A 72,089-nucleotide genomic window follows, 5' to 3' on the forward strand; every position below is an offset into this window, starting at 1 on the left:
TTATTCTGGATCTTGCTGAGGATGACAGCCTGGGAGACAGCCACTCAGTGACTCTGAAGGAACTGCTCTGAACAGGCAGTGGAGAAGCCACTATATATACGATTTTCAGCTCGGGAATACGTGTAGTAAAAGATTCCTGCTGGTCCCAAAGAACAGATATCTCAAATTAATGATTTTAGTGCTTTTCTGTGTATGGGAAGATGCAAGAGTCTGGGTTCATTCAAATGCTTCCTGAGATATACATCTAACTGTCTAAGGGGCCCGCTTGTCCAAAGCCCAGAGGGCCTCATCCTGTTATCTTAATTTCCTCTCAGGGTGTGGTCAGTGACTGTGGCGGGTCGGGTTACGACTTCATCCCTGAAGAGCTGGGTGGTGAGTAATGCCCTCTGTTTTTCTTTGTTTACACATGCTGGTAAGAACATTCGCAATCTGATTTTGTCATTCCAAGTATTAGAATCTCTCATGCTTTGCGTCACCTGCACAAAGTTGGCTGAGCATATTTGCTACGTCTTTACAAAATACATATAATGATGGGAGAGGAATAGTGTAGCTAACATTTCCTGAGGGCTTACTAAGTGCCAGGAGTCCTGCTATGCGCTCCAATACTCTTTACTCAGTACAGACCTCATCTAAACCCAGAACTGTCTGGCTCCACCACCCACACTCACCACCAACTAGAATGCCATCCTTGCTAAGGAAACTAAGGAGGAAACGCGCCTGCGCACACAGAGAACAAGACCAGATACTTTCTCCACTTAGACATCGGATACTAATCAACATTTTGCACACTAACATTCGGTCACAATTGACCTTGCATCTAAGACAGCGATTTTATCACATTCACAAGAATTTCATGAGAATTGTCAAACTCATTGAGGCAGATATTCACAATGTCTGTAAACACTGCCCTGAACTACCTGTCTAGCAACCTTTTCATAAGTTTGATGAGATCAGTCTACCCTGATTTGTTCTTGAACCCACCCTGACTCTTGGAAATATTTAATACTCATTCCTTGCTTAGTAATTCACTTGGTCAAGGGCACATTCTCAAGTCCATCAAGAATAATGTAAAAACTAAGACATTCATGAAAACTTTGTTTCAGCAAGCTGTCTAGCTTGTCAGACTGAGTAGGGAGATGCATTAAAGTTTAGAGCAAAGAACAGTTTGGAATAAAAAGCATGACTTTGAGTAAGAAGACAAGAAGAAGTATACATATTCTAACAAGACCTTAAGTAAGTTTTTTTTGCCTGTTGCCTCAATTTCAGCCAAAGTCCCAAGATGGAGTATAAATAAGGGGTAAAGCACCCCCATGTCCTAAAGAGTGAAGACGGACTATCCTTGCAGAACTTTCTTAGGAGGCGGCCTCAAACCACCATCAGTAATCTGTCAACTACCTGTCGCCTCTGTTTGAGAAAATTAGAGTGATAAAGAAAGGAAGATTGGTGGGTGACGATGTCTTTGTAGAGAGTTGTCAGATTGCCATGGAATGTCTCTTCTCTACAAGAGAGGAGCAGGAGACTTGAGAGAGGAGCAGGAGACTTAAGAGATGAGTAGAGAATGACTGCAGAGCATCCAGAGAGGAGGACAGAAAGTCAGGAAAGTGCATTGTCGTGGAAACCTGGGGAATAAAGTGTTTCAGAAAAAAAGGGAGTGGGCAGCTTCCCTAAGAGCTGCCCAGAGGTTAAGCTGAGGAATAAAAGCATTTATTGTATTTAGCAATAAAGGTGCATTGGCGTCCCTGATTAGAGCAATCTCCCCTGAGTGGTTAAGGGTGGAAGGGAGATTGCAAGACGGTGAAGTGCTACGGACAGAAAATCTAGACAGTTCACTGAATTAGGCTTCAAAGGGGGAGAGGAAGACTGGGAACCGAAGGTAAATATAAATTCCAAGGAAGAACATTTAAGATTTTGAACTTAACAGTATAAAACACTCAAGGAATAGCAACCTGCACTTTTACATGTACTACATGGAGATGATACCCTGGAGTGGTTTTGAAGCTGTATGTATATACGCATAACATTTTTTTTTAATAATCTTTAAAACAAAGATCAAAGTTCATTTGTTCAAGTCCAGCTGCATCAACCAAAATAAAAATAACATAGAAAAGGAACCAAATGATCATTTAAAGTTTGAAATTCCTAATGTGTTCCAATTTGTACAACAGTGGAAGACTTCAAGGTTTTGGAGAAGTCTAGGACCTTTTCCGTTAAACCAGAGGGAACACAATGTGCATCACAGCAATGGTCCTGGGTTAGCCCAATGAGATTAAAATGTACAACCACATACACGTGGAGATGATCTTTGCTGGTTAGATTACTGATAAAGACACTCTTAGACAGGTTACTAAGCTGTGCTACGTAACTGGACACAATTGAGAAAATTTCAAAGGAAATTTTATATACTGTCATTTCAATCTAATGAAAATAATGCAATTAAGAATTCGTATCACCATTGAGAGAGGAAGCAGTGGTTGTGGCGTGGGCACCATGGGAGGTGGTGACCACAGCCAGCTCCAAAGGGTAGCTTGCGCTGAGGAGAAAGCATTTGATTTCAGCTCTGGGGACAGTCTAAAGCTGTTCCAGCATGGCCGTCCAGGGCTGTCTGTCCCAAAGCATTTGAGTTAGCCAGTTTGAGAAGGGGGTCATGCTTTCTGTTTTAGGTAAAACATCTGAACATTAGAGGACAATTGTTTAATGAAAAAAGGAGTAGTTACAGATACTGTGAAGTTTGGTAGTTTGGTGGCAAGAAGTCGAAAGATTTTTTTCATTTGCTGACTTGAATTTCAGCGTGAAATAAAGGCGAGGTGGGCACCTGTGATTGAGGATGGGGTGGGGGGTTAGGTGTAAGAGAATCCAGCAAAGGTTGAAAAATAGAAATAAAACCTGCCATGAAGAATGCTGGAGGAAAACTGATGAAAAGAGCACAAGATTGTAGACCAGGAGGGTGAAATGTCCTCACATGCCTGGGTGGGGGGCTCTCAAGCCCCTGCCCGGGCCACGTGAGGCACAGACAAGGAGGGCTGGAGTTGGCGTTCACCAGCCAGGTTCCAAATTGGTGAGACAGGGACTGAAGCCCTCGGCTGTGCGCTCTAGGCTGGCCTGGAGTCCCCTTCACATAATAAATCCTTGTCAACGGAGAAAGAAAGAAAACTAGAAACCTGGTCATTTTCCTTCTTCCCACCAAACCTACTCACCACGCCCTGACTTCACATCCTAACTCTCTCCATCTCTCCTCTTCCACTCTCACCACGCGTGACCAGCACCCCTTACCTCCTAAGCATCGCACATGTCCACCATCCATCACGGCAACCAGAAATCTTTTCTTAAATACCTAAACTTGCCTTTCAGCTGGAATCACCACCTTCCAGTAATAACGCAACGGGAAGAGCAGAGGCATGGCTGTATGTTGGCCGGGCCTTTCAGAAAACATGAAGTTGCTCCTTCCACCGCAGACGTGCGAACTTACAAGCGAGGTGATACTGCAGACATCAGGGAACCAGCACTGTTCAAACAGGAACACCCCATCCGCATTCCCAAGACAAAACCCAGGGGGTCTACAGAGTGCCCGGCGTGCTGCTGGCATTGCCGCCAACAAACAGGTTAAGGGCAAGACTGTCGCCCAGAGAATTAAAATACATGTTGAGCATATTCAGCACAAGAGCCAAGAGAGTTTCCTGACACATGTGAAGGAAAATGACCAGACAAAGGAGGAAGCCAAAGAGAGAACCACTCGGTCTGAACTGAAGTGCCAGCCTGCTCCCGGCAGAGCAGCACTGTGGGGACCAGGGGAAAGGGGCCTGGGCCACTGGGACGGGTCCCTGTGAATTCATGGCATGACAAGTGTAAAAACATAAAAGACTTCCAGACTAGGGAAAAAAGGCCTCACTTACCCTGGTTTTTCCTGCTCGGAATCCTTCAGGGTGGCGTTAGTCAGGACCTTAGCTAAACGCCCAGCTACATCAGCCACCCGCACTGGACACCGCTTTCTAGCTCTCTCACCTGGTGAGCCCTCTAACCCGGCCGGCCAGGTAGTAAACAACCCTCTCAAAACGTGCGGCCCAGACCCTAGACTCAGAGACAGGATTGCACAGGTGAGGACGTTCTAGGGGAGATGCCGGTGAGGGAAGACAGAGGCGGAGGGCGGGGAGGCTGGGAAAGCACCACGCAGTCCGACCCCAGGGGCAGGACGGAGGGGCGGACGCCGAGCAGAAGCGCCAGGACTGCTGTGCCGTCTTCCGAAAAGCCTGGCAGCTGCCGGGAGCCCCCAGCTACAGACAGCCTTCCAGCCTACGATGTCTGGGAGCAACCTGCACAAGCTCGGCCGCGGAGCAGACACAGTGACGGGTTTCAACACAGGGCAGCTGGACCCCTGGAGGATTTCCCTCCCTGTTGCTGCAAGTCCGGGAGGCACATTCTCACGACCACCATAAATGGCTTCCCATGACCCTTTGGCTGAAGTCTCAAGTCCTTACCAAAGCTCCACAGATCCTACAAACTCTGCCCTTCAGCCTCCACTCCAGCCCTACCTTACCTTGTTTTGGTCTCTCCAGCTCCAACAGGCTGCTTCCAATTCTAGGAGCACACCCCCTCACTCGTCCCATCAAGGCCTTTACACATCTGTGTGCCTCACCAGGAACGCCTGCCCTGATCCAGTCTGCACCCTTGCCTAGCTAGTTTTTTTACTCAGCCTTTCCTCATGTCTTTGCTTAAATGCCATCTCCCCACCTCCCCTGTGGACGTCCCTCAGACTGGGTTGTATCCCCTGTTCTGTGTTCCTGGAGGGGTCAGTCCTCTCCCATGTGGATGGGTCAGACAAGGAAGCATCTGTCCAGCATCTGACTTCGCTGCTTCACGACAGCAGGGCCCATCTGTCTTGCTAACACAGGGCGATGCTCAAGAGATGCTTGAGAAGCCATCCTGACTGACTAGTCAGAGGAGATCAAGCAGAAGGAGGCTGCCAGCAAGAAGTCAGGGCAACTGTGGGCCTCGAGTGATAGTTAAGGTCGAGCTTTTGGAGAAAAAATTTAGTGGGTGAACTAAGACAAGAGGATTAGAACAGAAAGTCAAACAAAATCGTTTATTTTACAAAGAAAAATCAAGGAATAGATCATACTAACAATGAGATCATACTAACAGTAGGATCATTTTGTTAAACAGACTGTGAATCTAGGATCTAAATAGGGTCCTCCCTCAGTATCTGCAGGAGGCCGGTTCCAGGACCCCCACAGATACCGAAATCTACAGATGCCCAAGTCCCTTATATAAAATGACATAATATTTGCCTATAACCTATGCACAACCTCCTGTGTGCTTTAAACCATCTCTAGCTTACTTATGATACCAAACACAATGCACAGCTGACCCTTGACCAATATGAGTTTGAACTGCATGGATCCACTTATACACAGATTTTCCCCCTAAATATGTACCACAGCACTGCCTGATCCACAGTAAAGTTAGGCAGGGACCTTTGACTGTGGAAGGGTGTCAAGTCCTTTACCCCCCCCCCCATTGTTCAAGGGTCAACTGTCCAGGCAAATTCAAGTTTTGCTTTGGGGAAGTTTTCCTGGATTTTTTTCCTGAATATTTTTGATCTGTGGTTGGCTGAATCCATAGATGCGGGTACAGAGGGACAACTTTGTAGATACTTCTCAAACAACATGTCGGCTGTATCCATCAGGATTAAATTTAGCTGCATATAGCAGGGAAATAAATATCAAACTCCATCAGGCGGGATCCCAGTGTGAAACAGATGGTACATTCAAAAGGGTTTAACTGGAACACACTTTAAGGGAGGCACTATCACAGAGGTGTGGACAGGGTTAAGGAAACCTGCAAGGGGAGGTGGCACCCCCTGGGGTTAGCAACAGAGGGAAGCCATTACCACCACCAGGGTGAAGGGACAGTTGGAGAGATGGTATCACTGGAGCTGGTCAGCAAGAGTGGCCACAGAGGAGGCCACTGAACAGGAGTTGCGGCCACAGAGGAACCACCTCTGCCAGAACCAAGATGAAGCAAGCAGGGAGGGAACAGAAGGAACCATCCTACTCTTCTCCCACACTGACCTCCTGCCCAGTGCCTTGCCTGGCCAACCCCAACTGGAAGCCAGAGGGCAAGGGAGCCTCTCAGGGCACAGATCATGGACCAGAGAGTGGAGGACAGATCTGGGGGAGAGGCTGCAAAAGGGAAATAACCACACAACGGCTTATTTAACTCACATTATAGCAAGTTCTGACGTGGGTGACCCAGGACTGAGATCCCAGCTCCACGGTCCTCAGGAACCCAGCCTCCTTCTATCTTTCTGATCTACCATCCTTAACACTTGGCTTCCTTCCTTCCAGCCACACCATGGCCCATGATGGCTTCTGGAGCTCCTGACATTCCATTCTTACTCCAGGGAGGAAGAAGGACAAACAGGAGAAAGACAAAAGGGCACCTTCCAACTGAGTAGGCCCCTCTGAGGATTCCCCAGGAGCCCCACCAGGACTTCCGCATAAATCTCATCAGCAGCCCAAAGCTGCAAGGGAGGCTGGAGAACGTATCTTGTATCTGGGTTGGACACATCGCTTCCCAGAATGAAATCATGGGTTTTTAGTAAAGAAAGGCCCTCCTGACACAATGGCCGAGGAAACCTTGCCAGAGAGGGACTTATGGGAGAGGGATGCGTTTTCCTGCCTCAAATACTGACTTGTAACCTGACACCACAGGTTCCTGTGGCTCAGAACCTTGCTAGGCTTCACAGACCATTTGCTTTACATCTTCTTAGTCACATAAGTCTCAAGGAATGCTTGTCAGTTAATAATTAATTGATTTCCTTAGTTGATTGTAATGAACCATCCTTCCAACTGATGAAAGATGAAAACTCTTCCTTCATTTGCTCAACAGATACTCACTGAGCGCTTGCCTTGTACCAGCTACTGTTTCAGAAGCTGAGATACAGTCGTAAACAAAACAGACAAAGATCTCTCTTCATGGAGCTTACCTTTAGTGGGGAAAACAGACACTAAATGAAAACAGGTACATAAATACAACATATAGTATGTCCGTTGTAAGTGCCTTAAAGGAAAATAAAGCTAGAAAGGGGAAAGAAAGTGTTAGGTACAAGCTGCAATTTTCAAGTCAGAAGAGACCTAACTAAGAAGAAAACACGTGTAAAATCCCACAGGAGGGCACGATCTGCAGGTTCCTGAGGGGAAAGAGAACAGGAACAGGTAGAAGAGGTAGTCCCCTGAGGGGTGTGGGAGGCAGAAGTAACAACCCTCCACCCACCCCACCCCCACACACAGAGATGTCTATGTCCTAATCCCCTGAGCCTGTGAATATGTTATATGGTAAAGGGGAATTAAGGGTATAGATGGAATCAAGGCTGCTAATCAGCTGACACTAAAATAGGGAAATTATTCTGAATTGTTGAGTGGGCCCAATATACTCACAAAGGTCCTTAAAAGGAAAAGGGAGGTAGACAATGATGTCAGAGTGATGCCGTGTCAGAAGGACTCAACTCGCCATTGCTGACTTTGAAAACGGAGGAAGGGGAGAATGGAGGAAGGGGGCCCTGAGCTAAGGAATGAGGATGGTCCCTAGTTGCTGGAAGGGCAAGGAAACTGATCTGACTTTTATTCTAAGAGAAAAGGGGAAACATTATACAGTTTCAAGCAGGGCTGTTGTGCTGCAAATGCACTGAGAGGGCAAGGCAGAAGCAGTGAGAGGGACTGGAAGGCTGTTTCAGGGAGCTGAGCAGAGATGATGACATGTACCAAGCAGCAGCACTGGGCTCTGCGACATGTTTGGATTCTAAACATATTTTGATGGCTGAGTTGACAGGACTTTCTCAAACACTGGATATAAAATATGAAAGAGAAGAGTCCAGCATGATCCCAAGGATTCGGGTCTAAGCAACTGCAGTTACCAATAACCATAATGATGCAGAATGGAGCAGATTTGGAGGGAAAGATCGGGAACTCAGTGTTGGACATGTGGAGCCTGAAATGCCTAAGAGACATTCTGCTAGATTGTATTGTTCAGCATCATTCCCTCCCTTTCAGTCAGTGGTGTGTACTTCCCTGTTTTGACTTTGGTCTTGGCCGCAGATCTTGGTCTTTGGTCAAGAGTATGAGAGCAGATGGGATAAATGCCATGTTTAAAGACATCAAAAATCTTAACCTGCCCTTTTGTTCCTGCTCTCTGCTACAAGAGAATAACCCAGACCAGAAAGAGGTGGTACCTTCAGCCTGGCAGAGAAGTTCGATCTATGGGAAAAGGGGGACATCTGAACCCAACCTGTAGCCTGGAGCTGAGATGCGGCTGAACTGCAAATCTATGAGCAGGAAATAATATTTGGCAGTGTAAGCCACTGAAATGTGGGGGTCATTTGTTTTTCAACTAATACAGCCTAGAGTTTAAGAAAGAAGTCAAGGCTAGATATGTAAATGTAGGTGTTCACACTACATGATTAACATTTAATGTGAGGACACAGGATGAGACCACCAAGACAACGAGTGAAGACTGAACAGAGAAGACTGAGCACTGGCCACTCCATGTTTAAGAGACTGGGCAGAAGAAGTAGAGACAGTTAGGGAGGGATTGAGAAGGAGCTAGCCAGCAAGGTAGGAAGAAAAAATGGTACCTGTGGCGTGGTGTCCTGGGAGAGGGAGTGATCACTGGATTGAATGCTCATAATTTAAGAACAGTAGTTTTAATGGAGTCATTACATGAAAACATCACTCTTGGTGATCATGGTCACCTATTCATTCATTCATTCATTCAGTAACTACTTTGAGCATCTATTCTGTGAAAAAGCACTATTCTAGACGTGTGGTATATGCAATAGATATATGCCCCCTCCAGAAAAAGACATGCCCTCAGGGGCTTAGATTTTAGTAGAGAGAGACACACAATAAACAATAAGAATAATAAATGAGACAGAAGGTGATGACTGCTATTAAAAAATAGTGTAGAAAAAAGGAAATCATGGATCCCAGAAGGGTTGCAATTTAAATAGGGTGGTCAGGGTAGGCTGCATAAAGAAGGTGACATTTGATTAAAAGCTTTAAAAAGCTGACTTTCTGATCTAAGACTGTACTTCAGGATTTTATTTCCCTCAATGCCCTTAGTTTATAGCCCTCAGCTGACATTAAACAATCAAGTATGTCTACAAAGCCTGTGACTTTAGAGGATTCCACAAATGTTAATTACTTGGATAAATAATAACCCAGGAGTAAAAACCAAGACTCAGCCTCTACTTATTTCACTGTTACTCTTGGAATAATTCAATTAGTACTGTGATCTATCAGAACCACTCAACAAAGAAAAATCATCTGGGGTTAAGTCTGATGAAGGTTCACAAGGCATTAACAACTCAAAAAAAAGCCATTAATATTAGATTATTAAAAACTGAATTAAGTATACATTTAGCTACTCATAGAGGATGCTAAATTAAGCAGAGCTGCTAAGAACGCCAGCAGTAGGAAGTTACTATCACATGACACAGACCTGAAACTAACCTTGGTATTTCACAAGAGGCAGGCGAAGAAGGCCTAATGCTCAACTCCACTCCATCTCGGGAAAACGGCCCTGTGATTGCTCACTTTAGGCTGTTGATGTCTGAACCACACATAATCCACGAGGCTCCTGAGTACACTTCCCTCCCAAGAGAACCGAAAAGGCATAGTAAAAAACAAAATTATTTCATTCATTGTTTCCAATTTTAAATTCTTTCTTGAAATATATGACACAGTGCTGGGGCCGATCATCAGGAACCCATTCATTAAGGTTTTCACGGTGGAGAGGAAAGAGTTGTGATGAAAAAGTCTAGTCCAAAATGTCCAATAGAACTTTCTCCAATGAGGCAAATGTTTTACAGTTGGCCCTTCCCAGTATGATAGCCACCAGCCACCATGGCTACTGAGAACTTAAAATATGGTGAGTGCCACTTAGGAAGTGGATTTTTAATTTAAATGTTTTAAAATGTAATTTGAATGGCCACATGTGGCTGGCTAGTGGCTACCGGACTGGATGGCACAGCTGTGAAGGCCTTGATTCTAAGCAACCCTTGTATCTATCTGTTTCCCTTTCTATACCGTAAGCAAATTGAGAAAAAGGATTTTTAAGGTGCCTTCTACTTCTGACATTCTCTAATTCTAACTTTTTTCATCTTAACTACATAAGTTGTCATAGATACGATCACCTTTATTCTAAACATGTGAGAGATGAAGCGATTTTTACCTACAGCCCAGAATAGAGGTCAGTCCTCATGACCTAGGTATTGATTCTTCTAAGATTTTGATATTTGATTTTCTGAAAGGAATCCCAAAGGAGCAGGCATCAAAAACACAAAACCAGGATATGGCATACCAGGTGAAAAGAAAAACTCTGAGTTTTCCCACAACTAGCTCATGTGTGTGTCTGGTATGCAGAGCTGTCCGTGTATTCAATCGTTCATTTAGCTAGTGGGCAAGGCTCTGTACCAGGCGTTGTGAATACAAGATGTTGAAAGCACTGGCCCTGCCCTCGAGGACAGCACACTCAGAGCGGCATCTACATGGAATCCCATCACGTGGCTTCCAGTTTAGCATCTTCTCTGTGTCCCACATCTGAGCAACTTCATGATGAGAGCATCCTGGCTAAATGCTGACACTGCGATCCTAGGAAGCTGTTTTCCTCTGGCTCCGCCCTCCTCACTCCCACACCCCCTGATGGCCGCAGAGGCAGTCTTGTATTTGAAGAGCTGAAAGCTTACTTCCTTGGCCCATATTAGACATCAGACCTGGAAGTGTATACTTTCAAGATGAGCACATCTCCACAAGCAGACCATTTACTTCAAGACCTTTCTGATTTTCTTTCTTTGGGGTTTAATTATAAATTTTGAAATCCTTACACTCATAGTTAGTATCCTATTAATTAAAATTATATATGAATCAAGAAAACTAAAAGTGCCAATGTACTTGCTCCAATCTCAAAATAGGCAGTTCTAAAAGAAAAAACTTCAACTTGACTATCTTAAACATTCTTCTTAGATAAGATCATCTCTTTTGAATTTTAAAACTTAGCGAATTTTTAATACATTTTCTTCCATAGCTTAGATGATTCACTAGGGATGTTTTCTTAAAACTTTCAACTAATGCAAATCCAAATATGCACATCAGCTTTAAGAAAAACCATAAACTTCGAGCAACAGAAACAGAATATGTCTGTCACCTCTTTTGCAGTGTTTTTACCCCGAAAGCTATAATAAAACATTCGTACTTCTTACACTAAGCATCCTATAAATGCTTAATGTTAAAATCCCAGTTTCAAAAGAATAAGAACTATAGCCCATATCTTGCCTACACAGACACCAGATTAAAGACATCTGGAAAATGATTGAGATTGCAACACAATTCTTCAAAAAGCTCTTGCTTCCCTGCACAAAAGTGCTACATGTGCATTAATAAATCTGGCAAAAATGTAAATGAGACGTGCCAGGAGGGAAACTTCTTTTTCAGAATTTTTTCAATCTAATAAAATCCTTCTTAATCTAAAAATGCAAACCTTATAAGTCAAATGCTTTGTTAGAATTTCAGTTCGTTACTTTAAAAAGGATCTACATTTACAATTTTATTCCAGTATTAGGGTAGAAGATTGCAGATGAACACAGTAATCCTCAGCAAGAAGTACTGTAAGGGTACATACCTCAAGGAGTCTTGTCACCTCTCACAGAATGCCACCACTTCAAAAGTAGAATTCAGCAGAGTTTTTAAAAGATGTTCATAGCTATTGAAGGTGATCAGTCTTCTGAACAAATAATCATGACTCCTTTTGGCACCTATCCCCGCACATAGTATGTGCTCAGTAAACGCTGGACTAGCATTTAGCATGTGAAGCATGACGTGTGGAAGACTAATTTTAGTCAGGCAGTCACAGCTGTTTAACACCAAAAATCAAAGGCATCTGGGATAGATTTTTTTTTTAAGTAGAAGCAAATATAGTCATCACTGACATGCTCACTTTAATAACCCCTCATTCTATTTCTCATTAAAGAGTTTATAAATTCATTAAGCTATTAGTTCATTAAACCTCACTGCAAGCATATTAGAAAGTTGGTGTTTGTGTTCTCTTGCTTTAACAGAAAGCATGATCCAAAACATTAAGTGCTGAGCCTGAATTTGGAGGAGACACAATTTAAGCCCAGGCTCCCTGCCTCCGAGACCAGGGCACTGGCCCTGGGTGGCTGAGCGAGTGCAGATGCCTGGGAGGAGTTAACGACCTTGCGGCAGGTCAGCAGGTGCATCTGACAACCTTGATCCCTCAAGCTGGATCAGACCAGTAAAAGAAAACACCCACATGGAAGCGCATGGACCTGGCCAGCACAGAGTGACTGTGATCTGTTTCCATCACAGTCCACGTGTTATCATTTGCAAGTGGCCTTCACTGCACGAGGTCAGGCGTGTGGATCCCGCCTCCATGGGCATCCTTCAGATGAAAAACACAGCCGCTGTAACACAACTGTTGAGCCACTGTTTGTTTTCACCAGGAAGGGGAAGAAATGGATCACTTTCCAGCCTAAGAAGAAGCAAGTTTCTGAGCATACGTCTCAGTTTAAAGCTAAACCTAACTGGGAAAAATCCAATATTTTGGATTTCACAAAATTTCTAACCCACCTCACCAAATCAGATTTCATCTCGTTACTAGTCCAACAACCTTCTCAGCCCTTCTTACCTCATTGCCTGAGGCCTGGTTTTACCTCGCTTCCTACACCCCGATTTCCACTGTGTGGAGGAACACCAACACTTCAGAAGCAGAATTCAGCAAATGTCTTTTAAAGATGTTCACAGCTATTGAAGATGGTCGGCCTCTGACAAAGTACGGCTGCCCTCCGAAGCAGCTCCTTTATGAGACTGACATACGGTCTGCAGTTCCTCCCCTAGTATGAGAGACTCTCCAGCTTGTCAGGAGCCCCTGTGGAAGAAGCCTCCTGGGAAGCGGCCGTAGCATTGCCAGCTCGTCAGGGAGACGCACAGCCTTCAGCCCCACTTGCTGATGTGTGTGTGGAGCCACTTTCCTCACTGTAAAATAGTTGAGTGGAGTCAATCTCTAAGGCCCTTCCTGCCCGAATATGATGACAATGCTCTCGGAAATCACACACATGATCGTAATGAGGCACATTTTTAGCACTTACTACATGCCAGGGTAATGCTAAAGTACTTTATCGCACTAAGCACTTTGTAATGCCCCTACCTCAAGGCAGAGACATAGTATTACAGCTGAGGAAAGCTGGCATCAGAGAGCTTGAGCAGTAGAATCTCCCTCGACTGATGTTTCTTTAGCCAGTCCAGCAACTGCACTGACTCCAGTTCATTTTGTAAAACTGCACTGTGATGAATGACCTCAGGTCGATGGATGCCAGTGGCTGGTAGCTTCTATTAGTCAGGGTCTGCATACGGTTTCCCCCAGTAAAGCTATGTCCTTACCAAAAGCTAGTCGTGTTCGTTCCCAAACTGGTTTATGGCAGTTATACTTGTCACTGCAATAACGTAGTTTGACAAAAATAGTACACAAATCAAAGACATATAATTATATAAGGAAAATATTTTGCTAACTCGGCAGGATATTTTGGAATGATAGGACAATCATATACACACAAAAATATTAAGTTAAACACAGGCGATAATACAGTAAAAGATGAGGGGACAGAAATCCCAAAAGTCTAGAGAGTTGGTATAATTATATTGTTTCTCGTATGTCTAAGTTCTCATTTCTTTCTGAAGAGAACCAAATGGGAAGTTTCCTTACAGAATGCATCACAAAAGGAGGTTTTGCAAGAAAGTCAGCATGGTCCTACAACTGCAGGAATCACACATTAAGACAAACAACCCAATCTGTCCAATGACTATATTCCTGATTTAAATTTAATTAAAATGTTTATGGTATGTAAGTCATGAGCAGGGAATTCACTGCTTTATGGAGGGAGGTATAATTAACATAATAAACTACACATATTTATAATGTAAGTTTTGACATATATATGAAACCATCTTCATAATAAAGATTATGGACACATCTGTCACCCCAAAAGTTTCCTCAGGCCCCTTTGTAATCAGTTTTGTCTCCCCTACAGTAATATTCCTCTGCCCATCCCCAGGCAAACACTGTTCTGTCAATATAGGTTCATTTGCGTTTTCTGAAGTTTCACATAAATGGGATCATACAGTGTGTACTTTTCCTTACCTCTGGCCTCTTTCTCTTCAGTGTTGATTAGAGACTCATCCGGGTTGCATGTATCAATAGTTTGTCACTTTTTATTGCTGAGAAGTATTCTACATTTTGTTCATCCATTCTCCTGTTAATGGGCGTTTGTGTTGTTTCTCTTTGGGGCTATTACAAGTAAAACTGCTATAACCCCCCGTAACACGTCTTTGGGTGAAGGGCTTTCTTTTCTCGAGTCAACACACAGAAGTGGAGTGGCTGGGACACAGAATAAAGTGTATGTTTAACTTTTTAAGAAACTGCCAAACTTTTTTCCATCAGCAGCATATGTTTCTTACTTCACATCTTTGCCAGCAACTGACATTCTTTTTTTTTTCTTCAGTCATTCCAATGGGTATGTAGTGGCATTTCATTATGGTTTTAACTTGCATTTCCCTAATGACTAATGACATTGCATATCTTATCATGTGTTTGTTACTTTTTTCTTTTTGATAAAGTGTCTGTTCAAATATTTTGCACTTTTTAAAGTGATCTTATTACTATCTGTTAGGACTTCTTCATTATTTTCCGGATACAAGTCCTTGTCTTCCAGTCTGTGGCTTGTCTTTTTATTTTCTTAACAATGTCTTTTGAGAAGTTCTTAATTTTAATAAAATCCAATTATCCATTGTTAGATTTTACATTTAGATCTACATTCCACTTTGAATTAACCTTTTAAATAAGGTATGAGTATGGATTCAGGTTTGATTGGTTGTTTGGTTTTTGCATATGGATATCAAATACCCCAGCTCCATTTGTTACATTATCCTCTCTTCACTGAGCTCTTTCGACACTTTTGTCAAGAATTAGTTGTCTATATATGTTAAGTATGGTTTCCTTCTGGACTCTGTCTTTCCATTGATCAACTTGTCTTTGTGCCAACTGCAGGAATTTTTTTTTTTTAACTTTCTTGATTTACTGACCAACTCGTTTCTAGGTTTGCCAGTAGGCTTTCCTGTTGATGCACCAGGAAAGGCAAGAGAAAGGACAAGGGAAGAAAAAGAGATGGGCAGGTACGAAAAAAAGCAAGCAAAGGTCAACATATCACATCACAACAGGTAAAAGGAAAAGGATTAGGAAAAGCAGACACTAAAAAATTGACATCTTCCGAACTCTTCCATGACCAAAGACCACCCCTCATCTAGTACGATCTATCTTGTTTTGAAAGGTTGCGTCTGTAAAATAAACAGCATTTATGAGGTGTTAATTCATTTATGTTCTCATATATTATTCATCAAAGGCATATGCTACTGCCAGTGTTTCTGAGCAGCTTGAGACAACCAAGGTTGTTATAACTCGTCCAAAAATAAACTGACCTTTCAGATATCCTGTGCAGTCTTGTGGTAGGCAACGTTATGATCTCCATTAAACTTTTTGAAATATTCACAAGATCCCCCGGACTGCCACCATCTCTCTCTCGGCCCAAACCACTCTCTTCTTAGAGCCACTGGGTCCTGGAGCTTCAGACAAACCCTAGCCTCGGGGCTTCACCTGGCTTCCTTTCCTCATCAGCCACTTGCTGTGTCATCAGGGCTTCAAAAAAATATGTGATCTGTTAATGTGATGGAAATAGCAAGAAAGTGTAACGCGCTGATTGCCAACCCACAGTTTTGCAATAACTAGGAATATCACTAATCATTAGCTCAGGAGATAACCTCTTCACCATGAAAATTTTTAATTCTCTCAAATATGCAACCAGCACTTTTCCCCCTATGGTTGTGTGGAGTACAAATAAACAGTCATCAGGTTTAGCAACTCAGAAAAGTCTGACATACCAGAGTATCAGGCAAAATAGTGAAGAACTGAAAATGAAACAGACCAAGTGCAACTGTTTGAAAAGTTAGTCAGAGAGGAAAACTGCCCCAACTGGACAGACCAAAGCTATCAAATTCGACAGCCTGACATGTCTGGATCATCTCCAAGATCCCAAAGTCAATGAAATGATGGATTCTTAGTGTAAACTGTAAAAATGCCACCTTACACTCTGACACAGTTCTTCTCAAGCAATGATTGATCTTAACAAAAGGGAACAGATGTCAACAAATGAATGCACCAAAAATGAGGTAAAATACACTATTACTGATTTCAAATATTATTTCTCCCTTGTATAAGTTGTAAGTGTTCCCATTTGCTTTCCTCTTTCTAAAAATAGAGGGTGCTTTCAAATTTGCCTGTTGCCCTTATGCAGGGGTTTCAGCAAGGCCTCTCAGAATGACTTCCCCTTGTCAAACAAACCCCAAGTTCTCTCTCAACTGATGCCATTTTGAGGACTAGGAGAGGGAATCCAGACTTAATTCCCAGTTAGCTGTTATCTATGAGAACTTATCTCAAGTTTAAGTTCTCTGGGCCTCAGTTTATCTCTAAAATGGGGTTTAAACAAGGGATGAATATAACAAATATAACAAAACAGAGAACAAACTAGTGGTTGCCAATGAGGAGAGGGGAGGGGAGAGGGGTCAGAGGGGGCTATGGGATTAAGAGATACAAATTACTATGCATAAAATAAATAAACTATAAGGATATATTGTACAGCACAGGGAATATAGCCAATCTTTTACAATAATTTTAAATGGATTATAAACTATAAAAATATAGAATCATTATGTGGTACACCTGAAACTAATAGAATGTTGTAAATCAACTATACTTAAATTTAAATATATATATCTATATATACTATGTGAATACAACAGAATACACAGTCCTTGCACTAAATTCTGATCTATCTCTAAATTCTGTGACTGTTAATGGCTATAAGTTTTCTACTTTAGGCACTTAGGTAATTAACTTTAGGTAATTAGAGAGCTCCAAACTTGATTTTAAAGTCTAATCTAAATTTTCAAACAAGCGTATTAGAACCACTGGCATGGTGTCCATCACCAGTAAATGGTGATATGGTGACAGTTCCATTTGGACACTGACAAATGTAATAATCAGTGTTTTTACTGAACTCTAGAAGACAAAGTGCTTTGTTTATTTTTATTTTTGCTGTCCCTGAGGATTAGCAATACCAAATCAGGCTTATATAAGGTAATTATCACAGTGCTAAAGTTTGCCATTAGAAGAAAAAAAATTTTTTAACACATTACTTCTAGTACATCTGTACAACACTTTACTGTCTTCAAAGATATTTCTCATTCATTAGATAAGGTTTACCCCAGGTGTAGAGAGCCGAAAGAACGTGAAAAGAGCAAAAAGCTCAAGAAAAGCTTTTTTTCTTCCAAAATTTAACTCTTTACTAGAGAAACAGCCTATATAATAATTAGCAGTCTAACTGTGGCTTAAGTCAAAACATAAGCAAGATTTAAAGAAACTGAAACCACTAAGAGCAAATAAGATTTTTCTTTCATTAAACTTAATTCTTAATAACTGTTTAACTTTGGGGTTTTTTCTTTCTATTGTAGTAAGAACTGTATTTTCCTTACAATTGCAAAGGAGTTTTGTTGACATAAAATCACTAGTAGAAATCATAATTTCCCAAGTCCTTAAGGCTTTTAAATAAAATTTATGCCTCAGATGTCTGTAGTAAATAAGTCATTAGACAGGCTTTGAGTCAACTGGAGACTCTTTCCTCAAGCCACATTCCCACATCTTATTTTGTGTTCTGACAATTTTGTGGATTTCAATCCATTGGCTGAGAATAATATCTGAAATGAACGGGACAAGGAGATTTGAAAGCTAAGCTTTAGTTGATCACAGTGCATCAAGTCAGCAAAAAGTTTAAGTACAACTCAGTTCTCATTTTCTTATAATAAAGAAGCATGAAATCCAGGCTTTTCATTATGAAAATTGCTACAGACCAACAACAACAAAAATTGAAGAACAGGACTATCTACCTATTCAATAGAGTTCCCTGTAACCAGAACAGTAATTGTGGATTATCCATATGGGACCAAATTTGTTACAGAGAATGTTTATTTTGTTGCAAAAGGAATTTACATGTGACATACCATTTTCAAACAGCATAAAAAGTTTATTAGATGCAGTAGTGACTTTGAAATGGCTATCTGAATAGTGATCAAACCTTCAGAAAGTCTTCTCTACTATCTTTTCTGATCAAACAATCCCAAACTCAAAAACCCAGAATCCCAACAAAAAATAGTGACACACTAAAAAGAGAATACAATGTTAGTTTCTGAAATTTTATTTTTTAATACATACAGTTCACAAACAGAAACCTTCTAACACCACACAATTCCATAGCCAAATGTTTCAGTTTTATCAACATTCTTTAACTATTTACACTGTCTTCCCGTAACAAAAGTGCAATCCAAGACATCTTGACAAGAAATCTTTACTGACAAGAATATATTTTTGAGCTGGTGTTAATGATGCGCATCTATTATATTTTCTTCCAATTACCTGGAATGATAACAAAGTCAACAGGACATAGAGATGAACTGGGTCAGGCAGCACCCTTTTTATAGGAACCAAAACACTGAACAAGAGCACTTTCTCCTTACCTCCTCTCCAACCTCCAACTAAAATTACCCAAAAGCTGCTACCATGAGACTAAAAAGAAAAGCAAACTGGAGTTAAGAGAAAAGCAAACTGATCTGGGGACAGGAGAAGAGGCGGCGTGGTAAGCAGGGGTCTTACAAGACAAAACAAAAGATTTCACCAAGTTTGTCTGGGTGATCTAATAAGTTACGTGTCAGTATATCTGTTAGTTTTAGGATTTAAACACCTAACAATATTCTTTCCTGATGAGTTAATTCCCCCCTAAACAGATATGAAAATACTTTTTACTCCAAAAATGAGCGAGCTTCTTCTACAAAATTGGAAATTAAAGACTGTTTGGGGAATGTTCTTTCTTATTGCAATGGGTTAATTCACCCCACTCCCCAACTTCACAGCCGTCTATCTTTTAAGCTGTCATCCCCGTTTATCAACTGCTGCAGAGGCAGCCAGAGGAGAGTGAAGGACTGAGATGGCCTGAAGAGCAAAGGATGAGATGATCAGAATGAGTCTTCCCACTAAAACTAAAGCAGGTAATTTCATTTGTTCAGGGTAATATAACTCTTCAAAATAAACACTAAATAAAAAAAGTAGGTAAAAATCACTTATTAGTCACTTATGAGTGGGTTCATGTCACTGAACACTGTCAGAAAAACAGAAAATGTATCTCTTGGGTAACTAATACCCTTTAATATCCAAGCCACAACAAAAATAATCATCTTTTTTGATATATTCCAATTCCCATCAAGGTATTCAGAGCAAAGTATTTGGAGAAAGTGTAGAGAAAAATATTAAGGTCAGCAGATTTCCAAAATAAGATTTATTCTTCACATGGTTGCATACTCAATTACATACAAAATCAGCTAAACTTTTGCAAATTTAGACAAGAATGCAATGCTTCAAAGGCAAAAGACATTCTCAAAAATAATATCTATGCCTCTCCTTTTATGTAACTTCAGCATCCTAGAATCCTAACTTAATCATCAAAATAAAGGCCAAAAACAAATTTTACTCAATTACAGTGAAAGTTCATCAGACTTATTTTTCAGACAGTAGAAAACAATGTAAGGACAAAATACTGAATGCATCAGACACTACACGTGTGGCAGGTTTAGGCTGAGGAGCTTACTGAGTGTGATCTAGATGTAAACTTTAAGCTTCAGAACAACAATATAAGCAGGTTTCTCTTCAAAGATTTAGGTGGGTTAAAGAACAGCATTACAAATATTTTACTATTCATTTTAAATTCAGAAATAAAATCCAATGGCACTCTGAAGACAAGAGAAACTCACCAATTTTTATACCTGGGTACATGAAAGAATCAACAGGGAAACAGCTAATTCAGTCACAGTTTTGTGTATTGAAGACAGATTTGCAAGGGCTATGTCTTACAGACCTCTTCATTGCATCAAACGCTGTCAGACCAATAACAATTTTCTGCTTCTTTCAGACATTGAGTATTTCCCCCTACTGTGAAATATTTTTCAGATCCTCAAACATCAAACTAGACACAATCAGCTGAATTACAATCATCCAAACTGAAAGATGAAGAATATTAGTCAATCTATGGGTTCTTTAATGCTGTGTTCTTCCAAACAAAACATCGAATATTTCAGGCAGCAGAACTGAAACTCACTTGCCATAATGCCCAAGCACTTCTAAGAGGAAAAACAACTGTTTCTCTGAGGAAAAAATGGTATAAACGAAGTAAGTATTAGAAAATGTTCACATAACCCCAAATTTAGCCACCCATAGAAGGATCGTATTCTCAGCATTCTTTTAGCATATATGCGTATTTTACTTGAAATTATCAAATTCATTTTTGAGAAATCATATTCCAGTTCCAGTTCTGTAAAGGTATGGGGTGCCAGTTATTTAAATTATCACACTCTAGTGAACAGAAGGCTGTATTTTGGTAAGCTCAATACTCTGACTAATCATATTCTATAAATTATCATCTTTTTCACCAAAGGAAAGGTGTCATGAAGATCTTTGAAAAATCTACTTTCAAACATATTGTTATGCATTACAATCAGTGACTTTCCAAAATGAAACACACTTTAAAAAGAAATATTAACATTTTTTTTTTCTCATAGCCCCACAGATATGTTTCTCCTTTCCTTCTTAGGGTCAAATCTTTGATTTTGGAAACTCAGCATTAAATGGGTAAAATGCAGCCACAGCAATCTGGGGGGAAGATAAGTAGAGCAAGGACTGGTTCTGAAACTTAGCAGTTAGGGTCTGCGGCTGTGAGATTTATCCTGTGAGAAGGATCTGACATCAAATGGCACTTGGACAGTGCACGACCTACATAAATCAGTACTGCCCAAATCACATTACTCACGGATTCTCCTTAAGAGTTTGACCAACTTCAGAGACACAATTCAAATAACAGGGTTCTGCCTTTTTGCCCTCTTGAGTCGGTGTGCATCATTTCCAAATACATTTGGCATATTCTCTTTGTTACAGATCAGCTTACCTTAAAAATCGGTGCAACACCAACAGTTTGCATATGTCTTATAATTTGGATATTATTTTCAGTATGAAAACTGGCTGCTAAATTGCAACAGGGATAGGGTCAGGGCTCACGTCCACTTTCAAATAATCTGTCAGTGAGGGTCACCTGCAGGTCAGGTGCGCTGCAGAGCACTGCACCAAGGTGGACTAACCCACCACCAGCTCTCCAGGCACAGACTTACATTCACTTGTCTTGTGTTCTTCCCAAGGCCCAGTGAAGATCTAAAAGCGGGTCTGCAGACAGTTAACGTTTTAGTAAGAGTTTCTTCCCAGCACCTACCATGCCCTTAGTTTCCCACCACATAATCCCTTTCCTAAATTCACCCCATCCTCCCCACCACCTTAAAAGCTGCATGAGAGACTCTTAGTGATAGCGAACCACTCCCCCAGACTCACAGGAGGCCCCAGGTGGGCTCTGGTCACAACCACAGACCAACACTCAGGAGTCAAGAGAGGGCAGGGGCAGCGCCCTTTCAGTGGCACACATACACAAAGGAACTCTCCTCTGAATTAGAAAAGAAATTAATGTCGCAGTCTGCTTCCCTAGAAAAGATATGTAATAAAGTAACAATATCAATAAAATAGCTAGACTAAAGCAAAGCTTTCATCAATACGCTTCGAGAACCTTGAAGGAGGAAAATGGCTTCACGAAATGGTAGTCCAGGTTGCCACAGTGTGGGCACTGCTGGACGTTGCTGTACTCGGAGAAGTACTGCATGCCGATCCGCACGTCGATCACGGGCTTCCCGCAGTGCTTACAGTTCAGGCGGGCCTGGGGGAACACAAGACGCCGTGAGTCACAACACCCCCTGTCCCTCGGCACCGCCAAGGTCATCCCAGCCAAAATGCGAGACTGCCCGACCTGGGAAACCAATCAAGAGTCTAGCGAAGCATCCCTTTTATTACCCAAAACAGGGTGCGCAGAGCATCAGATAAGCATAAGGCACACACTCAAATGTTCACCATTGGTCTGAAAGGTTAGTGACTGTGCGTCTCCCTCCCGACGTGCAGCGCCGCCTGTAGCCACACCTGCTGGTGGGAAGGAAATTCTCAACTGGTACTGCCTCAACTAACGTTCCCCTAACAATCGGAAATCCCTTCCCCCTGGATTTTATGAAGTGGCTGACGCCAACTTCTCTCATCCAGACCTGCATGAAATTTCTCTGAAGATTTTTTTGAGTTTATTTTTAAAATTCATATATATTTTTTACTCTACTCCTTACTACATTTCTGTTTTCTTTGAGGTAAAAATAAAAATTCCCTAAAACACTCTAGTAAAATTAACCATCCAGGAAGAAGGGCTCTGTTCATCCTGAGGCTTCTGGAACCCACGAGCAACTGGATCTTCACTCATGCCTGGGCCTCCCTCTGACAGCGCAAGACCAGAGGCTTTCAGCAACAGGTCTAAGGAATTCAGCAAATAACCAGAAATTACAAATACAACAGACTCTCATTTACATTCTTTCTAAAAAGGTAACAGAAAAATATAATCTCGCTTTGCCCTCAAAACCCTCCTGCAAGATAGGGAGTAGTACATGAATTTCAGATGATGAAACTAAGGCACATGGTGATAAAGCAATGTGTGCAAGACCACGCAGTTAGGGTTAGGAGGCAGAAGGGCTGGGTCTGAACCACAGGCGCTCACCCCAGAGCCGGCCCTCTGAGCTGCCACATGGACCACCCTTCTATAAACTGAGAGAAACACCCTTTTAACTGACTAATTTCTCTAAAGAATATTAAAAGTGAGATTCTAAGCAAACCTCTCTCTTTAACCTGTTATTCCTTCCTAATTACTAATTCTTGCGTATGTTCGGCTCAAAGTCTTATTGGAAGACATTCCTTGATGCTTTTGGTAGCATCTAACACTTGTACATTTTCAATAAATAGAGCTGATTTTTTTTTAAAGCCAAAAGTAATCAAATATGTTTTTCATTTCAGTAAGAGGGCCAGAAAAGAAACGTCTGGGCTTAAAAGAAATACACAGTCAGCAGCACAGGCCGGGTGTGGCAGTCTGATCTTCTGCTTTTCCCTCTGAAGACGAGGAAACAACCCCACTGCCTTCTAGGGGTGGAGCAGGAAGAGCACAGGGCTGGGAGCTACCAGGCTGTAGCCACGGCTGTGACACATGCGGGCAGACCCGGCTAAAACACTCTACTGCTCAGGCCTCCACCATATGCGGATACTAAGAGGACGGGGATAGACATCTTCCTCCACCCCCAGGCCTTTCTCGAGCTAATGTTCTATGAGGCCCAAACATTCTTTCACTTCCTTATTTCTTTAAAAGATAACCCTCCCCGGTGTGTGTGGGAGAGAGAAGCCCCTTCTTTCTGTTTCTCTCAAGAGCTGGCATCAAGGCACAGTGGGCATTATAAAATGCTACAGTGAATAACTAAAAGACAATACCTCATTTCCAAGGCTAAGTTTCAAAATGGAAATGTGGTCCATGTATTAGAATGGAGTAAAAGGTATCAATCCTATCTGAAATCAAACGACAGGCTATGAATGGCCATTTAGGTCTCCCGTGACCATATTTCTCATCTCAGGTCACTAGCGCAGACACAGCATAGCTGAAATACCGACTCGGCCGACCTTTTACTTCAACCAACACAGCTTCTCTTCTGAATAAACTGCTAATAGTCAGAATTTCTCTACAAAAATCAAACCATAATGCTAAAGATATAAAACTATGTAATAAACTAATTAAGTGTTTAACAGGTATTTATATTAAAGGCTTAGCCACTGAAGAAGGAAGAAAAATATCTCTCCTACCTATGAATATTGAGGAATTACATAACAAGTGTTTTCTTGTCTCAAGCACTTAGAAGTAAACCAAGATACTTCCAAGGATTCTGTCTCCTGTGTTTCTATGGACTTGAGTTTTCACCTGTTAACACCTCTCTCTTTTCCTCATGACAGCTAAATTCTGGATGCTCTCAGCATCAGCAAATGCCTCTCCTTAGCAGAGTTTTATGGATTACAAATCCTTCCCGTTAACCTCAAACACCTTACAAGGCAGGCAGTTTCTGAGTAATTGCACTGTCCCACAGAACGAAACCAAAAGAAAGTTCTATCTATTAAAGAAAGTGAAACTTTCTTCTCTCCTTTTAAATAACAACTTCTTCTCACTAGAAATTTATTATACGTTAATCATACAAAACATTAAAAAAATATAAGTAAGCAAAAAGAAAACTAAAGGAACAACTCAACTCAGTCCACCATCCAGAGACAAACTCTGGTAACAGGTTAGCAGATTCCTTTTCAAGTTCACTTTTTACAAATGGGAAGCATACTATTATGCCATTTAAAACCTGCCTTTTTGACTTAAAATAATGAAAATATTTCCCACATAATTACACATTATTCTATAATACTCCTTTTAGTGACTGCATAGTATTTCAATGACAGCTGCACCAAGCTCTAGGAAATCCGCCATCACTGGGCACTCTGGGGAGTTTCCCGACTGCTCACTGCTGAGCATGCTCTCCAAGCCCTCACACCTCCTCCAGTGTGCCTGCAGTGCTGCCTCTAGCTTCTCTGCATTTGCTTGGGGAGAGAACCCTGATATCACCCACTGCTCACTCTGTAGGGTCCATACCAACCTGACAGCACGGAGAGGCGGCCAGGATGTCATAGGTGTACATGGTGCCCAGCTGGTGCCAGCTGCCGTCCCACCGCGACTTACACTTGATGCAGATGATCTTGTGAACCCCTTCCAGGCAGTCCACGCACACCGCGTACAGGTGCATGAGCCTCCCTGTGCACAGAAGACACGATGCTGAGAGTGGCTGTCAAAGAAATCACCTTTTGTCTCCAGAGGGGATTTAAAAAATGGCTCCTCTATCAGTTATAAGTGAACACTTTATCATTTGAATAAATATAAAAAGCAAAATAGATGACATTTATCATATATCCCTAAATTGCCCTTTTAGAATAATAATGGATTACTATTGTCAATGGGACACGGGCTTTAAGTTCAATCTCATGAAATACTTGCTTCAATTCACTTTTCAGAAAAGTGCTGGCAGGTTTACAATGCAGACATCCAAACTCAAATAACCAAGCCACACGTGCTCAAAACCGGCCTATGATCACACAGGACTTTCTCCTCAGAGGTCTAGTGGGACATACAGAGGCTGAACCAGCAATGCTGGTCTGTACTCATGAGCTCTTGTCCATTAACAAGCCCCACCATAAAAAAGTCCAAAGTCTGTCTTGGGTTTGGTAGCCCAGAATTATACCACAGCCAAAATTACTATGTTAACTGCTCTTGTCTCCAAAATTGCTCAGTCATCACCACATCCAATTTAGGAACCAGAATTATATCTTGTGTTTTTTTCCCCAAAGGAGTTCAATGTCTTATTGTTTACTGGGATCCTGAAAGTCACAAGCCTATTCCTCCATTATTTATCAATATCTAACGCTTGTAAAGAAAAGATGTCACCCCAGTTCATGTTGAAGGGTTCAGGGTCAAATTAGGAAAGAGCTGGAATGCCCAGAACCTGCCTGGGCTGTACATGACAGCAATGGTGCTGCTCTCTGTGTGGGGACCGGGGCTCCTCTGTGCTAAAAACTACCATCAGGAGAGCACATCCTCTTAAATGATTCTTATTCAGAAAGCACTGCTCACTCCATCACCCAGACCATGCTCTTCATCTTTTCAGTGGTTAAGGACCAGCCTGCTCCTTATCCATTGGAAAGGTCTAAATGGTACTTAAAGGAAACCTTGCATTTCATTTGCTTACAAGACTCTCTCTCCCTCCTTGAGGGCAAGAACTATGTCTACTCATCCTTGAAAGCTCAGCGTCTAGCACAATATCTGGAATGTGGAAAGCACTCCATAATTGTATGTTGTGTGAATGAATAGGATAATGTTAACAGCCAAAGACATTAAAACCTTGGGGCCTCTATGCCAAAAGTGGGACGGGTCACAAGAACTTCTTGCAATACTGCCCATCTGTGCTGCAGGGCAGTGAAAGTAAAAGGGTCTCACATGCCATGACCACTCAGAGGCACCTCAGGCATTTCAGGCTGTCAGTTCAGTACCTAGGAGCCAATGGAAAACGCTTCATTCCAGTTTCCCTCCTAGACTTACTCACTGCAATTCTCAAACACTCAAGGACACCCAGGTGGCTACTAGGAAGGGTGAGGGCAGGGACAGAGAAGTCACATATTGGTAGCAATGACTGTGATGACGGAGTTGACAGAGAACCTGTACTGAGTGCTCACCAAGGGCCTGGCACTGTGCTAGGAGGCTGCACAAATTAGTTCATTTAACCCTCACAACAATCCTATAAGGTAGGCATTATTCTTATCCCCATGTCAGAGAGGAGGAACTGAAGCTCAGAGAGCTGGAGGAGCTGGCCCAAGTTCATGAAGATAGTAAGTAGCAAAGTCCAGACTTGAATTTATATCTTACTCCTAACCTCCAGGCTGCCTCATGGGAATTCCCGGCCTGAAATGAGTCTCTAGATTTGTTTCAGTTACTATTATACGTTGTCCTAAATAAGGAGAATTTAAAATTTCTAAATTCTAGTGTTGTGAGTTCAAACAAAAAGTAGATTCCTGAGAGAACAGTCACCTGTGGTTCCAAGCGGTAAAGAAGCACCAAAAGAAATTTCAAACTAGATAAATCTTAATACAGTATTAATACCAAACAAAAACATCTTCTGGAAAAGTCAGGGAACTGAGGCTGGCGCTGGAGGCTGGGGAGGGCAGTGAGGGGGCAAGGGCGGGGGAAGGGAGTGACAATCCACACGGTCCACCACTGGGAATAACACATTATTTCAGCAGCCTATAATCAGCTGCAGCCTGGAATCCTGTGGCCTGGAACGCGGCCTTTCTACTGGAGTTGAAAGTGCTTTAAGAAATGCATGGTTGAAACTCTGACAGAAGAAATGACTGATGCTGGCTTGCTGTAAGAAAGACTGCACAGACTTCTCCAAGATGAGGCAACAAAAATACTGACACAGGTCAAGGCCCCACCTGTGGCACTGGCTTGTCTGGAGCAGATAAAACACCCAGATCTTCATATTGTATCATCGACAGTTAAACTTCACAAGATCTTTGTAGTGCGTGCCTAGTGTATCCACTATCTATTTGTGGATGTGTATGTACTTAGGTGTGTACACACACACACACACACACACGCACAGAGTTCTTGGGCCTGTCTCAAGCCGAGAGAGAGAGGGGCCACGCAGCTCCCATCCTCACGGTCTTTAACGCTACCCTGAGAATGCCCAGACTAGTCTAGTGGGAGGTGAAAGAATATACAAGCGGGGATAAGCCATTCTAGCCGAAGTCGGCCAGCTGCTAGACGCGTGTGAGAGGCCATCCCAACCAACCAGCCCACAGAACTGTGAGAAGTTAAAAATCATCACAGTTTTAAACCACTAAGTTTCAGAGTGGTTTGCCCTATAAAAAAGGCTAAAAGACATAGGAGAGTAGATGAAACTCTAGCAAATGAATGAATGAGACCACTTCCCACAAATTCATCTCCCTTTCCCTGCTGAGAAAGATAAAACAGAAAATAGTATCCATGAAACAAGGACAGGATGCTATTAAAAAGAACTTCTGGAAATGACAAATATGAGAACAGAAAATCTTAAACTCAGTAAAAATACTGGACTATAAAGTCAAGGAAATCTTCCAGAAAACAGAATTAAGAATAAAAATATGAACAACAGGGCCAAAAACATATGTAATAAAGGATTTCCCCCACCTCTAAAAAAGCAGGGGGGGTGGGGGGAAGCAGTCTAAGAGATCCAACATCTGATTAATTGTTCTACAGAATTAAAAAAAAAAAGGGAAGAAGTCATCAAAGAAATAAATCAAAAGAAAATTTCCCCAATCTGAAGACTACAAGTTTACAAAATCAAAAAGCCAAGAAAGCATCCTGCACAATGAATGGGAAAAAAAAAAGAGAGAGAGAGAGAGTGAGAGAGAGACATCATGGTGAAACTTCAGAATACTAGATACAGAAAATCTAAAAACCTCTGGAGGATAAGAAAGGGGAATAAAGAACAGGAATAACAATAATATTAGATTTCTCAATTGCAACATTGGAAGACAGGAGACAGGGAAGAAACGCCTTCAAAATTCCAAGGGGAAAATATTTATAACTTGGAAGACTATACCCAGTCAACTAGCAATCAAGTGTGAAAATGGAATCAAGATATTATCAGCCTTTCAAAATCTCAAAACATCTATTTCCATGCTCTCTCTCTCTCAGAAAGCTCCTAGGGGATACTTCTTAACAAACTGAGGAAATTAACTGAGAAAAAAGAAAGATCTAGGAAACAAAGATAAAAAAAAAAAATAGGAAAAAGATGAAGGAATCCTGGAAGGACAGCTATGTACAGCAGGTATTAAGTGCACCAGGATGGACAGGTGCAGGAAAATGAAAGGTTCCATAAGGGAAATTTCTAGGAAAAAAATCATAAAATGTCTGATAGGTATGTGGAAATGTTTTTGAAAGGTGATGTGAAAAGCTACTGAAGAGTTAGAACACCAGCCAAAGCTCCAAAAAAGGCTAAGCAAATGAAAACATGAAGCAATTATTAACTTTGATAAAAACAAAAGGTGTCCTAGAACATACGGTATTCTATATACAAAATATATCTACAGTTCTTGGCTCAGCACTAAATATTTACATACTCATAGTAGCAAAAGTATTAAGGACTTAACTAAGAATTGTGATGTATTATCCTGAGAGAAAGGGTAAGATGCAAGAAAGCATAGTCAACCACCTTAAAAGTAAATCAACAGGTAATATCTAAAATTGAAGAATAAAGATAATTTTAAAAATATGATGGTAAAAACCCGAAGAACCAGTTAAGATCTGAAAGTGTCTCTGGGAAGTGAGACAGCAGGGGTTGGGGGGAAGATGTATCATTTTTACTATGGGCTTTTTAGCACACTTTCAAAGTCAGAAACAGGTTATATGTCATGCATCCCATCTTTGTTTAAATTCAATAGTTTTATATGAATTGACAGAGTCCTCTGTCAACTGACCAACCCCCTGTCATTCAATTTATGGCTGAAATGTCCCGGTCTTTGTGTGTCATCCACAGCACCAATCATCTCCCTACCCCTCACCACCAAGGTAATATCTGAGCTTTCAATGACCCTCCATTTTCCTTCTGCTGCTATCAGGTAAGTCTCATCTTTCATAACTTTCAAGAGTAATTCAACTAATCTAAAAACACGTTGGCCCTCTCTGACCCCGCCTTTCCCTCACTGCATTGTGTTCACAAGGATCAAAGAGAATACACACCTTGCTGGGCACGTTAACACAGGTTTCAAAGGCAACTATTTGACAGCAAGTAAAACATTTATGCAGTTCCTTCTCTAAATTTCCCTCCAATTATGAAAAACTATACACCAGGAATCCTCTCTCGAAATTACAGCAAAACAAAAACATCAGATTACCCACCGGGACAATTGCACTTGGTACAGGGACATCAGAGTAAAGGACACCACCTCCACCACCTCAACCGGCAGAGCTGAAACATTCAAATGTTAGCTAGCTCCTGACTAGGACAAAAAACACCGTCGGTTCAAATTAAGCCAAAACAGAGCAATCCCTTCTTGTTCGCTTTCCACTCCTCACAAACAGAAAACAGGCAAGGTGAATGAACACCTGTACCTTGAAGGTGACAGGGAACATCGTACTCGATCTCATCGTGTCTCGAAGGGCTTAAGAACAGAGTCCCGTCCACCAGTGGGAACTGCTCGAACACCGGCAGCGCCCGGTGGCACAGGGCGCAGTTCACCACGTTTCTGTGGCTGGCGCTGAGGGCCGCGAGGATGAACTTCCGCAGATCCTCGCCCTGGCCCATCTGGGCATCGTCCTCCATCCGCACGTGGAAAGTGTTCAGCTTATGCCGGGGGATGTGAGCGAGCAGCTCTGAGAGGTCGAGGCGCCGCAGGAACTGCACGGGCGTGTCGAAGTGGCCCCCCCTGTGAACCGACAACCCCGCCGGGCTGTAGTCAAAGTGGGCGTTTCGGAACACATGGCCCCCCGCCAGGGCCTTTTTGTGAGGCTCCAGGTGGATGGCGTTCTTTAAGAACTCCCCGAGGTACCTGGAGGAGCGGGGGCCGCTGAAGTGGGCAGGGGAGAGGATGGAGTAGCCAGTGGGCGGGGACTGGCCCGGGGAGCCGCAGGGGGACCGGGCGCCGTATGCAGCAGCCCCCACGGCTTTCTCCTGGGAGTTCTGCCGGTCCATGGAATGCCGGCGGGGGAGGTCGTGGGCCAGGCCTTTCTGAGGCTTGGTGGGCGGCCGGCACTTTTTTGCCTCCTCTACCGCCTCGCCGGGGGGCCTCCCCGTGTTCTTCTCCGATCCCGACTTCTTCTTCTTCTCATCCTGCATCCGCTTCACCTGGTACCAGTCTGTGTCCTTCTTCAGGTGGCCCTGGCCGCAGCGGCAGGAGCAGAAGCGGAAGGCCAGGTCGTAGCCCTTCTTGGTCCACATGTTCTGGCGGCACTGCTTCTCGTTCCAGCTGCGGGCCCGGCCGATGCAGTTGAACTGGACCAGGATGCTGCTCTCCCACTCGTAGAAGCACTGCAGGTGCATCCAGGTGCTGTAGGGGCAGTGCTCGTTGTTGCACACCACCTTCTGGTAGTCGTCCTTCTCCAGGTCCACTGGCCTCCCGAAGCTGCAGATCAGGGGCGTCGCACAAGGCGCTTCTGGGGAGAAGCACAGAGAGAGAGAATCAGCGCGCAGGAGGAGGGATTCCAGCCGACACCGACTCACAGATCAAAGCTACCATCCCGCCTGGGCCCATTCACGCCAAAGGCATGATTTTCCTGGGGTCAAGATTTCCACTACTGGAAGAACACCAGGCAGGATTAGAAAACACTGTTTTCTTCTGGTGTGATGTTGTGCCAAGGGAATTCATTTTCTGATATTTGTTATCTGCTGAAAAACATACCAATAAGCTTCAAAAAGTCCAAATCTTTCACGGGACAATTAGCTGTACATCAGTACTTGCAACAGTGTAATAGGAGGTCTTCCTGAGACGTGGATGTGATGACCGGCAGTTTCAGGGTTCTTTAAAAATGAATCACTCCAGTGAACTAGGAAATATGATGGAGCTACTTAACCAAGGTGATAGCTCCCAAAGGGCTCTCACAAAAAAAAGAAAAGAAAAAAAAGAACAGGTGCACACAGAATTCCACTGCCAGGTCATGAAGGGAAAAAACAATCCTTAATCTATCAGGACAGAAAGCAGGAATACCAAGATATCTCTACCCTAGTTAACCACATGCCCCACAGGGCACCCAGAAGGCTAAGCAGGTTCCCAGAAAGGAGGTAAAACCTGGTAACACAGAGTAGAACCCATTTCTTGAGAAGTGGATAGTATTTATTAAGATTTGGAATTCCACTGGATTCCTGTTACTTCAACATCCATAACATCTTCAGAAGGCCTCTCTGGAGGGCAGCACTACGCCGAGTGGGAGCTGCTGAGCTTGATCACAAAGGTTCCACGTGCCAAGCTCATGTTAGACTTTAACTGTCCTAGCTGAGAAGCTAGATGAGGACCTTGAGTGGAGTTCTGTTTACAAGCTCCCCCTAGTGGCAGTGTGGCAGGCGAGGCTACAGGCAGGAAGACTAGGCCAGGGTAGGGGTGCAAAGGGGAGGATGCAGTGATCCAGGGGACAGATGAGCCTAGATGAGCGCAGAGTTGGTGGGCAGGTGCTGGCGGGCAGCGAACATGGGAGGGCAGCGTGGGCCACCCTGTTTTGGACCTGCTGAACTCACTGTGTCTGTGCACCACGGAGGTAGAGAAAGACACAACTGCAGCTCAAGATTTGGAGAAGAGAGCAAATCCCTGGACAGAGGGGCCTGCCCAAGAGGAGTGTGAAGAGTGGAAAAGAATCCTGGGAAGCAAGACTGAAAGGCTGGAGAAGAGTCCTCCACAGAGACTGGCAAAAGAGGAACTGAGAATTCACTGGAAGACAAGTCAGGAGAAAATTATAAGGCCACTGGTAAAGCTGTAAGAATAAAGGACTGTGAAATGCCCCAGAGTGACAGGAAGATAGGTGCTTCTCAACCTCTGCACTGCTGATATTTGAGGCTGGATATTCTTGGCCGTGGGAGTTGTCCTGTGCACTGTAAGAGGTTTAGAACATCTCTGCTAGATGCCAGTGACATCACCCTCCTTGACTGTGACACTCTAAATGTCTCCAGGCATTGCCAGTCACCCCTGGGGTCAAAATGGCCCCTCACTGAGAACTACTGGGTAAGATAAAGACTGAAAAGTCCTCACCAGCATGAGCAGTGAGCCGATCACTGACATTCAGTAAGGACAGTCCCAGGGGGGTGACGGGGGACAGGTCAGAGGAGGATGGTAAGGAGCGGATGGTGAAGTAAACAAAGCAGAAGCAGTACTGGTGACCTTCTAGAAAACTCTTTCCAGAGGAATAACTGTAGAAGGAAGGAAAGAGTGGGCAGAGGACAGCAAAGGCTAAGACCTACAAGCATGTTCATCAACTGGGGGACTGAGTGCCAAAAAGTCAGGACAGCCTGAAGATGCAGGAGAGGGAACAAGCTATGTAAGTCCCCCAAGCCCTCACAGCCTCCCCACTGGCCACTGATGACAAACACATGCCACCAAATGAAGCGGCATGGCTGATGGGACCCACAGAGCCTGTAACTCTGCATGTTACAGTTTCCCTTCAATGTGGGGTTCCAGGGCCTCAGCAAAATGGCCCTGCCCAACCTGTCTACACCCGTAGCTTCCCCTTCTAACTTTTGGGAGCCCACAACACTTAATCTTCACTTGTTCAAACCCCAGCCGCCTAGTGTAGCAATTCACGGCATGGACTCTGTAACCAGACTGCCCCGGTTGGAATTCCAGCAGTATCACTGAAGAGCTGTGCACTCTTGGACAAGTTACTTCACTTCTCTGTGTCAGCTTCCCCTACGTAAAATGCAGGTAACAACAGAATGTATGGTTCTTACAAGGATGAAACATACTGATCCAGGGGCGGGGCTGAGAGCAGGGCCTGGCTCAGAGCAAACCTCCTCGCCTTCCTCCCATTCCTCAAAGCCCACCTCTAGATGCCAGTTTCACCAGGACTCCCCTCTTCTCCTGCATCCTGACCTCCCCACCCCTAGCAAAGTTCTGGGTCTGAACCTTACTTGAGTCCCCACTGTGATCCCTAGTGGGTGATGACTCAGCAGAGGACGCCTATTACTCATCTCTGTGTCCCTTGTACCACTGTGCTCAGGCCTTGCATACATCCAGTGCTGAATAAAGTTGCATTAAAAAAGACACTGGGTGCATGAAACCCACACATGGCAAGGAGAGCAGAAGGAATCTGTAATCTTAGGCAGAAAGACCTAAACGTAGGGAAGCACACTGAAGAGAAGTAGAAGGGTAGTGTGTACACTGAGTACATTGACTACAGTCACCTGGACTGTGAGACCTTCAGTGTCTTAAAATGTTAACTGGTCAATTAAATGAAGTTCAGTTGCTTTTATCTTCAATCCTTCAGAGAGCAGCCTTAAAGGGAGTGTCTCTGAAATGTAATGACAATAACCAAGGTTATATTAACCCAGGACTAAGGAAATCAAATTTAAAGAATGACCTAATAATACCTTTGCATTCACAATATCCAAACTTTGAAATTTTAAATGTTGAGATTGACCTGATTTTTCTTTTAAGAGTATTTTCACATTAAAGAAAAGTAGACTAAGAAGGGAAAAATTCTACTTAAATTTTTTCAAAAAAGCTGCAAATGCATCATTTAACCAGTCCTGAGCACGTCTATGGACCAGGTCTTTGGAGCTAGAAAAACTGGCAAATCATGCCATGCCAAGAGCCCTAACAAAGTACATGCCCAGATCACAGAGGCAGCACAGCTCCGCGTCCCTGCCCCTCCAAGTCTGTCATCATCAAAGCCGTTCTCACCTGCTTTCTACCCTCCAGGACTCTGCAATGAAGAGACTTACTCCAACTTGCCAGCTCTGCTAGCTTACATGTCAGCCACTTTGATGTGGCCTTGTCGCTAGTTCTCAAAAACAAAGACAAAGCCCAGGGCTATTTAACACCAAACATTGTGTTCAACAGACACCTCACCCTGCTACAGACTCCAGCCTGAGAGCGGGGCTCTGAGGAACAGGGCGAGTAACAAGCGAGCCTTGGGACCAGTGCGAGGGCTTCCAACAAGGCTTTTATATCAACACAGGCTTCTGACGAAGCCTGGGGGGGCTTCCCTCTCTACTCAAGGACATGACTTCCTTCAAGGCTTGGTTGGAAAGGCAGCTGGGAATGACGTGAGGAGTCTGGGTGCCGGTTCCGCTACTGACTAGTTGTTCGACGTGGAGTAGTTTCCTCATCCGTAAGTGAGGATAAAAATGCTTGCATTTACTAACCTCAAATACATGTGGAAACACTTTGTAAAGTTCCATAAAAACTCTTCTATGCTGCCTCCACCATAACTTTATTTCTGTTTTTCCTACTTTTCCTATCTAATGTTTTTGACACCCAGTAGGTGTTTAGAAAGTAAAGAAATTAATAACGTCCATACCTCTTTTTCAGTTTCTAAAGTCTTACAATTAACTAAAACATATAGGAAATGGTTTTTTAACTCTAAGAAACAGCACTGGTGGCATTCAATAAATCACATCTATAACAAATTAGCTGTATTATGGAAACATTTGATTATTTCTTGAAAGCTGTCTCTACATTTACAAAAATTGCTCTTAAGAATAGCAGTCCCACAAAGGTACAAATGGAATACAGACCGATCTGATTCAATTAAACCTTTAAGGGGAGGTGGGGAGAAGGGAATCCCATATTCAGGGAAGGCCTGTGTGGCACACCTCTCTTGGGACATTGGTCTAAGCTGTGATAGCACGACTAACAAACAAAACGAGAAAAGATTCCTTTATACGAAGTCAGCGTGGTATTTAATATTGTATATGAACACTCCAGTACCTGTTTCTACAGCTTCATCATCAAACATTCAGTACTCGGCTTCTGTTTCTCCCTGCCCAAGTGAAAATAATCAGGGCTCACCTCACTTTGAGCAAAAATCTCAAGGAGTTTCAAGTCTGGACAGTAAGATAACAAGGCTGGCGTCACTTTGGCTAAATCTGTCACCCTCCCCTACCTTCTCATCTGTATCCCTCTTCCCATCTCAGACCTCCATGCTCCCTCATCTGGGAAAAAGGAAGGATCTGACCATTGCCATTTATACTGGCTGCCCAACAAACCCAAAGCTCTTGACAAACTCATTCACACTAATAGGAACCTCCCAAACCAGAAACTGCTATTTTCAGCTTCACAACTGTGAAATTTAATGTTTTCACTACTCTTAAGACAGTTTCAAGCATCATAAGCAGATGGGGAGCTCGGCGGGGTAGAGCGGTGAGAAGGGTCTTCTGAAGTCATACGAGGCTTTCAAGGCAAAATCTAAGGTAGGAACTTGGTCATATGCATCCTCAAAACCCACTACTGTGAAAATCATACCAAGTGTCTAATAAATGTCTTGTTGAAGGCAAGGACAGCCCAACGGGATTTAGGACCCTACAGTGACAGAGTGATGGAGGAGGGGAAGGCGGGAAGGCAGGAAGGTGGTCCCTGGGGAGCACAGCCCACTGCTCAGCTCTGCTAAGTCCTGAACAGGTCTTCTAGATTCAGCCCAGGACTTCTCTCTCGGGGCAGAGCCTGGCCCTCCCCCTCACTTCCTCAAACTTACCATAATCTATTCTACCCTCCTTCAGTACCCTGGTATCAAATGCAAAATTTAGGGTTTCTGAACAACTTTTTTTTTTTTTTAACGCGTCTGTTCCACACAGCAGTTCCTCTTACCCAGGAACACATCCCCTGTTTGCAGAGCAGGCTCCCCTCCAGGGATGATGCTTCTGACCAGAGGATCCTCATCCCCAGCTTCCTGAGAGGCCACAGAGAATGGTGATTGAGGACATGGACTCTGGAGCGAGCCAGCCAGCCCAGATTTGACTCTCAGTCTAAAACTTGTTAGTTTTAACACCTTTGACTTGTCACTTAACCTCCCTGTACTTCTGTATTTTTCACCTGCAAAACGGCATAGATAAGAGTACCTACCTCAAAGGGCTGCCGTGAGAATTAAAGGAGTTACTAAGGCAGTTTGAACAGGGCCTAGCACATAATGAGCACCATAAATATAAGCAATTATCATTAGAAGCCTTAGCACTTCATACTGTTTGATGTAAAAGCCAAAGGACTTTGAATGTGTTTAGAGCAAAGCTACAACCAGAAGTGACCACCCTCCTTCCTCTACACAGAAATAAGTGCAAGAAATGTACTGCCTGCCCACAGCAAACCAAGCAGGGTGCATGCCCAAAATAATTCACTAAATATTTACTGACAAGTTTTAAAGAAGCAGAAGGAAAATTCAGTCCTTCTAACCCCTAAAGCTGTTCTACTTGGTGTCAGACAAATAAGTACCTTTCTGTATGTATTTTTCAACCTACACGATCTCTTCTAAGCCTAGGTAACGGATTCATAAAGCATGGCTGCATTTGATTCATGGGATGTGTTTCTGAAAGACCTACATAATTCAAGACTGATTATCCCACAGTCTGGGGGTAGAGTATGGGGAATGCATCCTCAGAACACATAAATCTGTAGTCACAGGGTTGTATTTTTGCTTTACTGGTGCTTTTTAATATCAGCATTATCTCTAATATCTCTCAGTTGTACCTCATAAATTGACAGTATGGCATATCATAGTGTTTTATCACATTTCGGTTCCAAATTTATAGATTTTCAGGATGTTTTTCAGCACCAGTATTAGCACATTTGGATATTTTGAAAGCTATAATAAAGACTTAAATTATAAGTTAATTTAAAAATAATAACACAAATGTCACCAAAATCCATGAAGATATTCTATAAACAAGAGTTCACATAATATTGCCAAGGGTTAGTATGTGTATCTCTTTATAAGAAAAGGTAATGACATTGGGTAACAAAGCATTTTTATAATTCAGTTGACCTGCTGGCTTTGAAAATATGAGATGGCTTGATGCATAATTTGGGGGAATGTGTCTGTTGAAATTCTGCACATAACATGACGCTTTTATTATTATTTATGTGTCATTACTTGAAATTTGCATAATTCAATTTGCATATAATGGGATCACACTGTACTAGGAAATAAATTAGCAGGTTGTCTTTTCTCCAGCTAAGAGATTTAGATCTTGAGGGTGTTGGATCATGGAGAACTACACGGCACCCCAGCATTTCACATACTCATCGTGAAGGAACGGTAGGTCCAGGAGCTGTCTGAACCAAACCACAATACCACAGGATGGGAACAGAACTGCAGACTAAGTACATGCGTACGTGCACCAGTGTGTGCAATGTGCCCATATGTGTGCATATATATATAACTGCAGAGAAACTGCCCAGTGTTAAACTAGCCCATTTTTAAAGACTCCAGAAAAGACTTCATCCTCCAGTACTGTAATTCAATTTTAAAGCATTTTCCCTCCTTCTGTGAGACACAAGAGAACTTGACTTTGATTATGCTTGTCAATGTCCTCCCCTTTGCTTGCACAAATATACAAAATATGGCCATAATCAAAACTCCTAAATCATGTTTTTATATGTAATTCCCATTTACCACCTAAGTTATAAGCACGGTATCCCCAAAATGTCAGCCTACTTCTCTACTGGTGCACCCAGAATGGTGCCTGGAGAGCAAAGGCCGTAGTGGAGCTGGCCCCTCCCTTTGCCTCTGGATTTCCAATGGTCTCAGCTGAAAGAAAAATGGCTTCATCTGCCCTCTAGTCTGTCCAACAGGTAAAACATAGTGCATGACTGGCAACAAGGGTCATCTGCAGACCAGGCACCTGTCAGAGAATACAATCCAGAACTCACTGCTGTTTAATATCTTCCAAAAGCTCAACTAAGAGAAACAATTTTTAAGAAAGATATCACAGATAATGGCCACACACTCCTCTAGTTCCAGTGGGGTGGTCTGGCCTGTGTAAATCTTACTAAGCCAGTACAAGGACTTTTGTTATGAAATGTAAATGCCTTTCAGGTGCATTGTGCCCTCCCTGGATCATCCGGACCTCCACCCCAGCCCCATGCATATACTTACTCAGGTGCCAGGACCCTGAAGGCATTTGGGTGTGTGACCCCTGTGCTGGATAAAAGCTATCTCTCAGTTAAGCCAGGCGTCAGGAACTGGCTACCTGGACCATATTGTTTTATTCCTTGGTTGGACTGATTTTAATGGCATGAGCAGGCCTAAAAAAGTTGTTTTATTTAGGAAAGGATATCGTCATGCACATTGCTCAGTATTTTATAATGTCTTGTAAGTAGCTAAGTGTCTGGTTTTGTTTTGTTTTTAATCTGACGGACACTGTAGAGAATAATAAAAAAGTAGCAGACTCACAGATACAGAGAATAAACTAGTGGTTACCAGCGGTGGTGGTGGGGCAACATAGGGGTAGGGGAGTGGAAGGTACAAACTACTGGGTGTAAGATAGGCTACAAGGATGTATTGTATAACACGGGGAACATAGCCAATATTTTGTAATAACTGTAAATGGAAAATAACCCTTAGAAATCATTAAAATTTTTTAAAGGGGAGTTACACTTTTGCTAACCAAGTTCTTTAACAGTTAAACTTTAACTTCAAGATCCATTGTGAGCCCCAATCATTTTGGCAATTACAATTGCCAATAAACAACTGTTTGCTTTATGGGTTGCCCTTTCTTGTATCATTCTTTGAATATTAGCCAGCTTGGTGTTAAGCACTGTAGGAATCTGTCATCACCTTTTGGAATTCTGACCACATTTTCTAAGATAGTAATCAGCCCTTGCCTCCCTGCTTGGCATCAATGCAGATGCAGTGAGCATCTTCTCCTTGCAGTGACCAAGGGTTTTAAAGCTTGCCAATCTATCAGGCTTACTTCATCATTTTTTCAGACACCGGAGTGAAAAAGAATGATGAAAAAATAGAAAAACATAAACGCCTAAGTATCTGGAACCAGGATATATTGATAACACTCTGTGCACAGATGCGATGCCATCAGTACCCCCAGTTTCCTCCTCTCTGCCCCTGGAATGAAGCGGAGAACATCAGTACAGTACATGACAACCCCGAATTTCTTCCACCATCACAACTGATCATGAAAATGGTAAAAGTTTGTTATCTGCAAATATGGATTTGAGGCCAGATTTTTTTGAATCAGCATGTGCTGATAAGCAGACTCACTAGGTCTGACGCACTAAAATCTTCTGAATCTTTACAATAAAGTCAAACACAGGATAGTGTAAGTACTTGACTAGAGGTTACTAGAGATCAGGACATCTGCAAAACAGTACAATAGTTATATTCTCAAAATGCTTTAAAAACAAACTATGCAGATAAACTTCATATAGGAAATATTTCAGAGTGATCTGGTCTCTGAATAAGGCAGTTTTCTTAGCAGGTGTATTCTACATAATTGCCTTTAAAAAAGTCTTCAAATTTTCCAGGACACTAATAAACATTTGGGCAAATGTATGTTTTAACAGCCATCATTTAATAGAGACTCTGGTCTAGGAGACATAAGAAAAACACTAGGGTTTGTCTTAAGGGTTAAACACTTACTATGGAAGAAAGAAAATACATGGGGTCTCTGAAAATCAGCCAATTACAAGTCAGTTCAAATGTTTTTGAACACCTGTTATGTGCCCAGTGCAGAGCTTAAACAGGAGTTGCAAATGATGAATAAGATCGTAAGCCATACTTTCCTATTTCTTTGAGTATCTGGTACTTTTTTTGTTGAAAATTGGTCACTTTAATTAATAAAGCGGCAACTCTTGAAAATCAGACCCTCTCTCCTTGCAGGATATGCAGCTGTTGTTGTTACTGTTATATGTTTGTTTAGTGACTTTCCTGGACTAATTCTGTAAAGTTTCTCTTTTTTCATCATGTGTAGCCACCGAAGTTTCTGCAGTTAGCTTAGTGGTCAGCTAGTAACTGGACAGAGACTTCCTTAAATGCCCTGAACCAGTTAAGTGTCCTACTGTCCTCCAAGGGGCTGTGCGTGTGTGTTGGGCAAGTCTTCAACAGTTTACAACTTCACTTAGCCTTTACCGTGTGCGGAGCCTCAAGGTCAGTCAAAGTGAGAATGAGGGCCCCTCAGGTCCGTTCTGGGCTGCTCAGAGCCCTGCCCAGGCGCATGGTCTTCTAGAGCAGCAGGAATGCATCAGAGCTTCCCAAAGCCCCTTATGGACATATCACTTCCAAGACAGTCTTTTCAAGTTTTTTGGCCCATTTCCTTTGTGCTCCAACTGGTGTCACTGTTGCAGGCAGTTGCAATGATAAACAATTGCTGCTGAGTGTTTCAAACAGACATCCTAACAACAGGGCTGTTAACCTGGGTGATCTCGGAGCCAGGTCAAAAAAGACCAGCCCTGTGAAAGAGGCTCTATCAGGGAGCTTCCCGACAGGTCAGAGTGGCAATTCTCTGGGGCTAGGGCTTTGGGGGAGTATTTGAATTGTTTAAATACATTTAAATGACAATTTTTACAATAAACTGGAAACTGTATCCTCTGCATTTATTTAAACCTTTAAAAAAAAAAACTGGGTGTGACAACATTAATATGCAAGAGGAACTTTGTTTTTTTTCAAATTCTTTTAGGGGACACACCAGCAAAAAAGTTTTATCACCACCTTCAAATCAGCCTTCTGAAAATTACACCATGATGCCATCATCCATGCAGACAAGAACCTCAGAAACTCCCGGACTGAAACCCCAAGACCCCCTGGACACGTTCAGGGAGCTCCACAATTAGATCCCAGTCGGGCCCTCCGCCTGCTCGCCCACCTGGCCCACACGTCAAGCCGCTGCCTCCCTGTGGCTGCAACACAGAAGGGGAAGGGGTGGACCATGGACCACGGGCGCCCCACACCACTACTCAAATTCACTAGGTGTTTTAAAAGCATTACTTGATTAACTGGTGAGTATTTTTTAAAGAGAAAACTGGAAAAGCTTTAAAATAAATTTTCTCAAATATTTTGAAACCTTTCTCTACTAAGTCCTGTAGGTAAAGGGAAGCTAATACTTTAAAAACATTTTGTCAACTTGTTTTAATTAGCATAGGAGCTGTAGTAAAGCTCACTTAAGCCCATCTGTCTTAACCTCTGATTGAGTTTATCCTCCCTTATGTTATTTTAGTGTGTGAGACGGTTCTAAACAGGGTAGCAAGTTGAGTACATGGAGATTACATTCAGTTAAGCATGTTTTTATGCTTTGAGTAGGGTTTAAACAGAAGACTTTTACTCAGACAAACCACTCTATCCAAATAAACATGGAAGACTCACATTCCCTCCAACCAAAAAAGAAAACAAAAACAAAAACAAACAAAAAAAACAATGTGCTCTTCAACTATATCTAACAGCTAGGGTTTTTAACATTCTCTCAATATATTCAATTTATTCTCCTAGACTCACTCTTTTCTTACGTTCAATTAAAACCCACAAGCTTACCCAACCTAAAGTCCAAACTGAATAGGAGAGCTACTGTTCTATTTTACCTATTTTTTATTTCCATTCTGGCTCCAACACTCTGATATCAGTAAGAAACCTGTATCAATAATGACTGTAGAGAATTCATATTTCCCTTGTCTAATAGAGGCCATGTCAGGATCTAAAAGGACACGGACCCAAAATATGCCTGGTTTAAGCTAAATATCAGTATGAAGATAATGGTTTCATAGTTTCCCCAGTTTCACGGAATAAAAACAAGACAATCCCCTGGTTCAGTTTCTGCAAACACCTCCTGAGTCCAAAAGAGGATCCTTTAGTGATCTAGCACCCAAGGCCATTCAGCTGGTAAGGGGCCTTCCCTCTTCCATTCCCATCCATACTGCACAGAGATCCATAACCTGCACAGAGCCAGTTTAGGAGGACAGGTAGTGACCAACAGCTTTATGTAACAAGATCATAGTAAGCAGTTCTATAATCAGGAATAGTGTCTCATTCAAAATTATAGAACTACTTACTATGATCTGGTTATACAAAAGCTTATTCAAAATGGTCGATGTTATTGATTAACTGACCACATTAATTCTTAGAATTGCTTAAAAACTAGGTTTACAGAAAGCCACGTTAAAGAAGCAAGTGCTTAAACCCAATTACAATATAAAGATTTCCTGACCCCAAACTTTGCATTCCTTAAAAACAAAGATAGACAATGAGGTAAATCTACTCTAGCTAACAGGATTGCTCATCTCAAAAACAAAAACAAAAACAAAAAAACGCCATGAGCAAAGTCTTACTTGTCATTTAATGAGAATAAAGCAACTTTCCTTAGAAAGAATATAAAGAACCAGCATTTCATCACTACAGAGACTACTGAACTGGGCAGCAGAAAAAGCACTGACACTGAGAAACAGAAACTCAGCCTGCCTTGCCTGAACCCTGTCTGGGCCAACATACAATTTCCACGATGATTTTAAGGCTACTACTGTATTTAAATCAATAAAATCCCAGCACAATGTGGCTAAATTCCTCTTCCTACTCTATCCATACCCCAAACTAAACTAGATCCTGACACTCCTTTGTTTTCCATGTGCCTTTTCTGTCCTGCTGAAGTTCCTAAAAAATTCAGTCCTTCAAGCTTCCCTGCCTCCCCTTCAAAATAAACCTGGGAAAAGCTTTATAGCTCTTCCTCCCACCCCGGCAGTCACTCTGCTGCGATCTAGGAAGAAAAGACAGAGCTTTTGCCTTGGGGCCACACCACTCAGCCTATTTCTGAAATGCTGCATCAGCAAACAATAGGCAAGATACAGAATCTGTTGCAACAAGGAAAGACTTGTCAGAGGAGAGGGCGTGTCTATGTCTTACACATACCTTAGTGAAAATGAAAACTAAGCTCAAAAATGAATCATGTCTACACGCTGGCCTAGTAGCTCACCACACATACACACTCAACACAGCTGCTATAACATGACTTGCTTTCAGGAGAGTACTCCATACAACTGCCCAGTGCAAAAGGAGCTCAAAGTTTAGACCTCACCGATATATTAAGCCAGTGATGTCATTACAACTAAACATGCATTCCTTTTCCAATTACTAACTTTTCCAGTTACTAACCCAAAACTATTCACTTCTAAACCAGAGGAAAAACATACCATTTATAAAAGAGTTACCAAAAATGTCTAGAAATTTCTCTTTTGCCATAAGAGAGTATGTCAAGTTAAACATAATTCTATTAAAGCATATATATACAAATGTACATATGATTATCTTCCAAATGAATTCTAAACAGTAATTCTAAACCTGTTTTTCTCTGTTAAAAGAAAAACATTTCAAATTAATTCTTTAAAAATTCCTCTGAGTCATCTTTAGACCATATAGCTCATGGAACATTAAAAAATAAATTTTGAGAAAAACTGATTTATTCCCAAGTCAAAAATTTCAAATCTGAATATCTCAAAGAGGAGGCTTGTTTTTAATCAACCAAATCTCAAGAAAAACAATGATTTAATAAATATATCCACATACTTACATAAATCCACTGCCACAGACACACATAACCAAGGATCACAGGCCTAAAGAAGTTACTTCAATAAAATCCGTATTACAGTTCGGTATATTCACAATTCTGATTCAAAATGCAAAATCTGAAAGCGAGGTAAGGCAACAACTGAAAGTCATATGTAACATTTCAAATGCTTTTACAACACAAACTCCCACTCCATAGGCCCTTAGAGGCAGGTAAAGAGCAGGAACCAGAAAGGCCTGAAGTGAACCAAGATACAGACTAAGGAAGGTGTGATTACAAATATAGGCACACGGGTGTCAAACATGCAGCATAAGAAGCCAAACGCAAGGCTCTGTTAATCAAATGGTTAAAATCACAGTACAGTCTGTGGTTATAACGAAACCTGGGGACAGGATGACTCACAGATCACAACAAAACAATCCACAAGTCAGCTACACTCAGGCTGGTGAAAGAATCCTCCCCAAGGCTCCAGCCTCCACCGTCCTTCCCCGCTGTGGGGTCAGAAACTCTAGAAGAGCTCACCCTAGGCGCTGGGCTTGCCCTGAGACCAGCAGGCCAGCAGTGCAGAGTCTCCGGGAAAGCCCGCACAGCCAGAGCTCCCAGACCTGAACTTGTAGAGAAACTAAAGGCCTCCCCAAGGAAGGAGAATAAGGATTTTGGAAGAGTAACATTTGCTGCAAACTCTGTGGGGCAAAGCCCAGATTGGCCCTAGGTCCTTCCCACCAATGGGAGCACGCCTTCATCACTAGTGGAAGCAGCCACACTACCACGTGACAAAGAACCCAAAACCCAACTAGAAAACACTAAAAACCCTAAATCATGACACAACCATTTGCTTTTTCAAACAGCTCCACAGTTTGTTTGTAAAGAGTTAGTTATCCTCGCTTTCCACAGGTAAGAGCATTTGGCCCAGAAAGGTTCATGGGCCTGACAAAATGGCAGACCCCAAGCCATGACCTGTGCCTCTCAAATCCCACACTATTTAAAATAAGCGATGCGTCTGGAACCTCTTCCAAGTCACAGACATTTGAGAGGCACAGGGTTGACTGGGTGCAAATAAACTCTGTGTTCAATTGAGTACTCTGCTCTCACTTTATTAACACAGAAATGTAATTTCAGTGCAAGTGCCAGAATGCAAAAAATGAGAACTTTCTTATGATTCAGTGTTTAAGTTTATTATCACAGGAAGTTATGGGCAATTTAGCCTTAAGAGGCCTCAGTTTGTAGCGTGCTTCTTGAGAAGAGACAATAAGTAAATAATAAGGCTTTTATTTACAAGTTTCAAAGTCTCTGGAACTGACTGGAATAAAAACTGCAGGGGATTTTAGGAATGTGCAAGAAATGACAGGTGTTGAGCACGGGTGCTCAGCTGTCAACCAGACAGGAGTGGTCAGGAAGGGCGGCAAGAGCTGTAACCAGTTCTGCGCAACAGAGCCTCGCCAATTAAATACAAAACGGAAACAGAACCTCCCAAATATAACAGTATTATTGTGCACTGATATCCAGTTGAACTCGGTCACTTCCCTTACACCAGGTCCAAACTGATTTTCCTATAAGAAATTTCACAAGCAACTTTCCCCAAGCTCCCTTATCTTTTTCTTGAGGTTCTATCTCTACATGGATGTTCTGTGATCAAACAAAAGTTTAACATTTCTAACCAGCGAGAACACCTTAAATAAGGCAAAAAGATAAACAATAAACCAGGGGAAACATCAAAAAGTATCCTGACTATACAAAGACCTTGTGCAAATCAATGTGAACACAAATATCCTATTAGTAAAATGGACAAAAAGCACAAATAGAGAAAAATACAAATGACCAAGTATATAGATAAAAAGACATTCACTTGGCTGGCAATCAAACAAATGCAAATAAAAACTGCAGTAAGATATGATTTTTCATCTACCTGACTGGCAAAGATGAAAATGGTTATCAAAATCCATGTAGAGGCAGGGTGAAGAAAGGAACACTCCAAGCAGGGCCAGTGTTAGTGGAAGCAGGTAAACCCTTTCTGGAAAGCAATTTGGCAATATGTATCAAAGCCTTAAAAATCACATGCCCGATGACTAGTGAGCCCACTTCAAGGACTTTAGCCTAAAGAAGATAATTGCATCCCAGCTGTGAACTGTGATCCACTAAGAACAGGAAGTGTCACTTCAAACGTTCACCACCTCCACAATCCCAAGACCAGGAAGTCCTTCTGTCATAAGAAGGAGGATCAGATCAACATGAGTGTACAATGTGTGAGCCAAGTGCTTCCTTGGTCAAGTGCTTTCTTGTTTCACAAGTTTAATTTCAGTTCAAGTACCAGAATGATAAGCATGAGGCCTTTTAAAAAAGCCCTCTTGCTTCCTTGATGTTTTTATACTAAATGTAAGCCCTCTACTTAAAAACTTGCTCATTACTCATGCATATGTCTGTGTATCAGTCCAGATGGACCCAATATCATGGAGGATCCGACTGTGGCATTAGGGTCGGGCACATCTCTCCAACACAAGTGTGCCTCTTCCACAAAAAGGGATGAAGGTCGTCTCTGGAGCTTAGCGTCTGCGTCAAATGCAGACTGCAGACTGCTGGGTGTCACACCTGGCTCCCAGTAAAAGGAGCTGTGATATCACCAATGTTCCTGTCGCTGGCAATGGCTGCTTCTCCTTTCTGTGGATCGCATGGGTCCTGCAGTCCCAACACACCCACCATCCAGGAATTTTACGTAATTCACTACTGAACTGCAGCACATCATCGGCATTTCTAAAACTAAATGCCTAATACAGTGGAACCACATCATAACAGGGCTAACGTTTCTCCAACTTGTAAGCGCTGCCCAATAAGAACAGATCTGAGGAGTTGGAAGCCATTTGGAAGAATTCTTGGAGCCGCCCTGTGAATTAGATGTGCACGCTTCTGCCTCTCCCACTGAAAGACACTTCCTGTTCTCAATGCCAAGCTCTCTCCATGGCTGCTGGCAGTACCGTGTCTGTTCGTTAACAACCATCACCAAGCATCCCAGGCTCAGCCCCTCGGATTACAGACTGCACCTGCTGCCAATCAAAAATAGCCAGACCTTGATTCTGTACATTCCCCAGTTTCCATTTCTGCCCAGACACTGAGGTTTGTCGAGTGTAACAAGTAATGTGTCACTTTAATAAGAAGTTATGTTATAATACAGTTCTCCTAATTATACTGCAGTAATCATCACATTCAGGTATCACATTTAAAAATCTAAAATAGAGTTTGTGATTCAGTTTCAGCTTTAGTGTCAAAAGTCTCTCCTGAGATGCTTTTACAACTTGAAGGGATATCATCAAAGGTATCAAATCTATGCTTACCCTTGGGAAAAACATACATTTTAAATTTGACAAATATCTCCCTTACTTATAGAAGCAACTTGATACCCTTGATACCCAGCTAACTTTTGCCTAAATTCATCCTATCAGTTTCATGCCTTAAGGCCATCTATTTCTAATAAATATCCAATAAAATGAAAAACAGAAATCCTGAATTATAACAGTCTTTTGCTAGCTGTCTATCTAATTGCAATTACCAGGGTGATGCTGAGCTGCAATATATTCTGAAGGGGTCCAGAATATGCCACTGTAGCCTAAAAATTATTTTGAGCTGAAGGCATCTGAGTTCCTGAAATCTTATCTGCCCAAAAGCAGCTCCTCTCAAAAGAGCTCAATTGTCATAAATCCCCTCCCAAAAAGTAAGCAAGGAAGACTGACTTTTACCCCCAGAGATAAGTCTCCATATCATACCTAAACAGACATTGTCACAGAACTATCATGTCACCCACCTATTCTCTAAGGGCCCATTTATCTTTTCAAAAAGTTATTCATAGTCCTATAGGTGCCCGCTCCCCCATCCCCTACTCTTACAAGGAGGCACTTGTTTTCCTATAAGTTTCCCCTCCCCTTCTCCTATTAAGATGGTATATAAGCCACAAATTCTAACCACCCCTTTAAGTCACATTTTTTCTGTAAGTAAACCTGTCTTTTCTCTTGCTAATCTGTCTTTTGTCAGTTTACTTTGCAGGCTCCAAATTCATGAACCTAAGAGGGCAGAAAAAGTTTTTGCTCCCTCACAATTTAAATCAATGAAATACAATGAATTATGAGCATTTATGGGAACAATGCTAATGTTCTTAACTACAGTCTAAACAATTACACAATTAACATTTAAGAATTCCTTTTTAACTTTTCTTCTTCCCTCACTTTTCTTTAAACTTCCTCTTAAAATCTTTCTTGTTTCTACTCTTAGACTGTTTTAAAGTATTATCATCCTAAGTATAATTCAGCAAAAATAATTTGTTTTACCTTACTACTTCTGGTAAATCAGAACATATAATTAAGTATTAGAAATGCTACTTTTTCTGCCAGTTTCTAAAAAAACCTCTCAAGTACAATCTAGCTAAAACAACCTATGATTTCAGTAACCAGAGAACTGGAACCTTTCTGAAATACACAGAATTAAAACACACACAGTCACTTTGTATAAAACAATGACATCCTCCTTCCCCACCAGAGTTTATTGTTTTAAAACTGATCTGATGATGAGAAAAATAAAATGACACAACAAGATAATTAGTCTTACCTGGTACAGAGATATATACTCTCTATCAAGATATGGGAACTAAACCATAGGCACAACCTCTCCCTCCAGAGAGAGCTCTTCTGCTCAGTGGCCCCAAGCTCTCCCTTGCCACTGGGTCCTCTGAAGTTCACCTCAATTAGCTAACTTCCCAAGGCTTGCAAAGCACTGGAATGCTGGTGGCCCACAATTAAGACAGACTTTCCACATAGCAGCCTTGGGTGCTGTGACACTCATCTCGCTGTGCAGAAAGGCAGTGCGTGCAGTGTGCCCACTACTTTGAAAAATCACAATCCACGGTCCATGCAGGTGGGATCGCCAAACCTTGATTAGCTGTATCTGAAGAAAGATTGTCAAAAGATACCTATTCTGTTAAAATATACAAAAACTTTACAAGCTTGCCAACAACCTATGATTATCCTCCTTTGCAGGCTCAGCTGACCATGTCTTTGCTTGCAAACCTCAGAGATGGTTCTGCACTGGCTATAAAACATCCAAATTTGACTGGCCTCACTCCCTTTCCAGTCCCGTGTCCTATCACTATACCTCAAACCAGCTACAAACTCCTGGCAGCAACCAAGACTCATCCTTCTGCTCGAAACATCCTTCCTCTGCTTTCAGAGCTAACTATTCCTCTTCCTGCAAGACTCAGCTCAAATGACCCCTCTTCCAGGAAACAAATCGTTTTTCCCACCGGGCACCCACAGCACAGTGTCATGGTTCCCGATGTTGACATGTCTCTGTCCCAGCTCCACCATGGGCCCATGGGGGGGTGCAGATTCTGATGCCTCCAAGTATAATTCAGCATTACACTTCCAGTCAGAAGACAGTAGGCACATAGGTTTAGTAAATGCATGTGTACACAGATGAACAAAACAGTGAATGAGTAAACACATGAACGCATGAGCTAATGAATGGTCTTTCTAGTTGTTGCCTGGAGAGAGGAGAAGGTCTTCTGTTTAATTCTCAGCAATACTGTGCCCTGGCTGATTCCCAAAGACCATCCCACGCACTTCACTTCCTTCCAGCTACTCTTCACTCCCACATGCTCACATCCCTTCTCGACAGCTTCAGATACAACCTTTACCCCAATATCTGACCACCTCACAGGCTCCTGCTCTTTATTCCATAGCTGCCCTTGCATAGTCTATGTCATAACCTACTCGCTCTTACTTCTAGAAAGACTCCCAACTAGACCTTAAGTCCCCAGGGCCCAATTCTTCTGTCCTCGTGATCTCAGAGCCTAACACAGCACCTGACCAACAGCAGGCACTCAATGCACATGATGGATAAACGAATGGTTGAATGAAGAGAGAGGGGACCATTTTCACACTTTGTTTTTACTTTTTTTCTTTTGGCCAAATCATCTGATTTTTCCAGGTACGCTATGATCGAGAGATGATGAGGGAAAAATAGAGAATCACATATAGTCAAATCAATGTTTGAATAAAAACCTGTATGATTCCACAGACTTTTCTGTATTAATATTTACAGACCCTTCACCACCATCTCATTGTCTCTCGGTGTCTGCTGTGAACAGCAGAATAGTTTAACAAGTTTTGAAATTGGATAAGGTTGAACAAATCACAAAACTCATAAAAGTTACTGGTGACAGTGTCCATTATCTGCCAGGCCCTACACCAAGATCTTTCACATATACTGTTTTAATCTTCAGAAACACTCGAAAGGGTTGCATTTAGATACTGGAGGCTGACAGAGGTTAAATAACTTGCCCCAAAGTCACTTTACTAGTAAGTTATGGCACCGAGGTTTACACCCAGTCTGTTCAAACAGCAGGCTTCTTGACCAAAACTTTAAAAATTCTAGGCCTTACTTCTTAAGATTAGAATAATGGCGCAGACACAATTTCAAAAGTCTGTGCCTTCATCTTCACCATCACCAGCTGCTAAAATAGCATTCACTGTTATTACGTATTTTGTTGAATCCTCGTTAGCCACCGAATCACTAAAGAGCACAGAAGTCCCCAGGAGAAATCAATGCAGCCTTGGGAGGTGCCCCCAACTGTGGCAGCAACTGCTCCGGGCTCTTGATCCAAATGGGGGCCTCTGGCTGCTGACACATTTAGGGGCACCAGAAATTCTCCAACATGTTTTCAAGACAACAAGAACTAGGGAAAGGCAAGGCCACAGGGAAAGGGGTCTGACCACAGCAGGGTACAATCTTCCCATAGGGCAACCTGTCAGCATGTATTAAGTCATAAAAATGTGCATATCCTTAGACAAAGCAAGTCCACAGGTAAGAATTTATCCAAAGGAAATAAATGAATAGTGCCCAGAGGCATATAAATAAGAACTAAAGATTAAACAACAGCAGAATGATCAACTTATCCAAGATGCAGACATATGACAGCAGATAATGCAATCATTAAAAACAGTGATGCACCTGTATTTACTGCTCTGCTAAAATGGCCACAAAATATTGTACATGTAAAAAGTAGATTATAAAATATATAATCTGACTTTTTTTCCAAAAACTGTACATGTACTTTTAGAAGTCTGTAAGAATATATATCAAAATGTTAACAATGGTAATCAAAGTGGCACAATTATGTGCTTGATTAGAAAGTCAAAGAGAACTTTGCCTATCTTCTTTTTTTCTTTTTAATTTTTTTCCAAAATGCTCATTTCATCACTGGTAAAATAATGAAATAACAAATTATTTTTAATTAAATCAATCCCTTAAAAATGTCACAGAACTGGTGTCAATCAGGACAGATCCTTTTTCCGAAAGCCTTCCTTTTGATACCTTCAAACTCTTCAAATTGTGCATAGCTAAAAGCCTGGAGTAAATTCATAGGCGGATTCAGCAGCAAGATATTTCCCACTGTATCTTCTGTTTTCACTTCTCTATAAATGATATATATTCTTGGACTTAGAGGAAAGCTGACATTGAAGGTATGGTTTCTAGAATTTAAGCTCAGGTCCTGTAACAAATAAAAAGAATAAGGACTGTGCATAAAACACCATTAGCAGAGCATGGAATAGTTTTTACTATAATATACAAAGTACACAAGATGAGTCATTGATGGATGAGGCAATATTTTCTACCAATCCCCATTACAAAGGTGGATTTCAAAAGACAAGGTCCAAAAGTGGCAGATATTTTTAAAGACATGGCAAAAGTAACTTCTAGATAAGGCGAGAAAATTCTAGAATGACAATGTTGCTCCACGTACCTAAACCCTCAGTAAATATTCCTTGATTTGAAAATAAACAGCAGGCAAACATTCTTCATTTTCCTTTCGATGGGTAGAGATAATTTAAATCTAGTAAGCATTCAAGTAAACACCTAAAAAAAGAAACTATTTAAAATATACTACCGGGGGAGGATATAGCTCAGTGGTAGAGCGCCTGCCTACCACTGAATAAGGTCCTGGGTTCAATCCCCAGTACCTCCATTAAAAAAATAAATAAACCTAATTACCTTCCCCTCCCCCTCAAAAAAAATCTTTATTCTAAAATATCCTACAAACCTGGGTTTATAAAAAGTGTGTCTGGTGGTCTAAGTATGAGAAAAATACAGTCCGTGTTTATGGAGGAAGAGGTAGCACTCCAAAAATCTATCTGTAAGCAGAAGTATGAAATTCAGAACACATTTTCCATCAAAAAATGAATAATGATAATTAACCCCCAGCCTGGTCCACGAAGATTTAGTCGCCCGTGAGAACTATTCATCCCACACCTGTGTTCTAGGTGAACAGCACTAGTGGTCTAGTGGTCTAAGTGAAGAGTCTGACCATGTCAGGGGACTAAGACTGGCAGCTCTCTTTCTCTCAGAGCTGAAGGCTCTCTGCTGAGTCCCTCTCCACAGAGACGCTCCAGCTAAGGGATGCCACCCCCAGGTCATTCCATCTTCCTGGAGGCAGCCCATGTCCAAATGACCAGTCAATGGGGGGATGGGGCAGGGGATGTTAAAGGCCCTGCCCTCATACCTCAAGGTAAGGTAACTCTGCAGGACCATCCCAGCTCTGGAGCACTTTATCACCGCATCACAGTTTAACTCCTCCCTCTGCCCAATCCTGCTTCCCCTCCCTCCCCTACTAGTAATGATGCCAAGAGCACATCCAGTAAACCTCTGGCAGGTAAATCTTTGTCTCAAAGACTATTTTCAGAATCTCAGACAAGTGGCTAACACTAAGCTCACATATAAGTCAGGCACTATTTATATATATATATATATACATATACATACATATATATATACATATACATATATATATACATATATATATCACATATATATATATTTGAAATAATACAAAATAGACAGATAGGTATCTTACTATATATGGATGGATAGATACTATAACCCCATTTTAAATATGCAGAAACTGAGTCTCAGAGAAACCAAATGACTTGCCCAAGATCATACGGCAAATAACTTGAGAAGCCAGGTCTCCCAAATGCAAGGCCAATCACTAGGTAAATCAGCGATTTATAACACCTGCTACAAAGAACTGTTGAATGAAGGAAGGTAAATTCAGTACCCCAGGGTCCTGGTGGCAGTCAGGAATGAGTGGAGTGATCAACCATGGTCATCCATAAATCAGGAATTTATAAAAGGACTTGGGATCCAGGCCCATTAAAAAGTAGATACCATGACCAAAGGGTCATATATTTTTAGGACTCAAGCAAAAAAGTGGTGACCTAATGGAACCAAGATTCCAGAATAAACTACACAGTTATAATCCACTGCACGATTACTAGATCCTAAAAATAATGACAGGCAGATCTCGTTCATCTACAATCAAAATGTTGCAATATGTGCAGACAGATGTTTACTACGTAGGAAGAGGACGGCACTTCATCTTTTACTCCAATCCCCGCAAAAAGCTTCATAAACCGGTATCTTAAAATGCATTAATACATTTCTTATTGGGGGTACAAAGCCCTTACAAATAACATTCAACTTACCCAAGACGCACAACTGCAACCAGTTCAACTTCTTCAACTACTACCATGCCATGGCTTCCCCAAGCTTTCCCTAACTAGCAATCTTTTTTTATAGAATCAGTAGTTATTTATAACTACTGACTAATAGTGAACAACTAGGAACTAATATTACCCTGTCCTGGAGTCCATGCTGCCCAAGAACCACAAGACGTAAAATCATTCTATAAACTCCGAATGACTACAAACAAATACTATTAACTTAGGTAAAGTCATTAAGTTTGCATGCTCAGAAATGCAGATCACAACTGACTTGAATAGTGAAAACAAACCATTTAAAAGTTTAATAGAATGTAGATTTATTGTATCTTTGGAATAACTTTATGATTCTTAATTTCATCATTAAGAATCTAATGTAACAGCTAAATAAGAAACTGAAATATACTTTGGAATGCTATACTAGTTAAGTAAATGTCATTTGTAAATTTAAAAATAATTGGGCCTTATCAGTTGAGTCTGAGAGTTTGCACATATCCATTGCCCCTTCCTTCAAAAAGTCACCAATACGTGGAGGGTATAGCTCAGTGGTAAAGTATGCCTGGGTTCAATCCCCAGCACCTACATTAAAAAAAAACAAATAAATAAATAAGTCCAATTACCTTCCTCCCCACCAAAAAACAGGAAAAAATAATTTACCAATGCCACCTCTCCCAACCCTACATTATAAAGCACAGCTTTAAACAGCAAAAAAAAAAAAAAAAAAAAAGCATTTATTTCCTCATTTATCCAATTTCACACACAGGAGGCCTCAGCACCCATGTTCATGTTATCGTCAACTGCAAGTGAGAGAGTCTTCAAGTTAAAGTGAATCATTCACTGAGACGTCACACCATGTCAGAACCAAGAATCTGGCATCATAAAATTCAGCTCACTGCTCTAATATGTTAAGTTTGTACCTTCTCTAACTGTGATTATGGCAATGTTTGGCTTATTTCTTCCTCTCCCTTCCACCACCATTCATTTAATAAAACAAGCTCCAAATCAGAAATACATAGCTTCACAGATATATACAGAACTGTTAAACATACCTGAGTTTGCCACTTCAGAGGAGAGCAGTAATAGGTGACACCATAATTATAGTTTAATGTTTACAAACCAGGAAATACGACCAGCCTAAGAAAAACATTTCCTCACACCACCTTAAAGTGGTCCAATCTTTTGGAGAAAGAAGAAAAGGCTACCTGAAGCGTCCACATAGACCAAAAATAGTAGGGTAAGCCAAAACCACCACCGGGGATGCACGCTCCATGAGAACCAGGACGTCCTCTCTCTTGATTGCCACCTTATTCTTTAATACTTAACACAGTACTTGTAACACTGCAAACACCTAATATCTTTTGAATGAGTGAATGATAGCTAGCATTCACTGATGACTTACTTTCCTTGAGAAAGTTTACAAGCTTGTTACATTTTTATCAAGGACTGGGGACGGGTTAGGGAAGGGACACTCTGAGACTCAGGACAACCCTATGAGAGTGCCAATACAATCAGTATAATTCTTTTTTCCAATTTTACAGGTGAGGGAACTGAGGCTCAGAAAAGCTATCCTTCCCAAGATGACAAAGTTTCTGGATGGCTGAGCCAGGAGTCTGTCTTCTTTCTCCTTTGCCAAATCAATACCAAAATGAAGTTTAGTGCGAGGAAAACAGAACATGGAGAAGGCAGTCTGGCCAAAAGTTGTATTTTCAAGAATTTACAAACAGGGTAAGTCTGTTCCTGGAAGAAATTTTTTTTTAAAAAAGCCTTCCTATTTCAAAATTGCAGAGACACAGCTAATGGGGTCTAAGGTGCTTTTTCTAATAGGCTACCCTTCAATCTCCTATGTTCAGAGCACTGTGGGGTTCTTCTAAATGGAGGCAACCTGTTTTAAAAGTGAAAGATCTACATAAAGAATGGCTTCAAAAGCTGAAAACTTCAAGTTAAAAGCCACATATAAAGAACCTAATCGCCCTTCATTAACATATACCTATATTCCCTGCCCAGAAAAACTGCTTGACCAGAGGAATTCGAAGAACTGTCCAAGTACAAAAGAGTGTTTGCCCAGCACCCTATAACTGAAACCATGCCTCTGCAATGACAACGGCAATCCTGTCACATCTCCAGCATTCCCTAAGTATCCCCTCAAAAGGTGCATTCAGGCACCATCTAAGATTATTGGGCTTCCCTCTAAAAATGTGAAGCAGAATTAAATAGAGGATGATTTTTTTTTTAAACTCCAGGCTGAGAACGGAAGTCAAGTTCAGATTCTCTTCCTTCCTCAAGCGAGCAAGAGAATTAAAGAGCACCCGCCTCCCCGCGACACACACCCACACACACACACCCACACACCCTACGATAGAAAAACGTCTCGGGGCCTCTTCACCTGTGGTAATCCACACAACAAGCCTCGATTTGCTGGGATTTGAGGCTCTTCTTCACTCGGGAGGGGGGGAAGGCGGGTGGGTAAGGGGAACACAAGGAAGCATGAACTGGTGCCTAAGTTTTCAATCGGATCATTCTTCTCAACTTGGGCAGCTCTTTCCTTCCTTCTTCCCTTCCTTCCTCCCTCCAGCCAGAGGCACACACTCGGCTTTCCCTGCGCGGGCACGACGGCCAGGGCCCGAGGGGAGCGCTGCCGCAGCCGGGCACCCGGGCGCCCCTCGGAGTCTGGGGCGCAGGCTGCCCGGGGCGTGCGACCGTTGAGCCTTGCGAACACCGAGCCTGGGCCGCCGATCGATCGCCGCCGCCGCCGCCGGACGTGGGGACCAGGAAGGGGCAGCCGCGGCGGGGCGGAGGGGCGGGGTGAGCACTTCCTGACTCTCGCATTGTCCACGCATCGCCCGCGCCACCCAGGGCCCCGCCACCGCGCCGTCCCCGTCGGGGAGGAAGTTGGCGCTCGCCCCGCCGGCCCCGTCTTACCGTTCTTGGCGTCGCCCGCGGCTGCAGCCCCCGCGGCGGCCGCGGCGTTGGCAGCGCCGGGCCCCGCGCCTCCCGCGCCTGCCGCGCCCCCGGTGCTCGGTGCTCCAGCCGCCGCCGCTCCGCAGCCGACCGCCGCCGCCAGGGCCCCCCCGGCCGCCGCGCCCGCCGCGCCCGCCGCTGCCAGGGCTCCGGCTCCATTTTCCTGCTCGTCCCCGCTGCTGTTGGCGCGCTTGTTTTTGCGGCCGCCTTTACTGTTTTTGGGGTTGGGCATCTCGCGAGCGTCCAGGTGCCCCGCGTAGGCGAAGGCGGCTCCCCGCGGCGCGGCGCCGGCTCGGGGAGGCAGAGAACGGAGGGCGCGAGCCGGCGGCTCCTCCGGCGCCCGTCTAGCCGCGCGGCCAGCGCCGCGCCATCCCGGCCGCCGCGCCCTGCCCGGCTTCCTGGAGCCGGCGCGCGGCCACCCGAGGCTCGCAGCCGCGCGGGCGCCGCGGGCTCGGGGCACGAGCGAGACGCTCCCGAGCCGGAGGGAAAAGGCGGGTCTCCGGCTTGTTTTGATTCGGCTTCGCTGACACGCTCTGGCCCCGCCCCCGCCCGTGACGACACTGGGGATTCGGCCTGGCCGCGCCCACCAGGTGACCTCACGGTGGCTGGGCCCGCCCGCATGACGTCACGCCCCGTGCTGAGCGGGCGCCTTCGAGTGACGTCATCCAGGACCTCTGTGGCACCCGGGGTCTGCGGACCGCCCATCCTGAAATGGCCCAGAACGCCAATCCTGTGGCGTCCGAAGTTACTGGGTGGCCTCCTGACCTCCATGTAATTAAGCCTTAGAACAGTACGGTACGGGAAAAATAGGCAGGTGACCAGAACAGGAATGGAAAACAAAGGATTTCGGATTAATCATCCTTTGAAAGGTTTTGCCATTCAGGAACATAGATTCAGTAATTAAAGAAATAGGGTCGAGTTTCTAGATGAGAAAGAACAGCAGAGTCCCTGAATGGAAGGCCGTCCCTGTCGAGTGGCAAAACTGCTCATTCCAACAGGATCCACATTCCAGGGATGTAACTAAACGTTACCTGTGACCAAGAAGCAGGCCCTGCCTGGAGGGGAGGCGGGGGTTGGGGGGAGCCAATCCTGGTGGATAAGATTGAATTGTCCTGCAAGACAGGTGGCCACTGTTGTGAGCAGGTGGAGATTAGAAGGTGACACCTGTGGGTATGGAGGTTCTTTAAAAAACTTAAAGTAGAGTTACCATATGATCCAGAAATCCCACTCCTGGGTATATATCCGGGAAAGAGGAAAACTGATTCAAAAAGATACATGCATCCCAGTGTTCACAGCAGCACTATTTACAATAGCCAAGACATAGAAGCAAGCTAAATGTCCATCAACAGATGATTGGATAAAGAAGATGTGGGGTGTGTGTGTGTGTGTGTGTGTGAATATTACTCAGCCATAAAAAAAATGAAAATACCATTTGCAGCAACATAGATGGGCCTAGAGATTATCATACTAAGTCAAAGAAAGACAAATATCATATGGTATCACTCATATGTGGAATCTAAAAAAATGAGACAAATGAATTTATTTACAAAACAGAAACAGACTCACAGACATAGAAAAAAAAATTTTGGTTACCAAATGGGAAGGGAGGGAGGGATAAATTAGGAGTTTAGGATTAACAGACACAGACTACTATATATAAAACAGAAAAACAAGGTCCTACTGTATAGTACTGGGGACTCTATTCAATATCTTGTAATAACCTATTTTAAAAAAGGAAGAGAAAGTGACACCTGTGATAAGACAATGACTTGAGGGGCAGGGGACCCTGGGAAGGGTTTCACATGGCCTCTTTTTCTGCAATTTTTTTCTGCCTCTTGGAACACTAGCTCCTTCCCTCCCTCTGGTCCCAGCTCAAAGAGATCACTTCCTTCAGTGTGATATACCTAAAACACCTCCCCAGAAGAGCTATCAGAAGATACCTATCAGCCCTGTTTATTTTCCTCATCCATCTCTAATTATGCTGTCAATGTATACGTTTACCTATGTCCTGTCTATCTCCTTCTCATATGAAAGCGCCATAGGAAGGAGACTTTATCTGTCTTAGGCACCTCAGGGACCAGCTAGCATGTATTTGTTGAACGTATACATTTTTTCCCGTGAACTATGGAGGGAAAACTATGTTAGCAATTTGCAATTCTCCTCTCCTATGCAGTGTGGTCTTTAATTAATCCAGCTCACCAGAAAGGCTTCTTGGCTGTGTTCTGAAGCATAAAGGGATAGACAGGGACGTACCCTCCCTGTGCTCATCTAATGGGGAGATTCTGATTGAGGAGTCTGGGCATTTGTAGCAGAGTCCATAGCGAAGCCTGGAGCTGCAGGGAAGAGCGCCAGATACCCAGAAGCAATGGCTAGTTGGACTTTTCAGTAGAAAAGTGATGAACCTTTTAATTCCTTAATTTTTATTAGTGGAAAGTGACACTTCAGAGTGTCGTATTCATAGTTATACTAGATATTTTGTGCCTATATTTTCCTATTTCTCCCCTAGCCCAACTCCCCTAAGCACTTGGGAATGCCAGGATCATCTGTCTTTCTAACTAACTGTGCAGAGTCTAGCATAAAGCCTGACCCACAATTAGTCTTCAATAATATTTCATTCAATGGAGGATGCCTAAAGCACTCTTCTGGCTACATTTTTCTGAACTTTAAAGTTTCAGCTAAATCATCAATTCTCCAGGAAGTCTTTGACAAGCCAAAGCTAGATTCATCTCCATGTGCTCCCTGTTCCCTGCCCACCACAAGAGCTTAGCCACGCAGTATTGAAATTGCCTGTTTACTTGTCTCTTCTCTGAGCCCCTACTAGACTATAAGCTCTGTGATGGCAGAAACTGTCTGTCTTAGTTGTCATTGTATCCTTGGTGCCTAACACAGCCCATGGTATACAGTAGGTATTTAATAAATGCACAAAAAATACATACATAAATAAATGGACAAATGCTTTGAAGGTAGATGCAGCAGGATTTGGTGACCACTTGTACATGAGGGATGAAGGAAAGTTAGGTCAAGAAATTCTGAAAACTGGAGGAAATGATAATGGTAGTTAATGGAGCCTTCAGGGGGACGGCGGTGGAGCTGTGGAGGAAGATAGTGAGTTTATGTGGGCCACTGGACTTAGATTAATTTCATTACTGATATCCCTCACTAGAGGTGGCTGAAGGTGACTTTTGGTGACTTTGACTTTGGCCTTATTTTTTTTCTTTAAATATTTTGGTGGTTTTTTTTTTTTTTAAGTGGTGAGGATGAAGATGCTTTAGATTAAAGTACAGGAAAATTGAGATAATTATCTTCTGAAATAAGCGCATTGCTGTCATGCCATATTGGATCAGAGTAATCGTGCCTGTACCCTGCAGACAGACATTCACACCAGCTGCCTCCCACCTCTACATAACTGAGACTTCAGAATTGGAAACTTTCCCACGAAAATATCATAATTGGCTCAAAGCACAGACACCCAGCCAGTTGCTGTTCTTGCTCATTGTGTGAGCCGCCTCCTTCTCATTCAAACTGAAACAAAATGAAAAGGAGGAAGGAGAAGCTGGGCCACTTCTTCCATGCGCAACCTTGCTAGTCTATTTTTAGCCTTAGTCAAATTTGACACACAAGCAATGGTTCTGAAAGTATTGCTACTGAAAAAAAAAATGTACTAAAATCAAGATGTTGAAAACAAAAATTTAGGTAAGGTTAAAGGATTCCATTTTCTACTTCCATACGATATGTGAAATTTCACAGGAATCCTGCTTTTCTAGGCCTTTTCTCTTTTTCCTTTTTCCCACCATTTCTGAAAGAGAGAGAAAGGGGGAGGGGGAAAGAAGGAAGAAAGAAAGAAAGAAAAAAGAGAGAAAGAGATAACCAGCCTAAAGAGCAAAAGATGGCAGAGGTGACAAAGAGCCCTCCCCTCAGATACTTCCAGAAGAAACATGAAGAGCTTGAGGCCACCGAGGCAGTCACTGTGTATCCACACTTGGCTTCTCTTTCTTTAATTTTCCTGCCAACTCATGTATTCCAAAATAAACTTCAAAAAATTGTACCTCTACCCAAGGTTCCTTTCCCTGAAACTTCATCACCCACCCCATCAGCCAAGTCTTTGCAAAATTAAATAAAACACAGCAACAAATCAAGGTCATCAAAAGTCAACAATTTATACCCTTGAGAAAGGGGACAAGCTAATCTTAAGGGCTAAACCAGAATAAGTGGTCATTGTTTCAGTGTTCTGTTTGGTTTTTTGTTGAAATTTGTGCCTGTCTTCTGAATTCTTAGGGTGAACTAATTTATTTGAGCCAGAGTTAGCCTGATCTGCTAAAGTCACCTCAAGTAAATTGCCTTTGAACAATGAATATTATCTTTCTGCACCAGTTTCTTCCTCTGGAAATAGCTTCTCCTCTGCCCACAGGTTTACTTTGTGGAGTAATGATAACTGTGATTACAAAGAACTTTGACAAAAATGGAATACTAATGCAAATAATAATATGGATTATTAAGTACCACAGATCTGCTCTCCCATTAGACCATTCCCAGCTATCAATATTAGTATTTTTTTCAAATACATACCCTCAAAATCTCTTTACAGGCCTTTAATTTGACTTTTATATTACTTCCATAATTTACAAAGGCAGTCGTATGAAAGATCAGAGTATTGTTCTCAGCAACCCCTGAACTTGCTGCTTACTTTACTTCTGTGCCTTCTTTGCTCGTACTATTGTCCCAACTCAGCATCAACACTGTCCTGGATGCCAATAACCTAAACAGGATGCTCCTTTTAAGAAACAGATCAGGTCTAATCTTTTCCAAGACAGACTTCCCTGGACTCACACCACCCCATATTCTCTCTTTTACTTTCCACCTTCATGGGCTCACCACCTGGCTCCACCAATGTTTTGCAAACTGTGGGTCATATTCTCTTGACAGATTATGAAATTAATTCAGAGGGTTTCTATCAGGATTTTTTGAAAACTGGGACAGAATAGAAAATATCAGAATGCACTGCATATAGAAATTAAGTATAATTTTGTAAAATATATGTATGTATATATGGGTGTGCATATATATATATATATATATTTTTGTTATGCTGAGTCATGATGTAAAGTCTATTTCTCATTGTGAGTGCAAACCAAACCAAAACAAAACACACACACACACACGCACGCACACACAAAACCCCTCTGAAAGCCACTTGCTTTACCATATCATGAAATATTTAATTTTATATAGGCTGTCTTTCCATGATCTTCTTACCACAGGGAGAGCATTTTCTCTCTCCAAGTATATTTTACATTCTCCGAAGACAGACACCATATCTTTCATCTTTCTAATTTTTTCAATGAACCTACCATCAAGAGTTTCCATACACATGCAAAGCAAACCAGACTCAAAGACCTGAAATTCTAATGGGGGGTGGGGGTGGGGGGTGAAGTGACACAAGAACCAACACATATGAAACAAAAAAAAAATCAATCAACTACTAATCTGAATGTAAAGGAAACAAAAAAGATACGTAGGTTGTATTTTGTTTTGTTTTGTTACCTTTTGTTTTGGAGGGGGAGTGGTCCCCTCAGGAGATAGAGGGGTTAGCAGAGGCTAGAATTGTCAAAGAAGGCTCCATGGGAAAGCCTTGAAGATCAGCCTTTTAAAAAGGCAGGAAAGCAAGGACAAGTGTGGAGCATACAAAGGGGAGAGGGAAAGCGGTGGACTCTGGTGTTTATTGGGTAGAGATGGAAAACAATCAGATCACGATGGGCCCAGCACAGCAGTGGACGCACGGCTGGTTATAGTCCAGACCTTGGTGACTGGCAAGAAAGCTAGAACTCACCCTCCCTCTCTCCTTCCTTGCTTTCCTTTTCCCCAACAGTACTGAATTACTAAACTACATTATTTTTAAATTTTTAGTACTATATATTATATTTTAACATTTATTTACTTTGTTTACTGTCTTTTCTCACTAGAACGTAGATTTCAAGAGGGTGAGGATTTCTCTGTTGAATCCTCATTACCTGAAACAGTACCTAGCATATGGTAAGTGTTCAGTACACACTCGTGGAATAAAAACGTATACAAGAACACCTAAAAGGAATAGTCCAAACCAGACCTCAAGGGGAGGGGGAAAAAAAAGAGCCTTCTAAAACCACATTATTATGTTCTTGGTAGACATAACATCCTTCCCCTGCAGCTAGCATGTTTAAACCAAAGGGGTGGCTCTATTTGAGGCTAGCTTTGTATAACAAGGAGTCATATAATAGCAATATCTTCTTCAGCAATCGCAGTGACCATGCAATGCTCAATTTCTACACCTTGTATTTCTCCCCTGGAAGTAGCACTGAAAATTCAAAGATTTTTATCACCTATATTTCGTCTTCAGGATCCTCTATGTGTCTTCCCAGTTACGTCAGTATTTTTCGGTGCTGCTGCTCTAAAGCAGGATTTCACCACACACTGCTTTAGTCTTTCCTTCGGCTGTCTGCAAGGTTTGACTTAGATAATATACAGTGTTGATCTTCTCTAAATACCTCTTTCAATACTGCACGAGTTATCTATTGCTGCCCACCAAATTACTCCACAATTTAGCAGCTCAGAACAACAAACAAGTATTATCTCCCAGTTTCTAGGTCAGGAATATAGGCACAGGCTTGGCTGGGTCATCAGGCTCAGGGTCTCCCATAAGGCTGCAGTCCAGGTGTGAGCAGGGATGCAGTCCTGGCCAGTCAAAACTCTGCTGGGGGAGGGTCTGTTTCCAAACTCACTCCTGAGGTTGTTGGCAGGATTCAGCTCCTCAGGGCTGCTGGCCTGAGGCCTCTGCAATTCCTTGTCATGTAAGCCTTCACTTGGGATGGCTGGCTTCAACCGAGTGAGCAAGTGAGAGAGCAGGAGAGGGTAAGCAAGATGGAAGCCAGTCTTTTGCAACCTAATCTCAGAAGTAACATCCATCATTTTTGCTGTACTATGTTGCTCAGAAGCAAGACACTAGGTTCAGCCCACACTCAAGGAGAGAGGATTATGCAAGGACTGGAATACCAGGGGATGGGGATCACTGAAAACCATCTTAGAAGTTGCCCACAAGTATGTTAAACATATTCTTGCAATCCAAAGTGTAATTCAGGAGGCCTTCAAGTTTAGTTTATAAGGCAGGAAGGGTGGATTGTGTTAATCATTTCATAATGTGCACATATATCCAAACTTTGGTCTCTGTACACCTTAAACATGAACAATTTTTATTTATCAGTAAGACAAAAAAGTGAGAAAAGGTATGAACTTATGGTTGTTTCTTTTAAAATTACTATTCAACCAATCTTTGATAACTAAATTTCAGGAATTTAAAATAACTTTTGCAAAATGATATTTTTTTAAACTGTTTCAGTCATCTGTATTCAAAATACTATTGGTGTTTAGAACAAACACTCAATATTGTACATTATTGGATCCAAGTGCCTGTTTCAAGGACCCTATTTTTTTAAGTGCTAAGGCTACTGCTATGCCTGTCTCTGGAGTTAATTTTGATTGATCTTAAATAGAATTATTTCTCAAGATTCCTCTCCCTTCTCTGTTTCCACCTAGAACAATTTCTACCAAGGATATCCTGGGGAACACTAGTTATGTAAGATGTGCCTCTATTCCTACGGTTAAATAAGTCTAGGAAACACTCTATATTTTATGAGTCATAACATACACTAGTAAAGACCCTAAGAAGTCCAGCAGTAAAGAAACCTGCTTACTCTTAACTTAGAATTTCCCAAGTTTATACAGCCTACGAATTCCTTTACATATAGTACCAATTAACATCCTGTGAAACTAGAGTTCTGCTAAATACTTTTTTGGGAAATAGTGCCTTAGAGCAAAAATAACTACTTCCAGCAACAGCATTCAAGTGAGTTGATGCAAAGGTGAAAATTCAAGTGAAAAGGTAGACACTGAGTTCCTCTTGTAACCAACCAGTTCTTTAGGAAACATGTTAGGAAATTTCTTTAAAACTCTATAAACTCCAGCTGTTATAATGATACAAATGCATTAAGTACTAATTCTAAGTAACGTAAAACAGTTGAACATCCACCATACTGCTTCCATTTTCAGAAATGTCATTTATGCTATTATGTTCCACTGAAGAACAAAAAAATTAGAGTCAACAACCTATTATGGACTACTTTTTTCAATGGGAAGACATATTTGCCAATATTATAACCAAAAGCAACATCCAAATTTTGTTCAGAACCTTCCATATAATAAATACTACAGAATCTGAAAACATATTGCCTGTACCCTCTGTATATACTAATAGTTCTTTTCTTTGCCATCACATGAATAATCAGTTTCACCTTTAGTTCAGTTGCAAGGGCTGTTATGTATGTTTCTGGAGTTAATTTTTATTGATCTTGAATAGAATTCCCTCTCAAGATTTCCTTTCCTTCTGCAGAATATTCATTCTGAGTACTTGAATGTCAATATGGTACTGCATGGATTAAAGATGGCCACAAGTTTGCTGCTCCTCTCTTCAAGAGGTGGAGTCTACACAGACATAGACAACAAACTATGCTTAGTTACCAAAGGGGAAAGTTGGGGGGAAGGATAAATTAGGAGTTTGGAATTAACAGATATATACTACTATATATAAAATAGATAAACAACAAGGACCTACTCTATAGCACAGGAAACTACGTTCAATTTCTTGTACTAGGTTATAATGAAAAAGAATCTCAAAATGTGTGTGTGTGTGTAGTTGAATCGCTTTGCTGTACACCTGAAACTAACATCATAAGTTAACTACACTTCAATAAAAAATTAAAATTAAAAAAAAGAGGTAACATCTATTTCCCCTCCCCTTGAATCTGACCTGGCTTGTGACTTGCCTTGACCAACTAAAAATGTAGCAAAAGTGATGCTGCTCCAGTTTCCATCTTAGCTTTGCTCTCACTCTCTTAAAGCCAGACACCATGCTGTGAAGGAGCTTGAGCTAGACTGTGGAATGGTGAGAGCCCATATGGAGAAGGTGACAAAGACTCTTTCCTTGACCAAACTTGAATCAGATCCCTGAGAGTCCTCTGGTCCATTAGGCCTTAGCCTTGGGCTCTGCCCTTGGTCTGCTTAGTCCAGTTTTAGTAAGAATCCTGCTGGATCAGTTTATCAAAAATATCCCCCTCTTGGTAGCTTATCACCCTGGCCTGCCTTCAGCAAGAATCCTATCAAGTTGGTTTAGCCAGAATCTCCCTACTCCTGATGTTTCCTTTCAGTAATTTTCCATTCGCTGACCCCCACCCTGCTCCTTGGCTATAAATTCCTATATTTTTCTTGTTGTATTCAGAGTTAAGCCCAATCTCTCTCCCCTATTACAAACCCCACTGTAGTGGTCTCCCTGAATAAAGTCTGTCTTACCATCTTTAACAAGTTTCATGGATACATTTTTCTTTAACAAAGGATCCTGGAAAGCTGGAAGATAAGAAGCCATCTTTGATGTTCCAGCCTCAGCCAGGCTCCTAGCTCAATGGTTCTCAGCCTGAGCAGTTTTTCCCCCCGGGGGCATATTTGGATGCCACTTCCAGCATCTAGCAGGCAGAGGCCAAGGATGCTGCTGAAGTCCTGGAATGCACAGGACAGTCCCCACAACAAGGAATTATCCAGCTCCAAGGTTGAGAAATCCTGCTCAGATGAATGCAGCCATGTGAGTCACCATAGTTTCACCATACAGAGCACATTGCCCAGATGCACCCAGCCAATCCACAGAATTGTTTTAAGCAACTGTTGGGGTAGTTTCAATGCTGTGCTCTTGTTGAACCACTGATTAGGGGGAGGGAAGGAGCCCTGATGTGTAGCATTTGCACTTGCCCAAGGTATAAATCTCCAGCCATGGCCTAGTTTAGGCTACAAACATAAGCCACTGAACTCAAGGCTAGAAAGAGGTGTGTGTGACAATTGGCTCTGAGAGCCAGGAGAACTTGATTACACTGTAACAGGCAATTGAGGCAACAGACTACATACAATGTCTTTTTATGTCTGAATTCCAGGCATGGGTTTTCCTGGGTTCTGCTGGCCACCTAATCAGGGCTCTCTACCTAGATACTGTCTGTGATCACATTTCTACTGGAAGCTTTTCCTTTAAATGCCAAGACATTGCTTCTACAGTCTTTCCTGCTTGTACTATTTTTTACAACAGTAAAATTGCCAAATTGGGTTTAGTCAAGAGGTTCCCACAGAGGATCACAGCAGGGACTCCACTCCAAAGTAATCCCACAGCCCTCTCAGATCCATAGTCCTGAGGCAAATGGTCTGATTTGGAATAAAACATTGCTCTCACTAACCTGTGGGTTTCCTTTGTGAAATGAAGCCTCTAAAGAGTAACCAGAGGAGCCAGGTGAAAGTGGAAGCAGGGGTGGGGAAAGGGCTACCTAGGCTGGCTTTTGTTCAGAAAAAGGTTATTTCCTTCCAGACAGAGGGAGTATCTTCTAGCACATAAGCCCGAAACATTCTCTGTTATTTCCTAGAGCAGCCATTTCTCAAGTTTCAGGGTGGACACTAGATTAAGGTTCTATTAAGAGTGATTCTAGTTTTGTGGTTAGGAAACAATGAATGGAGCCAAACTTCCTGGGTTCCGGTCTTGGCTTCCTAGCTGTGTGACCTTGGGCAACCTCTTTGTGAAACAGGGATAATGATGGTATCTGTTTCAGAGTTAAGATAGATAATGTCTGTGTACTGCCTCGCACGTAGTAAGCTCTCAATAAATAGTAGCTCTTATTATTTGTATTCGCAGGAATATTTAAAGTTTATATTCACTGTTGCTATTTAAACGCCGTCCGTTTAACCACAAATACTATTCAACTTTCTACTTTTTAACTGTAAACAAGATTTTTTTTTCTAAAAGTAGTGCTAGTTCTAGGTCAAGGATAAACTGTTTTCGGCACACAACTTTAGTCTCATCCAAGAACAAACCACACCCTACTTCCTGTTGTGTGCAAATATGGGTACCTTAAAGGGACAGTCAAAGCCGGGGACCTGCGCAGGATGCTAAGGTTGCAACAGAGCGCACTCTGGTGTACACAGCTGGAAGCCAGAAAGGGAGAAGAATATGAGAAGCAATGTTTTCTCTGCCCAAGAGTTTGAAGGCGATTTGTGTAGGTATAAGAAGTCATTGCAAATTACTAGATTAAAAAATCATATGATGAAAACAGTATTTCTGGGAGAATAATCTGACAGTTACATTCAGGACTGATATGATAGAAAAAGTGGTGACTCGGAAGCCAGCAGAAAACCTATTGTATCATTTTTGGGACAAGATTATGAGCGTTTGGGATTAGGAGGTCAACAGAGGAACCCAGAGGAAAGGATGGACATGACAGACATTTTGAAGGAAGAAATCACAGGACCTATAGACAAAAATCTTTGATCTTAAAGAAAGGCAATCTCATCAATATCTCTTTCGGTTTAGATTGATACCATGAATTTCAACACCCACAAATAACCTGGTAGCACATTCTATTCTGGGAACACCCATAAGGGTAAAAAGAACCCAATATTTATGATGTTGGGTTGTTTCCTTTAAAGAACAATACTAATTTACTATTAATCCAGATTTGAACATTCTAGGTAACATTGGACATTTTGTCATTAAAAGATGCTGACCAGTGAGCTAGATGACTTTTGTATATTCTGGATTAAGTCAACAATCCTGGGTCCAATGGTTTCTCAAGACATTTTTAAGTTTCAGTCTGAGATAAAAGAATAGCTGGACATTTCCTGTCCAACATTCTGGGTGACTCTACTTCCCAATCTAGTATTCAGTGAAGTAGATTTAATTCAACATATATTTTTCTGGTACCAATTTTATGCAAAGCTCTGTAATAGATGAATAGCAAGCACCTTTCATTCATAAGTTGCAGAAGTGTCATGATCATAGCATGAACAGGTTAAAAAGAAGGAACTTTGGATTTAGTCCATCTATTTATCTTTGACTCACATATGGAGTATCTTCTGACTTCTTGTCTATAGGTGACAATTTGATTCACAGTCTTTTCCCTTTGTCTTACCTACTGATGAGGAAGAACAGAAAACGGAAAAGAAAACGCATCGTTCAAATTACCAGATGATTCTTTTCTATCTTATAATGGCAACTTCATTTCGTTTGTTTTCAAAAATACTTACTGAGCATATGATGAAGCTCTGGGCCAGGTCCAAGTGCAGTGATAAAGAAACAAACCCAGTGCACTCTCAGGGGGCTCATAGCCTGGTGAGAGCAAGATGCAATGTGTTTTTATTCTCATGCCTTTCTTCAAAAGGACTTACAGAGGAAAAAAATGGCCAACATAAGAAAATGAAATTTATCAGAAGAAAATGAGAAAGATAAGGCAAAGAAAAAGCAATAATGGGATGGTACAATAGAGGTGGACTAATACACAAAATAAATACAATGAAGGCCTGCATGTATTTGCTCAGGATCCACCAGGAATTGGGCTCTAAGCATTTCAGCAATCTCCGTCAAAGAAGAAACATGGTCAGTTACACAATCTACAGGTTCTTCCTGATAAAAGCAGACTAATTGCTCAAGAAAAATACAGCTGATATAAGGCTAAACAAACAAACCATCAAGGATCCTACAAATGTAATACTACTGACATTCTGAGGAACATCCTCAATAATATCCTTATAGGGAAAGGGTGGGGCTCTTCCTTACAGAGCATCCCAATGGGAGCAGATGGCTCATCACCAAAGTCCAGCTCAGTAAAAGCAATTCTCCAGGGGTGTGCTCCAGCAGAAAACTTCATTATAAGGTAAATACAGATGTAGAAATATGCATAAAGCACCATGGGAGAACAGAGGGGACACAATTCTGTGCAATTTCATCATTCAAGGTTGGAGCAGACATCATCAATGAGGAGAGATTCTGGGAACTTCCATTTCCAAAGGAAATAAGCAAATTTTGTTGCAAATACCTGACCTTCTTAAAACTCAAAATTTTATTATGGATGGAATATTGTTTAAAAAGTCATTCTCATCATAGGAAAACTCACATTAAAAAATCAAAACACACCTTTCACTGAAAGATTCTCATTTTCTTTGTAGTTTATGTATCTCGGCTCACCTTTAATATTAAATATAATGAATAATAAACTGAGAAAAAATAGTCTACCAGCTTGAGGGGTGGGTGCCCAAAGAATTGATGAGAGGTTAGAATTATATCAAGTTTATGGTAGGCTCCCTCAGAAACCCAATATCCACAGAACAAGAGGAGCTCTTGGGAGGTTAGTTCTGATTCCATGTTAAACTGCATTTAAAAAAAAAAAATATACGAACAGGAGTTATATTTCCACCTAATAATAGAAAAAGAAAGAGCAAACAGAAAAGGAAGTTGTCAATATAAAACAATCCACACATCTGATGTCAAAGAGTCTTACATACATTTCTAATCTATTCAATGAAAAGGGGTGACAAGATTTGTCTTGAAGGGAAAGAAAAGCAGAATGTAACATGCTTCTATGGTAGGTTTTATGAAGATAGTACCTTTCCTCAGGAGTCAAACAGGTGTGAAAGGTAAGCAAAGCAGTTTACCTTCCAACTCTTTCCACCATGACAAGCTTCCTCATCAGTAGGTGAGCCATGCACGTGAGTAGTAGGGCTTCCATAACAGCGTGATTGGGACTAACACCAGATAACGAAGGATAACGTTAAATCTCTGCAGATACAAATGTGCAAAAGGAGAATGACTGGCACAGATGAGAAATCTGAGAGCTCCTACTTGCCCACAACCAATCAGAGGGCATTGGGGACCAACTGCAGCGACTTCTCCATTTTCTCTCTGTGATTGTACCTCGGTACCTGTGATTTGCTGCTGAGTTTACAAAACGATATTTAAGATCTTCATCCAGCTGTGCCTTAGATACTAAGGTTGACAACATTTTATGTGTGACAGAAATAAAAACAGTATTTCCAATCTATCTGCCAGCCTGTAAAGAGGTGGATCTTTCGGTTTAAGGATCTTTTATTTGCTGAACACAAATGAAGTCATCCTGCGTACTACGGACACTTGGAGACAGTTAAAGGATGGGTGCGGAGGCGTAGGCATGAGATTTCCAAGCAGAAGAGAGTGGAAAAGGGGGGTGGGGAGGAAACCAAGAAGGAGAGGAAGCTGAAGGTGGTATGAACGGAGGGAAGAGGAAAGATGGGGAGCAAGAGGCGCATCAGTTGGGGGGGGGGAGAACTGGGGGAGAAAAGAGATTTGTGGGAGGAGACTTGCCTCATATAAGGGACCATCTTGCTCTGGAACCATCCGCCCCATCTCCATATACACACATATATCACATACAAAGCCTCGCGTAAAATACCAGCCTCTGAACACTGGCTTGGGGTGGATTTTCTTTGGGGAAGCCAATAGTTGTGTTTGATCCTACGTCTTAGCTGGTGAGGAGCAAGAACAGGGGCGGCCATGAGAGGACAGGCGCATCCATCCGCTCTGTCTGCCCAACTCGGTGGCCAATCAGTAAAAATCATGGAAAGGCAGCAGCCCTCTTTGACTCCACCTTTCTCTTCCCACTTTATCCATCGACTGCCCAGAGCCTGTGGATTCTGCCTCTTCGGTCGCTCACAAGCAGACCTCCTTCCTTTCTACTCCCGCGGCCTCTTCCCCGCGTCCTCCCCTGACTTGCAGCAGGCCGCGATCTCCCCCACCGCTCAGTACCCGCCACACTTTTCTGCAATTCACTTACCCTGTGGACCTGTTCTAACTTATATTTGAATTATTCACGAAGACACTGACTCCCCAAGTGCAGCAGCAGCTCTCTGAGGGCTACTTTCTTCTCAGCTGCATAGATTTGGCAAATAGTTTAGGAAATCTTTGTGAAAGCAAAGGAGAGAGAAGGAAAAGGGAAAGAAAAGGGAAGTAGAAGTGAATGGAACAAAAGGAAGGCAAGGAAGGAAGTGGAAGGAAGTGGAAGGAATTCAGTAGCCTCTTTTTATGTGGGGTGTATGATAGGTCTTCCGTACAAGTTTAATTTTATTTCCTCTCAAAATAAGCTTTTTCACCCTTTTTCTTTTTTCATGACCACATCCTTACTTTATTTGGAATAGGTGAATCACGCAGGATTTATACGTATTCAAATATCAGTGTTTAGTCCCACATTTCCCTCTTACTCAAATACCACTTCTATTCTGTTTTTCTTTACAGTCAATGTCCTTTATGCTTAAGAAAATAGAAAAGTAGACTAAATACTAGTTTGGAGACTGTTCAAAGTAATTTTATTTTGCCGTATACTTCATTTATCCTTCCTGAGTATCAGAGGCATTTCCTGAAGGTCAGTATATCATATATTTCTAAAATGATTATTGTTCTCATTTCTGTGGCTCAGAAAAATCTGACAAGAACCTCTGCAGCTGCACTGGTCAATGTCTCAGACTGTGATCCCCAGCCAGGTGCAAGGACAATGGCTGTCTATTAATATCCCCCACCCCCACCCCCACCCTGGCCAGCTGTTCTCCGGACATGTGTAACAACCGGGCCCTGGGCAGGAAGACTCTATTTTATTGGCAGCGTCCTCTTTTTCAGTAGGGAATAAACTTTGCTATCCATTTTGAAGTAGCTTCCAATGGGTTAAAAGAAATCAATTATGTTCTATGCACTGTATTTTCAATCGAAAGCACCAGTAATAGACCCTTTTAGGCCAATACAATGTCTGAAGTGGATACAGAGCCCAGGTCGCAAAGGTTATTGGTGGAATGATTGTAATTTCACTTGAGTCCGCAATGGAAATCAACCCTCCATGGACGTACCCTGTGATCGGGTATAATTGCACATAATGAACCGGTAAAACATGAAACAGAAGGTCATGTTGGCAGGTAAGTTGTGAGAAGACCACGGGAATATATGTAAAAGGAATGCAAGATAATAAAGATGGGTGATGTTTCAGGT

The 72,089-nt window shown here is 42.2% G+C and overlaps 1 protein-coding gene across 4 annotated transcripts; it reads right to left on the reverse strand.

Annotated features, from left to right (window-relative positions):
• Nucleotides 1-18,351: 18,351 nt before the first annotated feature.
• Nucleotides 18,352-56,590, reverse strand: HECA (hdc homolog, cell cycle regulator). 4 transcript variants are annotated; one of them, XR_010381230.1, is made up of 5 exons: nucleotides 56,159-56,587; nucleotides 29,843-30,883; nucleotides 24,798-24,952; nucleotides 22,484-22,602; nucleotides 21,833-21,970 (listed from the first exon to the last, which is right to left on the reverse strand). XR_010381230.1 is itself a non-coding variant. In XM_031455884.2 (4 exons), the coding sequence occupies exons 1-4, from the start codon at nucleotides 56,427-56,429 to the stop codon at nucleotides 21,806-21,808; spliced, it is 1,632 nt and encodes a 543-aa protein (XP_031311744.2). In that variant the 5' UTR covers nucleotides 56,430-56,581; the 3' UTR covers nucleotides 18,352-21,805. The 4 variants fall into 4 exon arrangements, 3 of the variants coding, with proteins under 3 accessions (XP_031311744.2, XP_064342724.1, XP_064342725.1); XM_031455884.2 differs by lacking the exon at nucleotides 22,484-22,602 and having other exon boundaries at nucleotides 18,352-21,970; nucleotides 56,159-56,581; XM_064486654.1 differs by lacking the exons at nucleotides 22,484-22,602; nucleotides 56,159-56,587 and adding an exon at nucleotides 51,057-51,260 and having other exon boundaries at nucleotides 18,352-21,970.
• Nucleotides 56,591-72,089: the final 15,499 nt, after the last annotated feature.

This window comes from Camelus dromedarius, chromosome 6, assembly GCF_036321535.1.
Source record: "Camelus dromedarius isolate mCamDro1 chromosome 6, mCamDro1.pat, whole genome shotgun sequence".
NCBI classification, from domain to species: domain Eukaryota; kingdom Metazoa; phylum Chordata; class Mammalia; order Artiodactyla; family Camelidae; genus Camelus; species Camelus dromedarius.

Coding starts and splice junctions, on each gene's coding strand:
- HECA (XM_031455884.2), bottom strand. CDS start 56,429: ATGCCCAACCCCAAAAACAGTAAAGGCGGCCGCAAAAACAAGCGCGCC. Junction 30,884..56,158: donor CGCGGGCGACGCCAAGAACG/GTAAGACGGGGC, acceptor GCTTCTCCCCAG/AAGCGCCTTGTGCGACGCCC. Junction 24,953..29,842: donor TGTTCCCTGTCACCTTCAAG/GTACAGGTGTTC, acceptor TTCTGTGCACAG/GGAGGCTCATGCACCTGTAC.